The sequence below is a fragment of the Calliphora vicina genome, chromosome 5 (genome assembly GCF_958450345.1).
Source record: "Calliphora vicina chromosome 5, idCalVici1.1, whole genome shotgun sequence".
NCBI classification, from domain to species: Eukaryota; Metazoa; Arthropoda; class Insecta; order Diptera; family Calliphoridae; genus Calliphora; species Calliphora vicina.
Genome location: NC_088784.1, coordinates 83123184 through 83195272, shown reverse-complemented (window position 1 = coordinate 83195272; position 72089 = coordinate 83123184). Strand labels below are relative to the sequence as shown.

The 72089-nt window shown below is 31.1% G+C and overlaps 2 protein-coding genes across 2 annotated transcripts; both read left to right on the top strand.

The window, feature by feature from the left end:
- The first annotated feature begins 30956 nt into the window (after positions 1-30956).
- LOC135961575 (solute carrier organic anion transporter family member 74D-like) lies at positions 30957-46848 on the top strand. The gene is made up of 9 exons (XM_065513088.1): positions 30957-31397; positions 41010-41239; positions 41308-41640; positions 41877-42384; positions 42448-42654; positions 42725-42872; positions 45306-45464; positions 45957-46282; positions 46350-46848. The coding sequence occupies exons 1-9, from the start codon at positions 31099-31101 to the stop codon at positions 46513-46515; spliced, it is 2376 nt and encodes a 791-aa protein (XP_065369160.1). The 5' UTR covers positions 30957-31098; the 3' UTR covers positions 46516-46848.
- Positions 46849-54247: 7399 nt separating this feature from the next.
- LOC135962202 (solute carrier organic anion transporter family member 74D-like) lies at positions 54248-64066 on the top strand. The gene is made up of 9 exons (XM_065513984.1): positions 54248-54513; positions 54609-54838; positions 59638-59970; positions 60036-60498; positions 60619-60825; positions 60914-61061; positions 61116-61232; positions 63398-63723; positions 63783-64066. Exons 1-9 carry the CDS (start codon positions 54344-54346, stop codon positions 63952-63954), a joined length of 2166 nt encoding a protein of 721 aa, XP_065370056.1. The 5' UTR covers positions 54248-54343; the 3' UTR covers positions 63955-64066.
- The last annotated feature ends 8023 nt before the right edge of the window (positions 64067-72089 follow it).

Sequence of the window (72089 nt, the reverse complement as noted above, 5' to 3'; positions counted from 1 at the left end):
TTTTACTTGAAAAAAGATTTAATTAATTTTCATGATCATGATGATAAAAAAATCAAAAAATTAACTTATGAAGTAGACACAGCTTCAGAAGTTAATTTTTTAATTAGGGTGGGTCAATTTTGTAACGTAATCTACGAACAATTCTAAGAAAATTTCACCAAGAAACTATTTGTCTAAAATCAAATCCTAGCTCCCGCTGAGAGATTTCAAAATACACATTAAATGAATTTTTAAAAACAAATCTTTAATCTCGGCGGGAGCTAAGATATAATTTTAGACCCATAGTTTCTCTTGGTAATTTTCTTAGAATTTTATGTAGATTCCGATTGTGCTATACGCCTGTCACGTTTTTTCTCACCCGAATAAATTGATCCGCCCTAGTGTACATCCCTAAATTTTAATTATCTCGAGAATCCTATATGGCCCATTCTTAATTATATATATATTTGGTGGTCAGGCTGCACATACGATCTCTTACGCTTCGGTTTATCGTAATGGATCCATTTTTCATCGCAAGTAATTACACGGTGCTAAAATGATTTTCAAGCAGCATTTCGGAAATGCAAAATCATTTTTCTAGGTCTCTCGGATTCAATTCGTATGGCACCTAATCTATTTAGTTAATTTTTACTTACTTATTTTACCGCTATAAAAACCCAAAAATACAATATTGTTGAATGAAAACTACATTGCGGAAATTGTTTAAAATCTTTGGCTAAATTTAAATACATTCATTAAATAAGTAATTATTTTTACTAACTTTGAACTTTTTTGATTAATTTAATTGTTTTATTGTATTTGCAAAAAATGTATGAATTGCAAATATTGGTTAAAATCACAAATTAGCTTAGATACTATCGTTCTTAACAACTAACGATATTCTAATTTAAAATTAATTTTGTCATATACCCTACATACAGCATTTATTGAAAATGGTGGTTTTTTAAATTTAAATACAAGTTTTAAAATATGGTAGAAACTCTTCTATTTTGAAAAGTATGTCTGATATGTATTTAGAACAAATTATTTGCTAGCTTTTCCTATATGTTTAGCAGTCACAAGATTTTTGTGTATTACTTAAATTTTATTCGAAACCTGTTTGTCAATTAAATAATTTCCATATTTTACATATTTTTACTTGATTTACTAAGCAGAGTAATATCTGCCGACAATTCAGATCCCAATTTATCAGCCTACCTAACGAGGCACCTGGATTTCATTTAAAGATGTTTTCTATAACAACTCAATTGATAATTTTTGCCTTAAGTTTTAATTTATCCCACCCTTAAATAACTTATTTCTTGATTTAATCGGTTTAGTTTTGATTTAAGCAATAAACACACAAAAATATGTGATTAACCCTAATTTGTTTGTATAAAATAAATTAACTGTTTGGTATACAAATAAACAAATAAAAAAGGTTGAAGAAAATTGGGGAAAAAGGATTTATTTTAAGGGTTAAAAATATTTACTCAATCAAATCACAACGGGCTATAAAATAAATATCAAATATTTCCGCACAATCTCAAACAATAATATTTATTTACTACCCAGCGGAAAAAATATGCAGGAAAAAGGCCTTCCTAAAGGCCGTATTTTTGCAGACACAAGGACACCAAGCCGTGTCATTGATGAGATCGATCTTTTTTTGAGTCTACTCAGATCAGATGGTCTAATCTGATAAATTGCTCGATATCGAGGCTCACATGGACCGTTTCTGACCATCATAGGTCAATGTTCCTCACGGAGCTATCGCGGGCTAAACTACGAGCACTGATATCAGTGCCTACCGGGCACTACCTGAATGGTGCACATGATAGGTGCACCTAGCAGGTGCCCTGCTCTATCAGGGGCTCGGACTGCGACAATAGCTGATATATCTACTCTGGATGTCCGCAAGATGGATTCGTTCATTTGCGCGTCAGGTTGGTTCGACACTGAACCCATTTCTGACATATGAAGGACCTCTTGAGGACCTAAGCATGATCCTTAGGGTATCGCAAATGGACAAATTCATGGACCCAAGTAAGCTGGTTGGTACTAGCTGCCTTTATAACCTAACCTAACTTAATACGTGTCATTGGGAGCCAAGTCTTTGCATACTCCTTCTTTAAGAGTGCTGATAGAATGCCTACTTAAGAAGGTATAGTACAAGGAAGGTCTTTCGTTGAAGTATATCTAAATAGGAACTTCTGTTAAAAAACTTGAAATTAAAAGCCTTATTGATGGTCTGCTGAAGCCAGCCTTTAAAGGGGAAGATAACGAGATTGTGTTATAGGAATAATTGCAAAACCAATAATGTTTGAATTTAAAATACAGATTTGTTAGAACTTGTTTTGCAATGCAATTTCTTAGAAGGAGAAGCAAAGCCCTTCTAGAACATCCTCTGCGAGAAGGCAGAGTAGAATGACTATCGCATGTTTTGGAATGTGTAAACATATATTATAGAAGGCCTACAAAGTGAAGACCTAGCATGTTTCCCCGCTGATATATTTACAGCAATAAAATATATGAATTTCCTATACAAATGTACAATTATCATGCATATGTAAAATGCCATTACAAATCGAAGGGAGTAAGAAAGAGTTTTTGTTAGATAATAAAGATATTAGCAAAACATTTGTTAGACAACATCTTCATAATAGTAACCTAAACATAAAATTTGTAACGCTGATTTAACGCGTATTCGAATAGACACACACATGAATAAGTTTGAAATTGATATATGTATGGATGTGTTTATAGAAAGAAAACTAAAACCAAGTGTAACGGAAACGGAAATCACATACAAAGTGTTGACATGTTTGCGAATAACTGTAAAAACATTTTAATGTGTTTCAACGTATGTGTTTGAAGTGTGTAACAAGGAAGAGTTATCAACGGAAATGTGTGTGCAAACTTACTTACCAATAACGACGATATGGCTCGTATGTGAAAAATTCATTCATACGAGGGCTGTGTAAAAAATAGTGGATAGCATAAGTATGTTTGTTGAAATTAAATTTGCCAATGCCACAGCTTCCTAAAGAACCCAAGTATTTTATTAGTATGTATATCAGACATATATTAGAGAACAAAATTGTATTAAAAATCAGTAAAATCGGTGTAAAAAGCCATAAAAACCTTTATTTTTGGAAATATTTTTCAATATAATCTAAAATCCTAGAATTGTTTTAATATTTGGGGTATGAACAAGTTTTTGATTTTTTTCAATAGCACATCGATGTCCTTTCGTAGCCATAAAAATTTAACATTAACCATGTCAAAGCGGTTTAATTTAATTTTTTGTTTGGTTTCAGTATTCTCTACGAATGTAAATTCAACAAAGTGTTTATTTAATATCATCTTTATAACCTTTTGGCAAATTATTCGACAACGATTGATGCCAAATTATTTACAAAAATATTTCGGAATTATATGCATCACACTAAACATGAGACGATCTAGGTATGTCCGTGCGTCTGTCCTAGGGTTCCTAATTTCCCGGACTTTTTTCATTCCCGGTAGGAAATTAAAAAATCGTTTCATTCCCGGGAATTTTTTTAATACTAAATTAAACCAAAAACCAGAAAAATGTTTTCGTGAAGAAGTATAAAATAACGGTATTTGGTATTAGACCCTGGAACATGAATTGACTAGTCGATACGGTTACTAAACCAATACTATTTTATGGGGTCTCTGTCTGGTGGAAGGCAATGGATAAGGGCTCCAATCGCATACTCTTTGAAAGGGTATAGAGACGTATGGCAATCCTGATAACAGGGGCATTGTGAACTACCGCGACAAAATCGCTTTTTACTCTACTCAATTGGATTCCAGTAGATCTAATGGCGAGGCAACTGGCATTAAACACGGCCTTTAGGCTCAAGGTTTGCAACGCATGGAAATTCAGGTCCTGTGGACATGCTTGCATAATAGGAAACTTACAAAATCTTCCTGATCTTATTGATTACTGTACCCCCAAACCCTTCTTCCTGAGGAATTTCGGTTTCTCAATCCCATCCAGTATGGAGCTTGTTGATGGTCTCCCTGTCGATGAAATGAGGCTATCGATCTATACGGATGGGTCCAAAAAAGGGGATAGAGTGAGCGGGGGCATATACATTCCTGAATTCGGAATAAGAATATCCTTTAGGCTCCCAAATGGATGCAGCATCCTTCAGGCTGAAATATCGGCCATTAGAAGAGCGGCAAACTGGCTCAGATATTACAGTGTATCTGGTCGAGATATCCGTATATATGTATACTGACAGTAAATCCGCAATTAAACCCCTGGTATGTGTTTACACAACATCGAATATGGTCCAGGAATGCCGGACATCCTTAAATGAGATGGCGAGACATTCGACAGTTGTACTCACATGGGTACGTGGCCACAGGGACAATGAGGTCAATTGTATTGCCGATTACTTGGCGGAAAGAGGAGCCTTGATGTCAGACGACGAAATAGACTTCCTCTGTGGAATCCCGTTATCAACCTGCAAGGAATTAATACAAAACGCGTATTACGAACTTGCCCAAGCAAGGTGGGGTAATGAACCCACTTGTACCACTACGAGGATGATATGGCCTGCGTTGGACTGTAAACGCACGTCGTATCTACTTCGATTACAACGAATACGTCTGAGCAACTTGGTGGCGATGATCACCGGTCACTGCACTTTCGGGACTCATGCCGGAAGAGGAAGAAACCATCGTACACTTCTTTTGTAACTGCCCGGCACTGGGTGATATACGTGCTAGGCTCTTAGGTGAGAGATTCGTCAGTACCCTTTCCGGGTTATCAGGGAAAGCGGATGGTTGATAAGACCGGTCACGCAAACTTTACCTCCTAGGGATCCAGCAAGCATCCCATGATGGTCTGCGTTTTTCGAATTCTTTGAATTCTTAACTCCTCTCCTCCTCCTCTTTTTCTTTACACTCTACTCTTGTTAACTTCACTATGTCTCAAACTATAGATTTCCCTTTTCTTTAACTTCTATTTTCTTTTTTCTTCCTTTCTGTTTTTACTCTCCTTTCAGGTATCACAAAGGGAACGTTTATTGGACCCAAGTGAGCTGAACAATACCTAAGGTTTTGGACGGCTGCCTGAATACCATACCATATAAACGGTATTTGGTTGTTGGTCCATCCTTTATAATGGTCTCTGATTTAATAGTGTCATTTGATGAAATCAGTATGAAATCAACAAATTCATTATTTAATTATCAAAATTGTGCGTAGTTAGAGACATTTTTTAAATCTGATTGTAGATAAACAAATTTGAACCACTATTATTGTTATTATTTTCTCTAAATATGAATAATGATCATTGAATATCCCTAAAAGATGTAATGTTAGGCATCTTAATAATTCGTTTAAGAGCATAAACTTTAAATTTGATTCATTCTTAATAACCAAATTTTTCTGCTGTGACTTGAGTTGAGTGAAAAAAATTCGGTTTGTTCAATAGTAATACTTCTTTGCCAACTGATTATCTGTTGTTAGAACCGAAAAATCTATGGATATAATAGAATAATTCAATTAGCAACAAATTTGGCTATCGAAACGTATCTGAATATAGTAACTTTTAGAAGAAAACTTATAATGAAATTCCCGAAAATTCCAGACAAACATTTCCCGAAAATTAACAAAAAAAATTTCCCGGGACATTTTTCCTGCGTAGCAACCCTAGTCTGTCCGTACTCGACAGCCTCGACGGAAGGATTTAGGGAGATGATATTTTTTCAAAATATTCTTTGTTGCTCAGGAATGTTTGATATTGAAAATGGTCAAAATCGGTAGAGTACAAACAGAGTTAAGGAAAAATTGAGACAGCCTTCAAAAATATTTTTATACCCAACACAAAAAATGGGGGGTATATTGAGTATATCATTCTGCTTGTAACGTATAGAAATACTGGTCATAGAACCAAAACTATATAGAATTCTAAGGCGATCTAGCTATGTCCATTCGTCTATTATTGACACAATAGGGCCTCGAGAAAAGTACGTTCTTTCCTGAGATGAAAATATCGGCAAATATTCTTCGTTAATCATAAATCTCCTACTGCTAAGCAGAGTCTGTCCACTGCAAGTACGAAAAAACGCTCTTCATTCGGAAGAGGATTGCAGAAATCGAAACTATGTATATTGAAAGTGTATCAAGCATTCAAACTACTCCCTTTAGAAGTCCGCTAAAAACATTAAGCCACCGGTAGAGGTCCAAAGTAAGATACGAAAATCTGATGGTAACCGAGCACTTTTAGTTTTCGCAGAACATTTAAGTAATCTGTTCCAACCAAACCAAATAAATAATTTTTGTATTAGGGGGGACACCTGTTCGCATAGAAACAGACTCTGAACTAATTAATGTTAGTCTAGAAGATGTTTCGAAAATCATAAAAGATAATGTTAAACTAAATAAAAATCTCCAGGCTTTTATTTAATTACACCTTCCATGATTGGAAACCTACCAGATGTGGGAATTGTCGTGCTCACAGTATTATTCAATGAGGACTTTTTCCGAATGATTGGAAAATCTTCCAAATTATTATGATACCTAAGCCTGTAAAGGATTTGTCATTGGCATCATCTTACAGACCGATTGTCTAAACTATATGAGAAAATAACCCAGGGAAACATTTTTAGCATTATTAAGTAGTCAAAACATTATCCCAAATCATCAATTTGGATTCCCTGATCATCACGAAACAATTGGGCACGTGAACCGCGTTACTGGAGAGATACGGAAATCTTTCGAACTAAAAAAGTACTGTTTGGCAAATCTCTTCTTTAAGATAAAGTGCGGCGATTATGTTACAAGCGAATATGCGATTCATGCTGGTGTACGTCAGGTTTGTCCGAGTCCGAAGAATTAAACATTTCCACCTATACCGATGTTACTCCAATCTTTAGTTCTCATATGGACTTAAATGTACCATCTAGAAACCTAAATAATTATCTCTGTCGCATGGAGGCGTGGTTAAAAAAATGGAGAACACAAGTAAATGAAATCAAAAATAAACACATAACATTTTCACTTAGGAGAGGAAGTTGTCCACCAAAGACACTAACCATAGTGAACATCCCACAGGCTGATCACGTTACATAACTTGGTATTCATTTAGATAGGCATCACCACAAAGAAGCCAAGCGGCTCCACATAAAACTAAAAGCTACTTATTTACACTGGCTAATCCAACATCAATCGAAATTAAGCTTTAACTGCAAAGTCATCCTGTATAAGACGGTATTGAAGCCAATTTGGACATACGAAATCCAATTATGGAAAACAGTAAGCAATACCAGTATAGATCTCATACAGAGGGCACAATCCAAAATTTTCAGAACGATGACGGGAGCTCCATGATACATAGGAAATGAAAACATCCATATTGACTTAGATGTGCCTTTGGTCAAGGATAAATTTAGAAAAACTCATGAAGCTAATTTGTAAGAATTACAACATCATCCGAACCCGCTCTCAAGGCTACATGCAGTAACTTAAAACAGATCAAAGCTATGTAGAGCTGATTTACCACTAATCTAATTTGAGACTAATTTGGTAAATATGATTCTCAACTGAGAGAACAATTGAAAATGGGCATAGATGTTCTATTTTTTTCTATTAATGTTATGAAATTTTGCATACATTTTTCTTTTTATAAATAGACAAGCTCTTTTGAAAATGATAAGATTACCATCGGCTAGCATTAAAATTTCTTCCGGGAATATGGAGGTGTTTTTATCTTAATTTTTTTTTGAAACGGTATAAATTTATTCAAAATATTGACCATTGTTAGCTATGACCTTTTCCCGTTTTTCTGGAAACAAATGGATTCCGGGCCAAAAGAAATTCTGCTCTATTGAGGCCAAGAACAGATCCAGCCAATATCGGATACTCTGTTCCAGAGTGAAGCGTATCGCAGAGACAGCGTTCTGCATCGATCGAATCAAATAGTAGTCGGAATATAAAGCGGGTGAGGCAATACTTTTCAACCTTCATTCTAGATTTTTTTTAACATAAAACGCTGGTTTATTTCCTTTAAATAAACCGGATACTTTTGATTGCAAATAAAAGCCGTTTAGTAGTTTGAAAATGGTAACAACTCATTATTTATTCAAATGTACAACAACAACAGAATTAAATAGTCACTCAATGTTTTTTTATACACGTTTGTAAATTCGCAGAAATACAGACACAATTTATAATGTACACGAATTTACTTGAAAAACACAACACACTTTAAGGCACTCAGTTGATGTTTATTCGAAAAGCGTCTCTGATAAACTGACTTACTACTGCAACCTCTGCCACTATTTATAATACTGCCATCTGCACTCTAGACCTTTCTAATACATACGCCATCTGTGGTGTACTTTCTACAATGTTCTTTAACAGAATATTCCAATTCGAATACAGCGTTGCCAACTTACGATCAAATCAACTGAAAGCTTTTATTTAATAATGCCCACAGACATGTTACAGTTTGCTATTACAGCACTGTTATTTGAAAGCATTATGCTACTTTTAAATCAGCCCTTAAAATCGTTATATTTGAATTCAAGTACAATTTCGTAACAATATATTGCAACATGTGGCCGAGAGTTATCATGATGTTATCACATGTGTTCGGTACAGGTACCCTGTAATGATCTGATCAGATTTTAGCAGCTTATAATAGATATGACCCTTTTGAATTACGATCTCTTACACTTCGGTGCACAAATTATCTTCTTTTAGCGTTCAAGGATAATTTCGGACATGCAAAATCGTATTTCAAGGTCTATCGGCTTCAATTCGTATGGTACCCAATTTCCTGCTTTTGGATGAATCCTGCTGCTCGCAAACGTTTTGAAATTGCTGCTTGCTTTACAACAATCTGCCTCCAATTCTTGGTCTTCAAATTTTTTTTCTGGCCTTTCTTTGTCTTCTGTGTCAAAATCACCATTCCTCTCACACGTTGAAATGGATTTAGCACATTCACCAAAAGCTTTGGTTAACAGTCGGTGTGCTCCAGCGGCACATTTTATACCCTTCACCTTCGTGATAAGGGTATATATAAGTTTGTTATTCCATTTGTAATTTCCACAATAGAATTTTCCGACCCTATAAAGTATATATATTCTGGAACCTTATAGATAGCGGAGTCGATTAAGCCATGTCCGTCTGTCTGTCCGTGTGTCTGTTGAAATCAAATTTCCGAAGCCCCAATATCTCCGAAATTCTTCCGGCTCGGTTGCTATTCAAAATCGAGAAAATCGGTACACAAATGGCTGAGATATAAGGAAAAAACCAGGCCAACCAACGATTTTTTACCTATTTTTGAAATATATCTGGATTACTAAATATATCTGGATAATTAATATAGACAATATGGATATCTAATGATAAATATTACGAAGACCTTTACGTATATAAGACCATAGTAAGTTGGACCTACAATGGGTCAAAATCGGAAAAAGTACTTTTTAATCAGAATTTTTTCATAAATTTTTTTTTCGCTAATAATTAAAAAAAAAATGTTGAAAAATCAAAAAAAAAAATTTAAATTTAAAAAAAAAAAAAAATTTTAAAAAAAAATTAAAAAAACAATTCGAACAAAAAATTAAAAAATATACAAATATAATGTTTTTAATGAATGTTGTTTTAATTTAATGAAATCATACATCGTACATCACTAAATCAATGCAATTTCTTTATAATTTGTATGTACCATGATGTAGCGCCTAAAATAGTTTGTTTTTTGTTTACCTAAAAATGTTTTAAATTTGTATTTTGAAGTATAATTGGATGAAGGGTATATAAGATTCGGCACAGCCAAATATAGCTCTTTTACTTGTTTTAAATTAAAGAAGTAAAGCAAAACTTCCCGAATATGCCGATTCGTTTGTACAAAATTCGACATTTCCGAAGAAAAAAAATGTTGTTTACACTATAACGTTTAATAACTAAGTGAGAATAAATGAGAATAGTGAGAATAAAATCAAAACCTCGTACAAAAGATACGCCATCAATTGTAAATCCTGTTTAAGTCATACCCCCAATAAAAACAAATTTTTGTATACAATTCCTCCGACCCTCGCGAGGCCTCGTAACACTGGCTACCACATATGACGTTGGCATGATGTGAGAATTTAACAAATTTTCCGCAAATGAATTTCCTTTAAATGTTTATTCTTTTTTATTTTATTTTCTCGCTTTGTTTGATGGTTTTTTCCTACGGCAAAAAGCAACAATTTTATTGTTGTTAAAGTAGCTTAAAATACTCAGACTCATTCACAAATTCTCTCATGGATGGGTAGTGTATGTGTGTTATACCGGAAAGGGAAAGGAAGGGTTTGGAAAATCATTGTAAATGTAATGGGAGGAAATTTGTATTATATTTATAATCAAAAAGGGTTACATCCGTTTGAAGAGTTTAACAGTGATATAGAGCACAATGATGATGATGATGATGATGTCGACAATGATGTTTTGCATATATGTATGGAATTGTTCATGTGTGTACGTGTTTGTTGGCGGAAAAGTGTGAATATGGTGTCAATAAGCTGTTTGTGGCATTAAACATAAAATGTACTTAAGATTTATATGAATAAAGTAAACGAAAAACCGCAGGTGATGTATGTATAAATATTTTAAGATTTCACAAAAGTAAGGAACAAAAAATTAAGTCTAATACAAATGTTTTATAAGGTCTTGCGGAAAAGAGTTCAAGTGTTAAAGAAGATTTTCTTATAAAAGAAGGAAATGTAATCCTGTTTTGTGTTAGACAACAAGTGCGTTTGGTTACATTTTTCAAATCCTAACCTTTTTGCTTAGAAGAAACGTGAACAATGTATTTTTAAATAATTTCTTATTTGTGATCTAAGATCTGTGATATGTAAAGGGTCTTTCATCGAGCGCTTTCTGTCTTTAAATTTAAATAAAACAAAGAGTTGGGGAGATTATTTTTTATTCGTTCCGAGGCCAGTTCACATCATCCTGTCCTGTCCTGTTGAAACCACATGTCGTTGGTGTCCATCACTGCATTTACGAACGTACCCACTGTTAAATATCCGAATAGTATATTTTATAAACCTTAGCCTACTTTAAGGAGTTCCCCAAAAAATTGCTATATTTTTCTTTTATCATTTTAAAAAAATTTTGTATTAAAAGCTCTCTCTCTCTTACTCTCTAAAATCATTTAAAGAAAAAAAACAATTTTCTTATACGTATTAAGTTGTTTTCATTAATATATTTTTTTTTATCAATAAAGATAAAAAATACCCATCAAAAACAGTAGAAAATAAAATGTAACTTAATATGCCTATAAAAGATAATGCTAAACCAAAAAACCACTGTTAAATGCTTATGTGGAGGGTTGATTAAATTAAATGAATCAAATGTCTACAAATTGATAGTAGAGCAGTTTGTGTGCTTAGTGCTGCTGTTGGTTTTTTCTATTTATATTTTTCTATGAGGGGGTTTTCAGTACTATTTGTTTTTGGAAGCATGGATACTTATGTATGAATGTATTAAGAACATAATGCTAAACGTCACCAAAGCTCAAACTAATTTAAAGGTATTAAGTCATAGAAAATATCAAGACATCATAAATAAACCTACGTATATGCATCAAAGTAGCTGTAAAGAGATTAAGTTTTATTATGAAAATTCTGTTATTTTTTATTCATCATTATTATGTTCATTAAAAAGTTTATTCTAAAAAATTTATGGAGGATTATATTCCATATACATATAATGCAATATTTCAAATTGTAACGAAAACTTAACATTCACTTCGTTTTAAATTTGGAATAAACCCGAGGTAGCATACATAGAGGCCGCCTTTGGCCTATGATGTCGAAATTTAAAAATTTAACTCAACTATACAACTATAGCCTGTTATTAATTAAATGAAATTAAATTTCAATTTAAAAATCACAAATTTTTGAACTAGTACAAAATATTGATTTGAAATTTGTTCATTTTAGGAATATTCGACGAAAAATTGTCTTCGATATTTTAAAAATACTGCATCACCGTATATCACATAATAACATTATCAGGTTAAAATTCGATATTTCATGTCAAGTGAAAAAAAGTTTTTGGTTTTGAAAAAAAAATTTCAAAAATTTTTTACTTTTTTAAAAATTTATTTTTAGAAAGATTAAAGAAATACCTAACTAAACTATTTGGGACACATTTTGCTAAGAACAATATATAATAAGTTAAATGGATAAGAAAAAATCACTTGTTTGGAGAGAGTTCTTGACCGATCTTGTTGAGAAATTGTGTCTGAATTACTATCCTATAGGACTAACATTGGTGCAAATTTCATATTTGACCATAGTTCCCATAGAAGGACCACATTCGTATAATTGGTGTAAGTCAGTATTGGTGCAAAATATTTCAGAAGTTCTGCTGGTACATCGTCTGGGTCTCTATATTTCTCGTTGCATAGGGTTTCAAGTTCAGATTTAATTTCATCACATGTTGGGGGATCAGTGGATATACCACGTCTTTGATTGCGTCTTAAGGTTTTGGTGTAATATAGGTGATGCGCGCGAACTGAAAACTAAATGATTTAGTTGCAAAAATTAGCTAGTTACTGCTAAAAATTTGCCACCTAGTTTTTTGTTTCCAAGATTTGATACATACTCAGCTTCTTCTACGATCTGGTTATAGTACATTTCTCTGTCTAAAAGTGCAAAGTTACTGTCACTTATCCATGGTTTCCTGTGCTTTTATTATATTATATTTGCGTGGTTGGCCTCCTTTCTCATTGGGCCGGACGAAGACGGAAAATTCCAAATAAGGGTTAGTGGTCGCTGTCTATATGTTCACCACGATGGGCCTTACCATCCATTAGTGTCAAAAAGGGGTCCTTTCGACACTACTTATCTGTTCGCGCGCAGTGGACTACCACGTAACATCCATTAAAGAGCATACGAACAGTTTGATTACTGCAATGTAGTCAATTTGGATTCTTGTCCTTCCGCCTAGGGATTGCCATATGTATTTGTGTATGTCCTTGTGTATGAATCAGGTGCCACCGATATACAAACAGTATGGTGCACAGAAATCTACGAGTCTATCTCAGTTATTGTTTCGTATTCTACAAAAGCCATTTGGTCCCATTACCGTCTCTAGGTCAATATTATCTCTTCAAACTTTTAATGTCCCCGCCTGGAAGGGAGTAGAATTCACCTTTCACGGAATCGACGTCCAGTTCTGTAGCAGCATAATATTGTACTATCGACATCTTGAGGAAAAGGGAGTTAAATCTTGCTACGATGATACGATCCGAGATTGGTTTAAATTGGAAAAAAACATTTACTGGTTTGCACGGTGGTAAGTTCCGGCCAAATTTTTTTTTTTTTTTTTAATTTTTATAAAATTTTGATGGTAAATTTCACTTCACTTCGTCTAACACTTCAGAATATACAGTATAATTATTATTTTGGCTATAAAGTAACTATATCGTTATTTTTTTTGTCATTTTAATATTTTAAACGTTTCTTGTCATTTTAATATTAGAAAAATGTGATTTTTTTACTTTTGAATCGAAGTAGCCTATGCTTTTTTCTTTAAATTTTTTTTTGCAAACTAGCACATGTTTTTATAAAACAGTTAGCAGTTAACTTATTAAGGAGTTTTTCTTATATAAAAGTGAAGTAATTAGGAACTAATTTTAAATCTATAGAAACTAAATTTAAAAAAAAGTTGAAAGGCCAGAACAAATTAAAAGGGGCTATTAAAAGGTTAAATGTAAATTACATCTAATACTGTACAGTATCTAGAGTAAGTACTATAAATTCCAGTTGCAATTATCTGCCACTCTAATAACCAGTACGATTTCAGTGCCTTCATATTTTACACATTTTTTTTTGTATTTTTTTGTCCAATTTCAAAAAGTATGTAAGTTTCAGAGTTATTTACGTCTATGCTGAATTGGCCAAACCATGTATTTGTATGTCGAAATTTTTTCAATGAATCATTTATGTTATTTTTAATTATAAATGTAATTGAAGCCATTTACAAAAATTACATAAATTGTTCGATACTTTTATAAAGTCAATGTTGATTGAACAAGTGTGTTTTTCTTAAATGTACACCAAATTTCAAATTTTACATGAATAACTTAACTGTTCCGATAATTTCAAAATGTCCATGATTGTTTGGCCAAACCCTGTATATGTATTCCGAAATTTGTACGACCATTTTTCAATAACTTATGCTATTCTTCATTTTTAGACTAAATTTCAGGCATTTACTTGAAAAACATAATTTTTTCGATGCTTTTAAAATATCCGCGATTGTTTGGCCAAACCCTGTATATGTAATCCGAAATTTGAATGACCAATTTTTTTTCGACCACACATTTTATTCTTTATTTTTGTACTAAATTTCAGCCATTTACATGCAATTTTTTTTTTTTTGATACTTTTAGAACGTCCATGTTTTTTTGGCCTGTATTTGAACATCAATAATACAAATACCAAATTTCAAACATTTTTATGAAGAAATAAAGAAGTTATGGATTTTTGTCCGGAATTGTGGTGTTAGAGGAAGACCTACTCAACGAACTCGCCTATCTTCGTTACGAATAAAGGAATTTGTGGCCAGCCGGCATGCCATCTTAAAGAATTGTTCTAATCTGGACATTTCCGACATTTCTTACAGCCAAAGGTCGACAAAGGTTTTGATTGAATTTGTAATCATTTCTGTAATATGTTATTATACCCTTCACCATGAGTGCCAAGGGTATATATAAATTTGTCTTTCCGTTTGTAATTTCTACATTTTTCATTTGTATCGTTATAGATAGCGAAGCCGATATGTGGAAATCAACATTCCATATCGGGAATTATTCCGGCTCGGTTGTTCATTGCAACGATATAATTAAAAAAAAAATAATTAAAATTTTTTTTATTTTGGACTCAATGTTTCAGAGAAAATTCTATTCTCTGAAGGGGAAAAAATTGTAAAATGGATATTTTTGCTATTTTTAAGACACTGTATGCAATTTTTTCGCGTACGTATGTTCCGCTTATTTTTCTCCTATTCAATATCTACAACTCTGCTTCAGACACAAAAGAAATATTCCGTAAGGTTACCGAGATATAACCGTGTTAAAATATAGAAAAAGTGATAAAAATCCACCTTGAGCAAACAAAATTCGTATGGCCATTAAATTATTAACACAGCCAACTTGACAAAACTAATGATACAGAAGTTCTTATTTTTGGGGCTACTTTCACGTGCAATTGTCAGAATTTAGTCCCAAATCAATGAGCTGAAAAATGTTGTACTGTGTAAGGGGGTAAAGCTGGGTTTCCGCATACACCGTAATCGGCGCCGATAACGAAAACTGAAAGTTGTTGCTGTTGTTGCTTAAGCAGCCTTAAGGACCGTCACAGGCTGCCTTCAAATAACCTCCGAACACCACCTTCACGAGGAAACCAAGGTTCTACCGGTCAAGGAACACAACGTCATGTTGACGCAACAGTTCCTTCTGGGATGTCATCGGAGGAGTCATTCAAACTTCAACATCACACAGTTGGAATCTCCCCCGAGGCATGTCAGACAGGACCTTCGGAAATACGAGGAGAACATACAGAGGTATGTGCAGGATCCATTTGATCGCCGCTCGTATATGACAGCTTTGAACGACATTCACAGAGACGCCATCAATTCCGCGGTAGCAGGATACCGTATGAATGTCGTACTTGGAGGTCGCCCACCACCGATAGCAGACGCCGAGAAGGTTCTGCCGCGTGGAACAAGAGTCGTTCTGGCACAACTTAGATCAGGATGGAGCAACAGGCTTAATGCCTTTTGGTCTCGCATAGACCGTGCCGTCCTTAACTTATGCCCAGCATGTGGTCAGGGTCCTCATGACACCCTCCACATATTTAACTGTTCAGCCAACCCTACTTCACTCAGTCCAATGGATTTATGGACTCATCCTGTTGAAGTAGCTCAATTTCTTGGACTTGAACAACATGCAGAACCACCAGAACATCCAGATTGATTATTGTAAATTGTTCATGCTGCTACAACAACAACAACAACAACGAAAACTGAAACTGAAAAACGTGGGTGTTCATCACCGTCTCGTTTCTGAATTGTTTTCGTTTCAGTTGGGTGCGTTGCGGCATAAAACAGAAACGAAATAATTTTTTAATTTTGGATGTCGCCCATTAAATAGAATTTCATAATTTTTGACAAAATCTATTATTTTTTCCTCTTCCAATAAAGAGAATTTATTTTTATACCCTACACCACCATGTGCGCAGAGTACTGGTCGCAATTTTGAAGATATTTCGATTAAATTTGGTACATATAATTTTTTCGGCTCACGGACGAAACTGGACGAAATCGGTCCATTATTTCACCTAGCCCCCATACAAATGTCCTCTCGAAATTGGACTTTATCGGTCATAAATATTTAATTTGTATATGTATCTACATAAATTTCGCTCCAAATAAGTTACATATATACAAAATTCATGTCACCAAATTTTGTTACGATCGGTCCATAATTAGTTGTAGGTCCCATATAACCCGCTTCCGAAAATCACTTAAACGTGCATAAATCTCCTAAAAATGTTGGTATATACACAAAATTCAACATAAATAACTTTCATTAAGACATAAAACACACGACTCAAAAATATAAATTATTGAAATTTTAAAAGAAAAATGATTTTGCTTTTTACTTAGTGTAGGGTATTATATGGTCGGGATTGACCGACCATACTTTCTTACTTGTTTTTTATTCATTTTGATTTTCTTTAAATTTGAAATAAAAAAATAATTAAAATAATTTCGTTCCTACAGCACCGGAAACAACCTACTTGAAGTTGTTTTCGTTCCGGCCCCAAATGACAGGTATTTTGTTACTGATCGGTGCCGCACAGTGGTTTAGAAATAGAAATAATTCGGTATCTCGGGAACTATTGGAGATATTATTACAAAATTTCACATGGTTAGAGCTGAGGTGTTGTAATTCAACTCAAAAACACCTCTAACCATGTAAATTTTGTAATAATATCTCCAATAGTTCCCGAGATACCGAATTATTTCCAAAAAAAAAAGTTTCTAAGCTACTGTGTGCCGTTTCGTTCCCAATTTTCGTTGAAGATTTCTGAAACGAATTTTTTTTCGGTGCAAATGTATTGAATTTCGTTTTCGGTGCCGATTAATGTGTATGAAGGAAGGAAGCGTAGCTTAAGTATTTATCTGACAAGTAGGAATCCAAGATGAGTATGCTAACTACAAACAGGTTTAACCAATATCGTTGCTAGAAATGAATCGTTTTATGTAGAACTATCGTACTCAATTAACAGTTAGTTGAATATTTCACTGCTACCTAACTAGCAGCTGACGGAGGGATTTCATTGAAAATGGTTTTAATACAACAATTTGTGAGAGCTGTTCAAAGTGCAAATTGTGAACTAGTTAATTTTTTTAGAATATCGTTGAATTGTCGAATTTAATAGAATTTTAAACAAATGTTACTTTTATCCAGGTTATTTCACAAATCTTAGTCAGTACACTAAATTCATAATCAGTTGTTAGTTTGAAAACACACACAAAAAAAATTTACGTTGAAGGCTCATCTTACGAATAACAATTGAAATATAAAGAAAAATGTGAAATAAAGTTGCCTATGATAATGATAAATACACAATAATGATGATCATTATCATTACGAGCAGCATCATCACTTAAGAGAAAGAGAGAATGTGTAAAGTATGAATGACAAAAGTAAAATAAATAAATACAAATTCGTATGAGCGATATTCTAAATTTTCGAAGAAAATATCACATTTCACTGGATTATTTATTTATTATTATTTATTTTTTTCTCATTCTTCATACTTACTTACTTTTGTGCGCTTAATTTGTAGGTAAAATAAGCCAAACGTAGAATGTGGATTTAGTTTAACTTAGTCAAGCGGTGAACGCGATTTAAATAAGTAACGATTTGTAAGATCATTGAGAGAAAAAAAATAAAATTCCAAAGATGGAAAAAAATGCAACAATAACTAATAAATCATTTAATGAATAATACAATTATTATAATAAAAATAATAATCAAATTAAATACAACATACCAACAAAATTATAATGAAAATCATCAAGTTATAAAAAGTGGAAATAATTTAAATGAAATATTTAAAAATACATATTAAAAAAAATATAAATTTTGAAAGTATTATATAATATTTTTACCATCGAAACCCAGCTAATGTCTACAATTAATTTCAAGTTGAATTTTAAATAATTTGTATAAAAGTTGATACATTTGTGTGTAATATGTAGAGCCGTAGTATTGTAGTTATTAAAATAAACGGAAATTTTTAATTATCAATTTTGCTAAATTGTGAAAAAATCATCATCTATCAAGATCGTTTGCTGTATTCTTTATATTTTGCACTTGACAAAGAAATTACTATTTGTAACTTGAGACTAAAAAATAGTTACAGTAGTAGCTACATATAAAAAGAAAAATAAATAACAATATTTTCAAAATAAAAGAATTCCACGCCATTCTTCAATATAAACTACATATGTACATATGTATAATTGTACATTTCCATAACTAAATGATGGGCGTGTATCTGACATAATAAATACAAAGTACAAGTATGTAGCAATTGATGTGAAGACAGAAGTAGCGACAAACAAAATTCTTTTAAAATAACTCTTATTTAAGAAAAACAAAAATTAACTACCGACTAAATACTTAAAACAGCAATAAATAAATAAATATGTATAAATATTTAGTACTTAATACGCACATATAGATAGATAGATACATAACCACAAGTCTGTTTGTAGAGGAAAATTAAACTGAAGTTCAAGTGATAATAAAGCTTAAATTAAAAGCTCACATCATTGTAATGTTATACTGTGATTAAATATAATAAATTTATAACAAAAAAAAAAAAAAAAACAATTTCTGGGCATTTTTTCTTCTTTACTATGTTTAAGCATGAGCGTATAAGTGATGAATTATTGTGAAGGGGCATATCGATCATACGTTTAGAAGTTGTGAAAATAGTTTTATATGTGTAATTATATCTGAACAATTATCATAATTTAGGTATGATACAAATGAAAAAATTGAATTCGACGACGCACATTGGATTCAAATGTATCGAAAGTGGCGATTAATTCTGGGAAACCGTAATTATACCCTACACCACCATAGTGGGAAGAGTATATTGGGTTAGTGCTGATGTTTGTAACTTGTAAAAATAATATTGTCCCAACACCCACATTAAAGTATGCCAATCAGCTCAGGATCACTGTCTGCGTCGATTAAGCGGTGACCGTATGAACCTTGTAATCAAATTACTGATCGCAATTTCAAAGCTAATTCTACCCTTTCTAAAAATAATTAAGTTCTCATAAATACCTTAATTATCTAGATATACAAACCAACTTCAGGACAAATATGTTTTATATAAGTTGAACTTGCACTAGCAAATTTAGTATCGATCGATCCATAATTTTCAAAAGATCCGATATAATGCCCAATATCGAAAATTTCATTAAAAATTCAACATTCATATATTCGGGAAAAAAAATTTTGTAATTCTCTCTTTAAAAAGTCCCACTTCCGAAAATTACTTAAATGAGCATATAGCTCTTAAAAATAATGATATACACATAAAATTCTACACAACATTTTATAACGATCGGTCCATAATTAGTCATAGTTCCCATATAAATTTTAAAATAAAACTATTTGTATTGAAATACTCGGTGTAGGTTATTATATCGAGCCTTTAGCGCCAAATTATCGTAAGCGACATATTCTAAATTTTTTTTTTATTGCAAAAATTAAAATTTTATGGACCGACTGATGTTTTAGCGTTCTCAGAATATCAAAATTGGTAGTAACTTCAAAATTATAGGGGGTAAGATTTTATCGTAAGTCAATGTTTACATTTTACCGTAAACGAATTTTATCGTAAGCGACACACAGTGGTATAGAACAAAAGAGGGAAATAAATCTGTAACTTCTAAATGGTTAGATTGTTTTGAATGAAATTTCACACGCGCAAGGTAGAAGTGTTGTCGAGTTTAAGCTTTGAACATGGAACTCATGGTCCTACCAGAGGCGCGACCAAAGGTCCTCAAAGTAGGATACCTCGGGTATGTTACATTTTAAAAACGATCCTATTTACTCCTCTCATCGAGTACTACAAAAAATCGCATTTGAAATCAAAATTTTTACACACCCAACTCTAGTTTTTTGATAACAGCATATCCAAATATTTCCCGATTTTCTCCAGTTCTCCTTTATTGGACTAACAACATATGTATGTGTCAAATAGAAAAATAATTGTTTAAAAATAATGAAAAATAATGAAAGTTATATGCATTTGAATTTAAACAATTTAAAAAGGCGATTTTTCGCTAATTTTTTGGAAAAAATAACTTTTTTTCTTTTTAAGTTATCGCAAAAAATTTCTAAGAGAATGTATAAGGAATTTATACTTTCTGAAATTTAAGTTTTCACAAAATATTTTAAATAAAAAACAATTTAAAAAGTGTTATTATCGAGGGAACCAGGTCAATTCAAAAAACCCCTATTTTTTATATAAAATTAAACTTTAGGGCAAAAATTCTCAAATCGCATATTCGATATCAAAATATAGTAACCGATTTTAGGTGGCCCAATATGTTCTTAATTATTTTGTAAAGGGTTCCAATAACCTCGACCCTGGTATGGATATTATAGCCAAAAAACTAAAAATTCCCATTTTTGGAATTTTTCAAAACTTTTTTGGGAATACGGGATTGCTGATAATAAATTTCAAAATTCGTTTTTATTTTTCCATTTTAAATAGAAAAACCTACATAACTGTGAAATTTCATTAAAAACTATTCATAAATAAAAATTTTATTTCAATTCGAAAAATTTGTATCTATGCAAAAATTCAATAAAAAATATTTTTTGTCATAGTTTTCAATAAAGTATTCCATGAATATTTAATTGTCAAAAGTTATAAATATTTTTGAAAAATAGACAAATAGCTTGCACGAAATCATATTATAGCATCACAATATTTTTAATTCTATGTATAAATTTCAAAATAATCAAAAAAAACCTTCTCCTGTAAAATTTGTGTTTTGGCGCTTACGATAATTTGGCGCTAAGGGCTCGATATGGTCTGGCTTGGCCGACTATACTTCTTTACTTTGTTTCAATATATTTTTAGTTTTCATTGACAAATAAACAAAAATAACAATATTTATCAAACATTTTAAAAATATTTTGTTTTGCCTTTTAGTGAATTTTTAACGAAACTTTAAAACGAAAAAAAGAACAAATTAATAAAGTTTTTTATTTAATAAATTAAAATATAAATACATATGTATGTTTTCTCTATTACTAATAATATAAATTTAATATAATAAAGTCCGCTTTTTGCTTTTGTGCAAATTCAATAATTACACAAATTTATGTATCTAAAAAAAGTCACGGATGAAATAAAATATTTGTTTATTGATAAATAATTATAATACCCTACACTGAGTATGACTAATCATTAATCGATTAAAATTTAAATATTTTTTTCCGTGAGAGATTTTCGGATGTGGGCCTTATATGGGACCTATGACTAATTATGGACTGATCACCATGAAATTTGGTGGCATGATTTCTTTCTATATTAAACATATTTGAGTTGAATGTTTTCTGGATTTATGCGTGTTAAATTAGCTTTCGGAATTGGACCTTACATGCTGCTATGGTCAATTATGAATTGATTCATCAACATTTTTAGGTGTTTTTTATTAAAATAAAAGAAGTAAGAAAGTATGGTCGGTCAAGCCCTACCATATAATACCCTACACTAAGTAAAAGAGCAAAAACATATTTCTTTTAAAATTTCAATAATTTATACTTTTGAGTGATTTTCGGAAGTGGGCCTTATATGGGGGCTATGACCAATTATGGACCGATCACCATGAAATTTGGTGACATGAATTTTATATATATAAAACTTATTTGGAGCGGAATTTGTGGATATGCATTTATAAATTAAAGATTTATGACCGATAAAGTCCAATTTCGGAAGGACATTTGTATGGGGGCTAGGTGAAGTAATGGACCGATTTCAGCCAGTTTCAATAGGCTTGGTCCATGGGCCGAAGAAATATCTTCGGATATCTTCAAAATTATCAAAATATCTTCAAAATTGCGACCTGTACTCTGCGCACAATGTTTATATGGACAGCCAGCCAGCCGACAAGCCACCCAGACGGACGGACATCGTTTAATAGACTCAGAAAGTGATTCTAAGTCGATGGGTATACTTTAAGGTGGGTGTTACACTAATATTTTTGGGCGTTACAAACATCAGCACAAACGCATAATACTCTTCCCACTATGGTGTTTTTTCTGGATTGCAATATTTTTAAGAGTTTTATGTTCGTTAAAGTAATTTTCGAATGTGGGCTCTATATGGGGACTATGACCAATAATAGATCGATCAGCTCAAAATATGTAGGTGCGCTTTGTTTATATATAGATCTTATTTACGGAAAATTTTTTGTAGATATCTATATAATTTCGGAAGGACATTTGTACTGGGGATAGGTGAAATAATGGACCGATTTTTAATATTTTGAATAAGTTGTGTGACGAAAATTATACAAGAGCCAATTTTTATTTTTGCGAACAGATTTATGACTCAGCATGTTACTCTGAGTCGATCGGTATTCTTTAAGGTGTGTGTTAGACTAATATTTTTGTGCGTTACAAACATCAGCACAAACGCATAATACACTCCCCACTATGGTGATGTAGGGTATAATAAAATATGAAAAATCATATTTTTATTTCGACCAAATTTTACAAATGGTAAAATTATCATCCTTATACATAAAAGTATTAACATCTAAAATACAGTGATACAAATGTGATCGAACAAAATATGCCGGGGTTCGCATGTAGCTAATATGGATATTAGCAGAACTTATGCTTAGCACTATGCTTTTTCTTAAAAATAAGAAAAAAATATTTTACTGTATATCGTGAAGAAAATTAAAAATTTGTTGAAAAAAAATGTTTATTTTTTTTTATAAATACGAAATAATTTGTATATATCTAAAAGTTGGAGGTTACATACTTAAAATTAAACTTTGTACATTATTCTACAATCAAGCCAGAAGTTTAGAAGATACAGATGTAGTAACACTTTTTTGACCGGAAACTGATTATTTTACCTAAAATAGTGTTCTTGTATCTTCTAAAATAATCCGAGTTTATTTGTTTACTGTTTTTGTTTAATTTAAAAAATAATATTCCAGGTCCTTATAAAACTCTATGGTGATCTGGCTATGTCCGTCCGTCTGTCTATTGTTGGTACGATAGAGCCTCTAGATAGGGAACATAGAGGGATTAAATTTCCCCCATATATACTTCATTGATCAGAAATGGCCAAATTGGTAGAGTACAACAAGAGTTATAGACATAGATGACAACTAGATAGGTAACCAGTGTTGTCAACAACCTAAGTCCTAATAGGGCTTCTTGAACACCTTCTAAGAGCAGGCAGAGTGGAATGAGTATTGGATCTTTTAGAATGTGTAAGTATGCCTTTCAGAAGGCCAACATTTTTTTCCTCGGGGGCTATTTTTACAAGTACATTTTGAGTGTCTGCAATTCTCATTCGCTTTATAGTTTTATTGGTAAATTTCAGTGAATTTATCAATAATATTTTCATTGATAAAAAAACATAAACAACAATTTGCTTCATTGTTAGCTGACAGCTGACTAAAGCAAAACAAAACAAGTAGTAATAATAAAGAATACAACTCTGAAAAAGCTCGTAAACTTCGTCTAACTCAATCAAAGTAGAAACAGAAATAAGATTAAAAGAAAGCTTTGATATAAGTCCTTTATTCTATTTCTGTAAAACTGGTGAGTTAAATATGATGATGATGTTTACAAGCGACACTTACATCGACATGCGAAATTAACCCTAAGCTCTTTTTTGTTGTGTCTTATTTCTGACTTTCTGGTTGAATTTTCCGTTTTGGTGTATTTAGGGACTTTAGTAAATTTTACGGACAATATTTTTGCGGAACATTTTAACCCCTTAAATCCCTGTTGTAATGGTGTTTTTTGCTCATTTTTTAAAAGAAGGACAAAAACGACCCATGCCTTGAGGATTTGGAGGGTTAACATATTCTACAAAAATAGTCTCCGTAACATTTTGCATAAATTTGCTAAATACATTTTATACCTAAAATGTTCTTTAAAATTAAATTCTTAATAAATGCGATGTTAACCCTCGGCTCTCTTTTGTTATGTCTTATTTCTGACTTTCTGGTTGAATTTTTCGTTTTGGTGTATTTAGGGACTTATAGTAAATTTTACGGATAATATTTTTGCGGAACATTTTAACCCCATAAATCCCTGTTGTAATGGTGTTTTTTGCTCATTTTTTAAAAGAAGGACAAAAACGACCCATGCCTTGAGGAGTTAGAGGGTTAACATATTCTACAAAAATATTCTCCGTAACATTTTACATAACATTTCTGAACACATTTTATACCTAATATGTAAGGATCACATGGTTTCTAATGACGATTAACAATAAGAATGTGCCAGAGTTGGGAAAATTTAACCCCTACTCAAATGAAATTCAGATGTAAATTTTCAAAACGCCGATACACGTGTCTTTTTTTTTGTCTCCTCTATCAAAATTTATTGGTCGGACCTTGTAATTTTTGTTGGTGTTGTATAGTGTAATTAATAATATTAATCAGGAATAAACGTTCAACACAATAACCATTAATAATGATAAATTTTAATAATAATATGATTACTTTGGTTCATAATATGATTTAATTGGGTCAAAAATATGATTATTAAAATAATATGATTATTTCAGAACATATTATAATATTTTATGATACTAATAATTATCATAATATGTTTGAACTACAGTCATAAATCGTATCATAATATGAGGAGCCGCAGAACAAAAGGTACTTTTTCGCATCTTTTAAAAAATTGTTTTTTTTTGTATTTTTATATTTGGGTTGAAATCTTCTAGAAACAATCAAGTCAGTGAAATCTTTTTACTAAGAAAATGGGTTCTTAAACAATGTGTGCTTAACAAAACATACAGCACTAGTATAAAACGAAAAAAAAAATATTTAATTTCAATTAAAATATTATCGTTAATAAAAATCGCATAAATAGTATAGACATTAGGATGGACCTTCTTTTGCACTTTTTCGATTGTCGTTGCTTCCAAAGTCCAACATTTTTCTACGTCATATTAAATATATAGAGTTTGCATATTTTATTTGAAGTTTCAAGTTTTTGGTCAACGTAGCATGATTTTCAAAAAAAATTATTTTGAGAAAAAAAAACTATCTATGGATATAATAGAATCATTCCATTGGCAGCAAGTAAATATTCCCGGGAATTCTCTATAAATTTGTTCCGGATAGGAACCCTAGTTTAGTCCCATATGCATTGTGTAATGCATGAGTTGTTAACCTCCAAAAGGTATAATTGATATTTTAGATGAGCTTTGTAGAAAATTGAAAAACAGTTAAAAATATTCCTATAGAATAACTTATGTTATTTTTTGCTGGGATATTTTGTATATTAAAACTTTGTAGTACGTTAGCGAACATCTAATTTATATATACGACGCGTCGTTTAACAAGTAATCAGTTGTGTAGCTAAATTTTATCTAGATTTTAAACTCATTCTCTTTGTGATCTTAATTTTTGTGTGAACTTTAAATAATCCTTTTGTTTGATATTAACACTATCTTATCTGGCCTTTTGTTGTTTTAGCAATTACTACTTTAAATTAAATTCTAAACAACAAAAAAAAAACGAGTTGATATAAATCAAAAAAGGTGTCATCAATTAACAGAAGTCTTGAGTTAATTGCCTATCTAGAACGTGTAATAAAAAAATACATTTCTATTGCATTTATTTTGATGAAATTCTTAGAACTTATAAAATTTTAAAATTGCATTTACGTATGAATTAAAAAAAAATGTAATTGCTTAAGAATAAATCTATAAATGAGCTTAACAAAAGCAGCTAGTGGCCAGCTATTAAATCAGATATTAAATTTTTAATTTAATATCATAAGAAGTGTGTTCAAATGGTCAAATTTCAGCACTATTGATTAGGAAGTTATAATTTTTTTTAATAATTTTTATTAAAAAAAACTTAATTTTTACATTTCAATTAAGCTCTACTTTGAACACATTTGAGCTGAATGTGCATGGTTATGGCGTCTTTGCTTAAAACTTATAGCTTCCAATACAATATTGTAAAAAGCCAACCTGTTGACGCTCCATGGTATCGAATATATTAATTAACAGATCATTTTATTCGGAAAACCGATTATTACACAAGGCAACAATATTAAAAAGATTTTAAATTCTTTTTAAACCACTACATAATTTTGATGTATATTGGTTGCAGTGGTACAAATATGGTTTTTAATTAAATTAAATTAAATTAAAAGATTTTTTTTTAAAAAAATTTAAGTAAAATTATAATTTTTTTTAGACGTTTCTCCACATAATTAATGATAACTCAAAAGCGGTTAGTCTGGTGTTTGTATTTACCATGGGGAAAATGTATTCAAAACTCAATCATTCAAACGATTAACATTAACTACTCAATTTTATGTATATCAAACAAAAAAACTAAAAATTTGTGAAAATGAGCAAATTCACTTAATTGTGCATTAATTCGAAAATAATCCATACATTTTTATAATCAATAACTCATTTTGTTCCAATTACATGTGGCTTTACGATAAAGCAATAAACCTGAACAATTACAGCCATTTTCGATTTTTCATGATTTTTTTAACAAAAACATTTGCTATTTTCATATAAAAAATATATTTTTTGCTTCATTTTTTTATTATAACTATGAAACTACTGAGAAAATTGAAACGCAAGATATAAATAAAAAAATTTACATAGAATGGGCAAAATTATTTCAAAACTCAATTATTCAAAAGATTAAAATTAACTACTCAATTTAATGTATATCAAACAAAAAACTAAAATTTTATGAAAATGAGCGAATTCACTTAATTGTGAATAAATTCGAAACGAATCCATAGATTATTATGACCGATATCTCATTTTGTTCCTACTACATGTGGCTTTGCGATAAAGCAATAATTCTGAACAACTTCTGATTTCGATTTCTCATGATTTTTTTAAAAGAAAAAAATTAGCTATTTTCACTTAAAAAATATTTTTTTATATCCTACACCACCATAGTCGGGAGGGTATAATGCGTTTGTGCAGATGTGTGTAACGCCCAAAAATATTAGTCTAACACCCAACTTAAAGTATAGCGATCGATTTAGAATCACTTCCTGAATCGATTAAACGCTGTCCGTCCGTCTGTCTGGCTGGTCGGCTGGCAGTCCAAGTAAACCTTGTGCGCAGAGTACAGAACGCAATTTTGAAAATATTTCGATCAAATTTGGTACATATTATTTTTTCGGACCAAGGACCAAGCCTATTGAAACTGGCTGAAATCGGTCTATTATTTCACCTAGCCCTCATGCAAATGTCCTTTCGAAATTGGACTTTATCGGTCATAAATGTTTAATTTATATATGTCTCTCCAAAAATTCCGCTCCAAATAAGTTTTATATATACAAAATTCATGTCACCAAATTTTGTTACGATCGGTACATAATTAATCAAGCTCCCATATAGACCCGCTTCCGAAAATCACTTTAACGTGCATTAATTGCTTAAATTTGTTGGTATACATACAAAATTCAACACAGTTAACTTTAATATAGACATAAATTACACGACCTAATTTCATGGTGATCGGTCCATTTATGTTCGAGTGTATACTTCTCTATTGTGCTGGAATAACGAAGAATGGGCAAATCATTATCGGTATGATCCGGGCGCGTCACTTTATCCAATCTTGATCACGCAAGACCGGCTTGATGCAAGATATGAAAAAAACATTAAAATTTTTGAAAGTGGGCATGATATGTGAAGCTTCTGAAGAGCAAATATAAGCTTTTTATATAAGTTTTTGATATCGGTGGAATCCTTATGACTTGTAGATTGACATTTTAGTGAAATGAATTAATTTTGTGTTTTTTCGGACGTATTTTACCTTAAAAACTAACAATATTATAAAATGGTGATTTTCCATCAAGAAAAATAAAAACTTTGAATTAATGTAAAATTTGAACAGTTACAGACATCACAATAAAATTTGGAAATAATATAGATCTAAATGCTCTTAAGTCAATGGCATCACTAATGTTGCCATTCTTTGTTCTCAAACATCGAAATTCCTAAAACGGGGAAAATGTGTCCCAAAAACTGAGTTTTTTTTAGAAAATAGCCCACTTTAACGTTATTTACAGTATGATAGTAAAAACGTTTTGTATGTGTATAAAAAATACATAGGGCTATACAAATATGACGAGCTTTTGCGGATCGGTGCTTTGCGTTTTTAGAATTTTTTACTCAAACCTAAAATTTTGTTTCAAAATTGGCCAAGTTTAGATAGGGCTGGGGGCTACAATGTCTGCTTAAGTTAGTCAAATTTTACTTTATATGTTTTTGCATTAAGTTCTCTTTCCAGATCATAGAAAAGTGTATATAGCCACGAAGAAAATTAGTTTTTTATAAAAGAAAAAATATGGGGATTTTTTGGGAAAAAACTTAAAAAACACACGCATACAAATTCGAAATATATAAAAAGATGCTTCAACTTTGGATGCGTGTAACTTTTTATAGGAACGAAATAATTGTTTTCAGGTTTGTTTTATTTTCTTTAGAATTTTATCGCAATTATACGTCATATATAAAAAACAAATTTCGACCTTTCGTAGGCCCATCATATATAAAATACAAAAAAAAGATCGAGCAAAATTTAAAAAAATTTAAACCTAAATATCTCTTGGATTAAAAGAGATAACCTACAGATAAAAGCACAGTTTTTTAGACCTTCTCAAGGACTATCTACATTTTTAATTTCAGCTCATTCGGATCACAAATGGCTTTTTGGCGATTTTTTTTTAAATGTGTGACATTGAGGGTCCACTCACTGATCCCCATTCCGAACACCTCAGCCGAGTAAATAATACAGCACAACATAGAAGTGTGGACTTGATCATACTATTTTAACAAAAAATCTTTGTTTTAGAGTCAAAAAATAGTAAAAACGAAAATTGTTAATGTACAAAGTGCTATTTAGAGTGACTAGACACGTTCAGAATGCATAGATATGTTCTCAAGAGTTGTTTAGCTTTACCGTAGCTACAACTTTGCTAAATATTGTTAGTGAAAAATTAGGAGACCCTGGAAGTTATTCTAAAAAAAGTAAAAAAAAAATTTTCTTCCTAAATTTTTTCAACATAAGTGCACGAAAAAGCAATTTTTTGGAGAAAAAAATGTAACAAAATTTATTTGGCGGACTCTTAGCTATATTATTGCCATATAAGTTAAACCGTATCACAAAGTCTGAATTAGCTGTTAACCGAAAACTGATGACACATTTTTTAGAGGCCCCACTGATTTTCAGAAATTTTGGGGGCCCATAAAAAAAAAATCGGTCACCAAAATGGACAAGCTAAGTACAGGGTTTTACTACACTTTGGTAGTAGAGTCGAACCTATATAGTCATGATCTTGTGTTTTTTTCACTGTTGCACTGTGTAATTGGTCATAGCCCCCATATAAGGCCCACTTCCGAAAATCACTCAAAAATATAAATTATTAAAATTTTAAAAGAAAAATGTTTTTGTTCTTTTACTTAGTGTAGGGTATTATATGATCGGGCTTGACCGATACATACTTTCTTATTTGTTTTTGCTTCAATTTGTTATTATAGCTCCTAAATCTAAAATTTTCTAAGTTTATTTTAATAACAACGGACTAACGCTTTTTTAGTTGTCATTAATTATGTGGAGAATCGTCTAACAAAATTTATAATTTTACTTCAAAATTTAAAAAAAATCTCTCTAGAATTTAAAAATTTTACCCTTTTTTGTATTTAGGTAGCCCTGATATATCAAATCTATATAGTGGTTATTCCATTTTTTTTTTGCTGCTGACCTGTGTTGTCTACAATTGAAAAATAAATATCGCTTCCAATACTTGAACACTATTCACAGTAGAAAACGCAAAACTGAAGAACATTAAGTTTGAGTTTGTTCTGTTTAATGTCAATCACGTTTAAAATTTCTTTAAACAAAGAAATTGTAAATATTTATACTTATTTGAGAACAGAATTAACAAACAAAATCCCATGATAAACATAGAGTATGTACATTCAACAAACAAAATATAAAACATTTTTTTTCTTATTCTGACAAGTGGGTGAAGATATCGTGTGGCGTTTTGACTCCCTCTCAATAAAATAACAGAATTGGATTATATTATAAAATAAAATGAAAAAAATACACAAACATAATTTGTAGATAGTGTATGTGTGTGTAGGATGACAATTCTAAATTGAATTCAGTGTGAGATAGACAAATGACAGTTCTAAAATAGAAAACTCAGATAAATAGATACAGATACTGATACATGTATGTAGATAATCGTAGACAAAGCATTGTTTATACTGATGCTGATACGAAGTCATACGTCGCCTCTTTAGCTCCTTCCCTCTTTGCTTTTCCATATATATTGAAAAGACAACAACTAGACTGACAATCATAATGATAATATTGCAATGTTGATAATAATCATCAGAGAAATTATGGGCAAAAAACCAAGATTATTTTGAGAACTAAAATGACAAGTGCAAAAAAATAACAGAAACACACCATCTAACACAGAGATATTCAACTGAAACTGTAATAAAATTAATACAGATACGTGAAAACCATAAAGTACCAACAAAATCTTAAACACTTACCAAGTTTTTATTATTAATGAAGTTAATATTTGGAAAAAAATAACATTTTTCTGGTGACTGTCCTCCCGAACAGTTCATCATTAAAATAATACAAAAAAACAAAGTGCAGTGTAGTAAAACGAATATAAAATTCTCACAACAAATGTCCTTAAAATATTATTAATTATAATAAAAAATATACGCATAAATAGAGATGGTTGAAATCATAGAACAAACATCCAATACAATGGATGCCAGTGATAAACAAACAACACAAACTGTCACCAGCGATCGCAGTGATAATAATCCTGATGACATTAATGCCGAATCAAAATTGCTAAATAGTAGTAGTAATGGTAGTGCTCCCAAAAATGGTTTGAAAAAACAAAAGAGTGTTAAATCCGAACAGGATCGTAAAACGACCGAAGATATAAATAAATTATTACGTGATATGCCACTGACAGATGATATGACATGTGGTTTTTGGATATTTAAAGGATCTTTTTTTCAAAGGTAAGTTATTGATTTCTAAGGATTAAAATTGAGTTTGAAAAACATTTAAGGCTAAAATTTTTGCGAATATTTTAGTTGAAGCAACAAGGTAGTAAGTAGAACTATAGTTTCTGAGTTTTGTTATTAAAATTTATTTAAAATAATAAAACGGTCCGTACCGTAATATCTAACAAATGGTTAAAAGTTTACACATAAATCTGTTTGAAGTTCAATGCATTAAATTTTTATTAAATAAACTATTGTTTATAAATTTGAATAAAATCTTACAAATTATTTCTATTTTTTATTTTTTGTTTTAACAAATACCATAGTTACATTTGATAAAAACGTGGTTAGATGGGCTTCCCAAAATCGAATTGGTAGTACTGAAATTCATGGCTTTTTACTTAATGCAAAATACCGAATATTCAAAAATATTTAAGTAAAAACTGGTACAAAACATTTGTTTAAGAAACTCGTCGCACAATTTTCTAAAAAAAACTTTTCAGTAAAAAAATGTTTATCAATTTCTTTGTAAATGAAAATTTACTGCCGAAGATTTACTTAGATTTTTAAAGTTAAAAAGACAAAAAATTTAAAAAGTGATTAAAGGCAAAAAAATGGAAATGTTGACTTTTAAAAAAAGTCCTAATCTACATTTAATCAAATGGTACAAGCCAAAATCTCGAAGTTATATTAGTCCTACTAGCTACCATGACATAATTTTGGTTATAACCTTATGGACCATAAGGGGTGGGATTCTACCCGGTATTTACCCGATGTGCGGGTAAATACTGGGTAAATACCAGGTATATTTCTTTTTTTTAATCTTTTTTTGGGTATTTATAAAATGATTTTAATATCAAAATATTTTCAAAAACTGAATGTCAATGAAACCTAAAAATATTTTTATTCATATTAGAAACTAAAAAACATTCAAAAAGTCGAATAAAATTTGTAAAATTTCCTAGTATGGCCAAAAGGGAAATTGGTAAAACAACCGAAACAGTTTTAACTTCGAATTCATTTGAGTGCAGTGATAGTGTAATTTCTTCAAATTCTTCAAATTCTCCAAATTCACTCTCACCCTCATGCCCAAAAATTACTGAAAGCCTAAATGAGAAACTAGCAAAGGCCATTATTGTTTCCGGAACACCCTTTTCAATTGTGAGTCACCCACTCTGGATACAATTTTCCAGGACTTGCAATCCTTATACAAATTACCGAGTAGAAAAGTAATTTCGAATAAATACTTGAATAAACTTTACATGGAAATGCAAACTGACATTAATACACAATTGAAGTCATCGAGGTATTTGCATTTGCAGTGAAATGGCTGTAGCAATACACACAATGAAGGTGTTATTATTTTTTTAATTTCTAAGCCCATGATTGTTTTTGTTCGGAGGTTATCAACAGAAAGCAACAGCCACAAGTCTTCAGGCCTTTTTTTTACATCTACTATGTACAATTTTTTATTTTTCTTTATAAAATTAAATTAAAAAAAAATCATTCTCTTGAACCATCCAATGTTTTTCTGCTCCACATAATCTTCAAGATAGTTTTTACCCACATTTTTAGTAAACACCTGGGTATTTAAACGTTTATACCCAATTTACCCATTTTACCGGGTATTTACCAATTGGGTTTTTACCCATTTTCCATCTATACTTAGGTACATCAAATTCGTAAAATAATTCGAAATTTTCTCTTCTTTGCTCCAATATTGTCTTCTTTGAACCGCTGCACAGTGGTATAGAAAAACAATAAGAGAGCTATATTCGGCTGTGCCGAATCATATATATCCTTCACCAAATTAAACTTTAAAATACAATTTTTATATATTTATAGGTAAACAAAATTTAAAATTGTTTTTTAATTTATTTTAAAAAAGGTTTTTTCAATTTTTTTTTTTTAAATTTATTTAATTTTTTTTTATTTTTGAAATTTTTTTTCAATTTATTTTAAAAAAGTTTTAACCAAATTTTTTAAATTTTTTATTTTCGAAATTATAATTTTTTTTAAACATTTTAAAATTAATTTTTGTTAAAATCGACTTTATTTTAAAATATAACTTTTGTTTTTGTTTGAAAAAAGCTTCAAAACTTTTTCCAACATATACATTCAAATAATTGAAAATATTTTTCAATGAATGTAGATAAAAAGAAGAAATTTCAAAAAATTAAAAAAAAACAAGTAAGAGTGCTATATTCGGCTATGCCGAATCTTATATACCCTTCACCTTTGTTGTGGATGCATTATTATTTTTTATAATTAGTATATGGGGGATTTCATGTCAAGTGAACCAACTTTTGAAATCGATGTCTTCCGATCGGGATGAAATTTGCACCAAGGTTAGCTCTATTGGATAGTAACTCAGACACAATTTTTCAACAACATCGGTCGAGAACTCTCTGAGTTATAGGGGGTAAAATTTTGACAATTTGGTCAAACAGGGGTTTTTTCTTATCCATGTAACTTATTACCTATTGTTCTTAGCAAAATGTGTTCCAAATAGTATAGATAGCTATTTCTTCGATCTTTCGAAAAAAAATATTTAAAAAAAAAAATAAAAAATTTTTAATATTTTTTTTCCGAAATCAAAAACTTTTTTGACTTTTTTTTAAAATACGCTTTTTTTTTTTATTTTTTTTTTTTTCTTAAAATAAAGTTTAGATATTTTCCTTGAACACCTACTTGGTCGCTTAGTGGGATGCGAGTGGGATATCTATCAAAATAAATATTTTGTAACTCAAAACATAAAATTTTTGACTTTTTTTGCAAAATCAAAAACTTTGTTGACTTTTTTTTTCAAAATGGACCCTTTTTTAATCTTTTTTTTAGGTCAAACAAAAGCTTAGATATTATCCTTGAAGACCCTTTTGGTCGCTTAGTGGGATGCGAGTGGGATATCTATCAAAATAAATATTTTTTAACTCAAGACTTACAATTTTTGACTTTTTTTTTTGCAAATACGATTTTTTTTCCAAATGGGCCCTTTTTTTAAAATTTTTTTTGTAGTCAAAAGAAAGCTTAGGTCCATTCCTTTAAGATATTTTTAGTCCCTTAGTGGGATGCGAGTAGGATATCTATCAAAATAAATATTTTGTAACGCAAGACATACAATTTTTTAATTTTTTTTTGCAAAATCAAAATTTTTTTCCAATATGGGCCCTTTTTTAATTTTTTTTTTTTGCTCAAAAGAAAGCCTAGGTCCATTCCTTTAAGATATTTTTAGTCCCTTAGTGGGATGCGAGTGGGATATCTATCAAAATAAATATTTTGTAACGCAAGACATACAATTTTTTAATTTTTTTTTGCAAAATCGAAATTTTTTTCCAATATGGGACTTTTTTTTAAAAATTTTTTTTGCTCAAAAGAAAGCTTAGGTCTTTTCCTTTAAGACCTATTTTGTCACTTAGGAAGATGTGAGTAGGATATCTATTAAAATAAAAATGTTGTAACTCAAGACATTCAATTATTGACTTTTTTTTTGCAAATTCGAATTTTTTTTCAAAATGGGCCCTTTTTTAAAAATTTTTTTTTAGTCAAAAGAAAGCTTAGGTCCATTCCTTTAAGATATTTTAGGTCCCTTAGTGGGATACGAGTGGGATATCTATCAAAATAAATATTTTGTAACTCAAGATATACAATTTTTGATTTTTTGGCAAAATCAAAAACTTTTTTGACTTTTTTTTAAAATGGGCCCTTTTTGTAATTTTTTTTTTTGCTATAAAGAAAGCTTAGGCCTATTCCTTTAAGATGGTTTTGATCGCTTAGTGGGATGCGAGTGGGATATATATCAAAATAAATGTTTTGTAACTCAAGACATACAATTTTTGTGTTAAAACATTTATTTTGATAGATATCCCACTCGCATCCCACTAAGGGACTAAAAATATCTTAAAGGAATGGACCTAGGCTTTCTTTTGAGCAAAAAAAAAAATTAAAAAAGGGCCCATATTGGAAAAAAATTTTGATTTTGCAAAAAAAAATTAAAAAATTGTATGTCTTGCGTTACAAAATATTTATTTTGATAGATATCCTACTCGCATCCCACTAAGGGACTAAAAATATCTTAAAGGAATGGACCTAAGCTTTCTTTTGACTACAAAAAAAATTTTAAAAAAAGGGCCCATTTGGAAAAAAAATCGTATTTGCAAAAAAAAAAGTCAAAAATTGTAAGTCTTGAGTTAAAAAATATTTATTTTGATAGATATCCCACTCGCATCCCACTAAGCGACCAAAAGGGTCTTCAAGGATAATATCTAAGCTTTTGTTTGACCTAAAAAAAAAGATTAAAAAAGGGTCCATTTTGAAAAAAAAAAGTCAACAAAGTTTTTGATTTTGCAAAAAAAGTCAAAAATTTTATGTTTTGAGTTACAAAATATTTATTTTGATAGATATCCCACTCGCATCCCACTAAGCGACCAAGTAGGTGTTCAAGGAAAATATCTAAACTTTATTTTAAGAAAAAAAAAAAAATAAAAAAAAATAGCGTATTTTAAAAAAAAGTCAAAAAAGTTTTTGATTTCGGAAAAAAAATATTAAAAATTTTTTATTTTTTTTTTTAAATATTTTTTTTCGAAAGATCGAAGAAATAGCTATCTATACTATTTGGGACAGACATGCTAAGAACAATAGGTAATAAGTTACATGGATAAGAAAAAACCCCTGTTTGACCAAATTGTCAAAATTTTACCCCCTATAACTCAGAGAGTTCTCGACCGATGTTGTTGAAAAATTGTGTCTGAGTTACTATCCAATAGAGCTAACCTTGGTGCAAATTTCATCCCGATCGGAAGACATCGATTTCAAAAGTTGGTTCACTTGACATGAAATCCCCCATATATGTATGTACATTGCCCACTTTCAGCGTACAGCATCCTAAATTTATCAAGAACACAAAAAACAACAACAACGCCAAACGAAACAGAACACCAAAAGAAAAAACAAAAACAAAATACGCAAGGCAATGAAACCAACACACATCCAAACATACGTTTAATTGTATAAAAAACAACAACAACGCCAAAAGAAACAAAACACAAAAGAAAAACAAAATACGCAAAGCATGCACATTCAAACATACGATTTGTTGATTTTTTGTCAAAAAATCCAACACACAACCAAACATACGTTTAATTGTATAAAAAGAACAACAACGCCAAAAGAAACAAAACACAAAAAAAAACAAAATACGCAAAGCTTGCACATCCACACAACCAAACAAACGGTTAGTTGTATAAAAAACAACAACAACGCCAAAAGAAACAAAACACAAAAAAAAACAAAATACGCATAGCTTGCACATCCAACCATACGTTTTGTTGTTTTTTTGTCAAAGCATGCAATACATTGTGTTTTTTGATGAAATTTTCAGAGGTTGTCTCGGATTTTTGCTCATATCTCCGTTATTTATGGACGGATTTTGCTGATTTTAAATAGCAAAATTCTCGAAAGTATGTCTGACAGAATTGTTGAAGATTTGGATCCCGGAGATATCTGGGGCCTTCAGAAAATTGATTTCAACAGACAGACAGACAGACGGACAGACAGACAGACAGACAGACAGACAGACAGACAGACAGACAGACAGACAGACAGACAGACAGACAGACAGACAGTCAGACAGACAGACAGACAGACAGACAGACAGACAGACAGACAGACAGACAGACAGACAGACAGACAGACAGACAGACAGACAGACAGACAGACAGACAGACAGACAGACAGACAGACAGACAGACAGACAGACAGACAGACAGACAGACAGACAGACAGACAGACAGACAGACAGACAGACAGACAGACAGACAGACAGACAGACAGACAGACAGACAGACAGACAGACAGACAGACAGACAGACAGACAGACAGACAGACAGACAGACAGACAGACAGACAGACAGACAGACAGACAGACAGACAGACAGACAGACAGACAGACAGACAGACAGACAGACAGACAGACAGACAGACAGACAGACAGACAGACAGACAGACAGACAGACAGACAGACAGACAGACAGACAGACAGACAGACAGACGGACATGGCTTAATCGACTCCGCTATCTATAAGGATCCAGAATATATATACTTTATAGGGTCGGAAATGAAAAATGTAGAAATTACAAACGGAATGACAAACTTATATATACCCTTCTCACGAAGCTGAAGGGTATAAAAACAAAATGTACATAAGATTTCAAAACAAAAAGCTTTTTTTTGAAATAATAAAACTACATTTTAAATAATATTTGAAAGTTGTTTTATGGTACGAAATTTAAAATAATAGTCACTTTATGGACTTAAAATCTTGAAGTCGATTTAAAAAAAAATTAATGACAAAAAAATTTTTTTGATATTGACCCATTACTTGACCCAACTTACTATAGCCTTATATACATCGTTGCAATGGACTTTGAAATATCTATCATTGGATATCCATATTAGTAATCCAGATATAGATCAAAAATAGGCCAAAAAATCAAAGTTATCCCTTTTTTCCTTATATTTCAGCCTTTTATGGACCGATATTGTCGATTTTAAATAGCAACCGAGCCGGAAGAATTCCTGATATATTGATATATGAATCATGTATGTAAGCTATTTGGGGGCTACGGAAATACATACAGACGGGCAGACGGACATGGACATCACTTGTGGAGGTGATATAAACTGGCACCGATCGTGCGACTTTTTCTTGTGGGTTTTTCTTAAGTTTCTTTATTTTTGCTGCTTGCACCTTCAGACCATTTCAAAAACACTATTTCATTGTTTAAAAAAAATAGACTACCTCATAAAAGTACTGTTGAAAATTCGGGTTAACAAATATTTCTGATTTTGACCCATTGTAGTTCCAACTTACTATAGCCTTATATACATCGTTGTAATGGACTATCTATCATTAGATATCCATATTGTTTATATTAATGACTTATTAATCCAGATATAGATCAAAAATAGGCTAAAAATTTAGGTTGTCCCGGTTTTTTCCTTATATCTCAGGTATTTGTGGGCCGATTTGGTCGATTTTAAATAGCAACCGAGCCGGAAGACTTCCCTATGTATGTAAGTTATTTGGAAAGTTGACTTCAACATACAGACGGCCATGGCTATATCGACTTCGCTATCTATAACGATCCAGAATATATATACTTTGTGGTATAAAAAAAAATATTTTTTTAGTGAAACAAATTTTAAGCAAACATTTTTTATTTTCAAAATTTCAGTTTTAATTATTTTTTTTAAATCATTTAGTGAAAAAATCTTATGATAAAAAAATTTGTGAAAAAAAATATTGGTTAAAAAATATTTTTACCGATTTTTGCTCATTATACTTACTATTGATATATCTATCATTAGATATCCATATTGTCTATATTAATGTCATGGCTATATCGACTCCGCTATCTATAACGATCCTGAATATACTTTGCGGGGTCGCAAATGAAAAATTTAGAAACGGTGAAGACTATAAAACGTTTTAGACGAATTGATCGAGAAAAATTTCAGAGCTCTATGGACTCAAGTAAAACAAAATTCCTATATGTGAACCACTCCATTTTTTTGGTGTAGCATAGTGTTACTACGTGAAGTTATATTTAGTGTATTCACACTAATGCCCGTAATTTCAACAAGTAGATATTTACGGTGTAAAATACCAAACATATAAAGTTACCTAAAAGGTAACTTCACATTAATTTCAAATCAATATCTACGGGTAAAAATTACCAAATATTTTTACTCCATAAGTAACTAAGCACTGATAGATATCTATTTGTTGAAATTACTGGCATAAATATAACTTCTCTTCATATTGCCATAATGTTCTAATATTTTACCATTCGGCGGCTCGGCTTATCCTGCTCTTGGGCGTTCGGCGCACATAGAACAAGAGAGGTTGCAAAAAACAGAAATGCATGTGCCCTATTGAATAAACCTTTTTACAGTAAATTGTCCAACGATTTTAAATATGCTACTCTTATTACAATTAGAATTTTGGTTCAGAAAATATAGCCCGTCAAAGTTGACTGATTTTCAGTTTTCAAAAAAACAGACCATTTTTAGGTAATTTGTTAATAGATATATTTATATATATTAAAATTGTACTGTTGGCTTTGTATTTGTCCAGGTAAATCGATATTTACCAACTATCCATTTTTTCAATATTTCTCAACTTTGAAGTAAAATAAAAAAGAACTATTAATTTCTATATTTGCCATATCTTCAAAATAAGTTCTTTGATTATTCCTTTACCTAATTTGGGGGTTACACGATTAAGATTTGCCTTTAAAGTTTTAATACACTCACAGTTTTTATACCCTACACCACCATAGTGGGGGGTGTAACGCCCAATATTGGTATAACACCCACCTTAAAGTATACCGATCGACTTAGAATCACTTTCTGAGTCGATTAAACGATGTCCGTCCGCCTGGCTGGTTGGCTGGCTGTCCATGTAAACCTTGTGCGCAGAGTACAGGTCGTAATTTTGACGATATTTCTATAAAATTTGCTACAAATAATTTCTTCGGTCCAAGGACGAAGCTTATTGAAGCTGGCTGAAATCGGTCCATTATTTCACCTAGCCCCCATACAAATGTCCTCTCGAAATTGGACTTTATCGGTCATAAATGTTTAATTTATATATGTATCTACACAAATTTCGCTCCAATTTACGATCGGTCCATAATTAGTCATAGCTCCCATATAGACTCGCATCCGAAAATCACTTTAACGTGCATAAATCGCTTAAAAATGTTGGTATACTCACAAAATTCACATAGTAAACTTTCATATAGAGATAAAACACACGAGCTAATTTCATGGTGATCGGTCCATAATTGGTCATAGCCCCCATATAAGGCCCACTTCCGATAATCACTCAAAAATATAAAATATTGAAATTTTAAAAGAAAAATGTTTTTGCCCTTTTACTTAGTGTAGGGTATTATATGGTCGGGCTTGACCGACCATACTTTCTTAACTGTTTACTAATACACTCACACTTTTAAAAACTTGCATTCAATTTCTTATTCAAGCTGCCCGTTCTAGCCCCAGTTTTGCTATAGATAAAATTTTGAAAAAAGACATTCTTCCAAAAATGACCGTGAAAAAACCAACCAATAATATAATTTTAAATCATAAAAGACTTAAAAAGAAACATAAAAAATTAAAAAAATTTAAATATTTTATTTTACTTCCCATAAAATTGATTTCTCCACAAATTTCAACTTTGCTAACCCATAAGTAGGCACCTGAAAGGCATAGAATCATTTTCAAACACTCATTTAATAGGCTGATCAATTTTCTATCATATGCTTATTAATATGTTTGATTATCTCATTTGGTTCAAAAGTTATGATTTTTGCAACGAAAAAACTCAAACTGTGCGACTGCATAATAAACATAGCATACAGAGGATATTTGTTGTGAAATATTATGACATGATAGGATACCTTGTGAATCCCCTAATTATTTTTGCGCTTTTATTAAAGTTTTTTATGTAACAGAAGATCACTTCATTCAAATATACTTATTTATGTGATTAGCACTTGTGTGTTATAATTTTAATTCCTGAGAATAATAAAACAGTAATAAATTTTATAATTATTTCATTCTAGATTCGCAAATCAAACATCCTACGTTGTACTGTACGGCTTAGTGGGCTGTATATTCTCAATGACATATGCCTACTTCAATGGAACGATAACAACCATTGAGAAAAGATTTAAAATACCATCCAAGAATACAGGACTGATATCGGTGGGAAATGATATAAGTCAAATGATGGTATCGGCTGTGTTAAGTTATTATGCGGGTAGAGGACATCGGCCAAGATGGATAGGATTTGGTAAGTTACAAAATTTTTTACACAAACTTTGAATATAATTAAACTAATTGATTCATATACAATTTAAGGTCTCTTAACGATAGTGGCGTTTTGTATGCTAACAGCTGCTCCTCACTTCCTGTATGGACCAGGAGAGGATGCTTTGGCTCTGACAGCAGAATTTGGTGCTTTGCCAGATGAAAATGCCACCATGGAGGTCTTAGAGGAACAACGTTCAAAGACTTTGTGTCGTCTTAGGGGAGACAGTATAGCATGTGAGGAGGGTGAGGGTAATTTTGCCCCCCAGGTGGTATTATTCTTAGCGCAATTTATCTCAGGCATTGGTGGTTCTTTGTACTACACTTTGGGTGTCTCTTATATGGATGATAATATTAAAAAATCTAAGACTCCCGTCTTACTAAGTAAGTTTGCCCTTAGATATTTCATTTGATTTTATTTTATTGTCTTTTTTTGTTTAGCAATGTCAGGTAGTAGTTTAGAATTAAGTATATAATCTTTACAATCTTAGAACTTTATTGGGGCGCAATAAAGACAGATTACAGATAAAATGTTTTAATTACTTGTACATATGATAAATTCTATTTATTAATATCATGTCTGAAGGTTAAAAGATTAAATAAAATCATGCATTTTACAGGTCTCTCATATTTCTTGCGTATGCTCGGTCCAGCCATAGGTTATGCTTTGGCCTCCCTGTGCCTAAGGGTCTACATAGCGCCCCAGTTACATCCGGTCATTAAAATGAAAGATCCCCGTTGGTTGGGTGCCTGGTGGATGGGTTGGTTAATTATTGGTACCATGATTATGATAACCGGCACTTGTTTGAGCATGTTCCCGCGTGAATTGCCGAGAGCAGCTGCCCGACGTATGGTGGAAGACGAAAGAAAAAAGCAACGTGCTTCTGTTAAGGATAAGGAGAAAACGGAAAAGGAATTACTTAATGAACAGCTAGAAGAGAAACCAGTTGTAGAACATAAGGCCTCATTTAAGGATATGATGATCACTTTTAAGCGTTTGACCACCAATAAGACTTTAATGTATAATAATTTCTCATCAGTATTCTATTTCTTTGGTTATACGCCTTATTGGATTTTCACACCGAAATATATTGAAATTCAATATCGCCAGTCGGCCTCAACATCAAGGTAAGCTAACTGTTTCTGCCACTAATTTTTATTGTACTAAACATTTGTGTCATTTAAATTTAGCATGGTTACTGGTACTGTGGCCTTAGCTTTCTCAGCTGTTGGTGTCTTACTTTCTGGATTTGTTATATCCAAATACAAGCCACGTGCCCGCTATATGGCGGCTTGGAATGTTGTGGTGGGCTTTCTTACTGTAGCTGGTATTATGACTTATGCTTTTATTGGCTGTCCTGGCAATGAACAATCGGTTGTGGTGAATATTCATGATAAGTAAGAGCTTTTATTTTGTTTAATAGAAATTTTGGTTTATTTTAATATTTTGATTTATTTTTTTTTCTAGAGCTTTAGATAGTACTCCTACTTGTAATTCAGACTGTGGTTGCGATTATGTTCGTTATTCTCCTGTATGTGGTGAAAATAATATGACTTATATTTCTCCCTGTCATGCAGGATGTAGGAAACAGCATATTACTAGCACCGGAGCAAAGGTAAGTTGAACATGGCAACATTTTAAGTAATTTTATTGTCATAGAGTCTTAGATACTACAGTTTACTATATACAGGGGTTTACTTAGCTTGGATCTTATGAAGTTACGGCAAAGTTTCCGTAAAGCTAACGTAACCAAAATAGCTGTAATTTACCGCTAAAATCCCGATATAATCGTAAATGCCGCCATTCTATAAATAATTTTAAATAAAGTTTGAAGAATTTCACAATTATAGTTCTCCAGATATTCAAAAATAACTATTTAATTTGTATGGGAGGTTCCACGCCCACTAATTCAATCCCACCCATTTCCTGCCAAACTCCTTACAGTGCTAAAAAATTGATTTATCCAAAGTTTAGATACTTTTACAATTCTCGTTTTCAGATATTCGAAAATAAATATTAACTTGGTATGGGAGATGACACACCCCTGTTTCGATCCGTCCCATTTTCAGTTAGACGTCATACACTGATAAGAAATTTGTTCGTATAAACACTGTCTCAATTATAGGTCTGCGGATATTCGAAAATTTGCTATTGACTTTGCATGAATGGTGCCAATTCCACCCATTGTCAGTCAAGATGTGCACAATGAAAGCGATGTAAATTCTGCGAAGTTTTGCTGCTTTCACGGTTATTGTTCACCATTCTAGATAGTCTATAAAAACTATTTACTTTTAATGGGAAGTGTCACGCCCACTTGAAATTTCAAAATAAAAAGTAGCCTATTGTTCCTTCAAGCTATGGAGAAACATACAGTAAATAATTCCAGAGGATCGGTCCTGCAGTTTAGGCTCCTATAAGTCACAAATTAGCAAAAAAATAAATAAATTGACATACATTAATTTTTATATATGGGCTATGTGAACGAATTTTTGAAGTCGACAAGATCGGTAAAGAACTCTCTAAGTTGGAGGGTGTCAAGCAGGTGTTTTTTCTCATCCATGTAAGATATAACCTATTGTTCTTAGCAAAATGTGTCCCAAATAATATAGATAGCTATTTCTTCAATCTTTCGAAAAAAATGTTGTTTCACTTTTTTTTCCAAAATCATAAACTTTTTTGACTTTTTTTCAAAATGCAAACTTTTTTTTCAAAAGCAAGCCTAGGTCTTATTCTTGAAGAGGTATTTGATAACTTAGTGGAATGCGTATTGGATATCTATCAAAACAAATGTTTAGCAATCCAAAACATATGATTTGGCATAAATGTCAAATTTTTACCCCCTCTAACTCAGGGGAGTTCTTGACCAATTGTGTTGAATTACATCGCTATCGGAAGACATAAATTTCAAAAGTTGGTTCACTTGACATGAAATGCTCATACATATATATGTATGTATATCGCACTGGTTCCTCTAAAGAGCGTCAACTCAAAATTTTTCAAATTTCTCTTTTTGCAAGAAATCGATGGTCATATCTAGCCACTGTAAAAATCTGCTATCATTTTTTCTACTCTTTCGGCAAAAAATACAGTTGTTTCATTGTAATGTATTGAAAAAAAAATAGTTATTTGCTTCTACTGAACATTTTAAAATTTTGAGTTGACGCTCTTTAGAGGAACCAGTGCGATAAATATGTGGACGGTTTTCCCAATAGTCCCCCATTTCTGTAATTCAAATGCATATAGATAGCTCATATAGCTTGCCTTATATATAATTTGTTACATTTATGTGATAGTCCGCCCATTTTTGTCCTAAGTATTAATGTTGATGGTAAAATTACCCGTAAAAAAATTGATGGTGGTGCCACGCCCATTATCAATACTCCGCCAATTTTTTCCTCAAATATTTATAAAAGCGGCAGAGATGCTTTTGAAAATATTTGAATACTCTAGCTAGTTTCGTAGATATTGTATATATTTTAATTTACATCATATGGGAGGTGGCACTTTTGCTTTATGGGAGGTACCACGCCCACTTGAAATTTCAAAACAAAAAGTAACCCATAGTTTAAAGGTTTAATGAGTACTTCACCATTTCCAATTGTATTTCAGAGACTTCCTTTTTAATTTCAAATTATATTTCAGAAGTTTATAATTGAATTTCATAAATTTCCAATTATATTTCAGAATTTTCTAATTTAATTTTAGAATATTCTAATTCAATTTCAAAATTTTCCATTTATTTCATTTGTATTTCAGAAAGTTCTAATAGCAATACCAATGGAAATTTCTGAAAAACAATTGAAAAATTCTGAAATACAATAGGAAATTTCGGAAATATAATTAGAAATTTCTGAAATCCAATTGGAAATGGTGTATAAATAGCAAATTATGCACCAAAAACTTAAAACCGACAAGAATCGAATACTCCTTCGAAAAACTGAAGAAGTATCAAGGGATCTAAGATAATTCTCGAAATTGTTTTAAATTTCTCATATCTTTTCTAGGTTTTATTATTATTCTACTAATATTAAATTTTTCCGCATTTCAGTATTTCTATGATTGCTCATGTATCCCCAGCGTAAATGCCAGCTTAAGTGGTAATCCCGCCTTCGAGCGTTTAACATCTATGGATTTGATAGAAAATGATTTTACTACAACCGATGCGACGACACAACCAATGATTACGTCCCTATCCAATTATCCAGATGTAAGTATAAACAATAAATTTAAAGAGATATTTAAGCAAATCGATAAATTCCCAGCAAAAATTATAATCACTAAAGAAATCTAATTCAAAATTCCGACACTTCCTATACTTACACAATAGCATTTGAACTCATTATTTTAGCATGGTGATGTCGTTGTAGGCAAGTGCTTACCACAACCGCTTACTTCACTTTAATATAACTAAAATTAGTTACAAATAATGACTTAAATAACTCATTGATAGTTAGGTCTCACAGAAGCTTTTATCAGTAAAATCAGAATATTATCATGCAAGTTACTAGAACAAATAATAAATAAGTCATTATTCGACTACTTGTAATTCAGACGGTATAAGTAGTCAAAACTATATACCGTCAACAGTCAAAACTTGTCCAACATTATCCACATAAACTTTAATCATATTTAATTTGAAACTGTTGTCCTATAAAATTTAACACAAAGAATATTATATATGTATCGATCCTAATTTCAGCTAGAATTTGGTAGTGGTGGTCAAGCGATGTATGGTGCCTGTTCCGTTAATTGCTTCACACAATTCGTTACATTCCTGGCGGTAATGTGTTTGTTGAAATTCATTGGTGCTACAGGCAGAGCTTCCAACTTCCTGGTATCGGTGCGTTGTGTACCAGAGAAGGACAAAACAGCAGCCATGGGTTTTGGTATGATGATGATGTCTATGATGGCCTTCATACCCAGTCCTATATTCTTTGGTTGGGTATTGGATAGACTGTGTTTGGTGTGGGGCAAAACATGTTCCAACAAAGGCAACTGTTGGTTATACGATCCAGAATCATTAAGGTACTAAATTTGTTTAAACTTATTAAACAATTTTCCATATATAAATATGATATTTTTTAAATTATAGATACACCCTGAATATGACTGCCGCTGTTTTTGTCACCATTGGTGCCATTTTCGATTGTGGTGTTTGGTATTACGTTAAGGATTTGAAAATCTTCGATGAAGAAGTTCAAGATGTGGAAATGGAAATCGTTAAACATGAGGAAGAAGAAATGAAAACTGAAATTTAATTAAATGAAATCTGAAATATCTCTGTTTTTAGTTGAATTTTAATCCTTTAATTTGATTTGTATTCCTATTTCAATCATCTCTATAGTTGTGTGAGTGCGTATGTTTATTTGTATAGAGAGAGTGGTGTATCTGTGTGACTGAGTGTATGTTGTTTTAGTTAACAAATATAATTTTCTTATCATTTTGTATAATAAGCGAGAAGTAATAAATCCAATAACTATTGTTGTTTATTAAATAATTTTGATATATTTGTAAGTGTTAAAATATGAACATTTGTAAAGTGGCCATAATAAAATAAAGATAAATAAAGGTTTAATAAAAATTCAAAAAAACATCATTTATTTCATGTTATTTTTGTGAAACTGATACTTTGTTTAGTACCAATTGTACTTTGTTTAGTACCAATGGTACTTTGTTTAGTACCGATGGTACATTTGGTACATTTGTTTAGTATGGTACTTTGTTTAGTACAAATGGTAATTTGTTAACATCCAATGGTTCCTTGTTTAGTACCAATGGTTCTTTGTTTAGTACCAATGTACCATTACTTTGTTTAGTACCAATGGTACTTTGTTCAGAACGCATTGTTTAGTACACATGATACTTTGTTTAGTACCACTGGTACCATTGGTACTTTGTTTAGTACCATTGGTACTTTGTATAGTACCATTGGTACTTTGTTTAGTACCATTGGTACTTTGTTTAGTACCATTGGTACTTTGTTTAGTACCATTGGTACTTTGTTTAGTACCATTGGTACTTTGTTTAGTACCATTGGTACTTTGTTTAGTACCAATGGTACTTTGTTTAGTACCAATGGTACTTTGTTTAGTACCAATGGTACTTTGTTTAGTACCAATGGTACTTTGTTTAGTACCAATGGTACTTTGTTTAGTACCAATGGTACTTTGTTTAGTACCAATGGTACTTTGTTTAGTACCAATGGTACTTTGTTTAGTACCAATGGTTCTTTGTTTAGTATCAATGGTACTTTATTTAGTACCAATCATACTTTGTTTAGTACCAATGGTACTTTGTTTAGTACCAATGGTACTTTGCTTAGTAGGTGTACATATCATCCAATTTAGGGCAAAATAAGTTGGTAATCATCGACCTATAGCGTTTGCCGTTGACAGTGATGGCCAAGCCAACGAGGTTCTAAAATAAATATGGACCGATGACGCCGACAGCCTAAAATCCATTGGATGTATTTGACGCTCTTGGATCTCAAGTGGATTGATATCGTTCAATATTCGTCAATTTTGTTTATTGAATAACCTATTCATACAGAAATAGGTCTCACCATTAAATGGGCGAAGCTCGTTGCACGAATATAACATCCATTTTCATAAAACAATTGTATAATTTGCACAGGTTGGCGAACACCATGATTTGGAAAAACAAACTAAATAAATAGCAGCTATTTCGACAGATGTAGCTTTTATAATATGGCCGCTATCAACTGCTAAAGTTCGGAAGCCCCTATTGGAAGACTCTTTATATGCCAGAATTGTACCCTATGGTTATGGTAGCTTATTTTTGCTTTGGCTTTGTAAAATTTATTATAATATTTTAACATTTGAATCAACAGATATTTACTACTTTATAGATCCAAAAGTACTCTTTTCAACAATTTAAAATCTAAAATTTTCACCTGGCAGCAATAGTTAAAATCTCTTTTTTTGTTAAATTAGGTCTCACACGTTTTAAAGCAAAATACTCTCTACTCTCAATGTTATTTCAAATTATTACGACTATTTGGTGTAATAAATCGTTATCAAATATTACGATTTCTAATTTATAACTGTTTATCTACTCTAGTTTCCGAGAGAGATGCATATTCTCTCTCTCTCTTTTTAAATCAAAAACATTTTATATCTATCCAAGATAACAACTCTGCTTACTAAAATTTACTAAAAAACATAAGATTATATTATTTTTTAGAGAGTCATTTTTAATTTGATTAAACTTCTTGGAGAATCCAAGGCAATAATGAGATATTGATAACAAATTATGCTGATCAATAGCCTTAGCCATAAAATAAGTTATCACAATTTAGTGCAAGTAGTTAAGATAGTCAAATTATTTTTGTTTAATAATTTGGTAATTATTCATATTAAACGACTTAAACTTGTGCTACGATTTAAAAATAATTTAAGTGAAATTTTAAAAAAATTACGAAATTGTTTTCTATTCTAATGTGAAGATGAAAAATATAATTTTAAACAGCAGCACTTATTAGGGATTAGAATAGATTTATAATTGGTATACTTGGAGGAAATTTAGTTTTTGGTCTAATTTATTAAAAATACATATCGTAGCATATTGTCTAGTAATTAATTTGAGATAATTTCTTTGGGTCGCTAATTTACTTGGTCGTAATTTTAAATATCTAGGACATTGTTATAGGAAATTAACACTTCTCGTTCACTTTCAAAAAAAAAAAAATATATATATATATGGGGGATTTCACGTCAAGTGAACCAACTTTTAAAATCGATGTCTTCCGATCGATGAAATTTACACAAAGGTTGGACCTATTGGATATCAACAAGATCGGTCCAGAACTCTCTGAGCTAGAGGGGGCCAAAATTTGACATTTTGGCCAAACATGCGATTTTTCTATCCATGTAACTTATTACATATTGTTCTTAGTAAAATGTGTTCCAAATAGTTTAGATAGCTATTTCTTCAATCTTTCGAAAAAAAAATATTTAAAAAAAAAATAAAAAAAATTTAATATTTTTTTCCGAAAACAAAAACTTTTTTAACTTTTTTTTTCAAAATGGGCGCTTTTTTTTCTTAAAATAAAGCTTAGATATTTTCCTTGATGACCTATTTGGTCGCTTAGTGGGATGCGAGTGGGATATCTTTCAAAATAAATGTTTTGTAACTCAAAACATGGAATTTTTGACTTTTTTTGGAAAATCAAAAATTTTGTTGACTTTTTTTTTCAAAATGGACCCTTTTTAATTTTTTTTTTTGCTCAAAAGAAAGCTTGGATATTTTCCTTTCAGAACTATTAGGTGGCATAGAGGGATGCGAGTGGGATATCTTTCAAAATAAATGTTTTGTAACTCAAAACATGCAATTTTTCACTTTCTTTTTCAAAATCGAACTTTTTTTCCAAAATGGGCCCTATTTTAAAATTTTTTTTGCTCAAAAGAAAGCTTGGGTCTAGTCCTTTAAGATCTAGTGGGATATATAGCAAAATAAATGTTTTGTAACTCAATATATACAATTTTTGATTTTTTTTTGTGGCAAAATTGAACTTTTTTTCAAAAGGGGCCCTTTTTTTAAAATTTTTTTTTTGCTCAAAAGAAAGCTTAGGTCTATTCCTTTAAGAGCTTTTTGGTCTCGTAGTGGGATGGTGTAAATTTCGTCCCGATCGGAAGACATCGATTTTAAAAGTTGGTTCACTTGACGTGAAATCCCCCATATGTAAATGAAATACGAATTTTGAAATTCAATTTTTGTAAACGAATTAAAAAAGTTATGTCACATGTTTAAAAACCAAATTTATAACAAAAATATTAGTCAATATAAACCGATCTTTAGTGAATTACTTAGGAGTGATAATTAGTTTGATGATACTTCACTGTACTGAATTGTATCTGGATACCAATATTTATTTGTGAGTTTGGAGCGTTAAAGTGATTTCCGAGACTAATTCTAGTCCTAGTTTTAGAGTTAGAGTTAGGCTGGTTCACTCACATCAAGTTTACTTGATCAAGTCTTGAGTTTATGGAAAAGAAGGAGATTGAGAGGATATTTCCCTCTTTTTATTCCTGTCTCTTCTATAAACTCAAGACTTGCTCAAGTAAACTTGATATTCCTTGATATTCCGGGCAAATTTTTAAAAACTCGGATTTTAAAAGTAAATATCGTATCACGAATTGCAACAAGAACATACTAAATTGGATAATATGGCTATAAAAAGAGATAAAGGTTTTACCTTATGAAATCAAAAATATTTTTTGTTTTAATATTGATTAAAAAATTTTTGGAAAATATAAAATTTTAGATATGCTTGAAATTTTATGATTTTTACATCAATATTTCATTTGAAATATTTATAAACCTCTTGTTAAACACAGGAAGAGTAAGAGTAGATAATTTAATAAGTCTCCTGGACCAGATGGCACAACAGAGCTGGTATTCAAGCAGTGATCTTCCATTAGCTAACTTTTTCAGCACTTCATACCGTGCTGTCGTATTTCCTCTATGTTGGAAGGTTGCTAATGTCACTTCAATTCCTAAAAAGGGAGCCGCAAATAACCCTTAAAATTATCGTCTAATAGCTATTTGTTCTGCATTTTCCAAAGTTATGGCGATTATGTTAAATATATGGAGTCCAACAATAGCCTTCCTGTCAGAAAAATTTGTCGTTTCATTCATTGTTTTTGCGAAAGTAATATTGTTACAGCAGCACTTTTATCAAAACTTATTGCTTTTGTTGTAAATTCAGGGGTACCGCAAGGCTCCGTTCTTTCTCCTACTATATTCGTTATTTTTCTAAACGATTTTCTAGTTCATGCTTCCAATCCTATCTATGCTTTTGCAGATGACAGCAACATTTACCATTCATATTCATTCAGTTATAGACCAAGCCTCTCGGAGATTGTGACAATGAGACAAAACATGAATGATTCCTTTAATCAGGACCTTGTGAAAATCTCTGAATGGGGTCTTGCAAGTCTCAGTGTTAAATGTTGACGCTTCATCTGTATTAATGGGTGGAGTAAATATTGTGAAATCAGATTTAATTGCAATTTGAAACATTCTGAGAAGTCATAAATTTTGTTTATATTTATTTTTTTTTATAATGGACACTTTTGTGTCTCGACTTGGGAGGGAGTAGTAAATCATTTTATATTTTACACCCGCAACAAGGTGACAGGGTGCAGGGGTACGCCGCTCACAAAACAATTCTGAGTAATCTTTCTACTTGCTGGATTTATTTCAGTACTGTGTATATAAATAGGAATCCTCACGTCTATTGAAAACATTAGGCTTAACTAAAAGCATAAAGAATAGATATAGAGCGGAAACTTTCCTGTCGAAGACCTAACTCAGTTGTCAAAAACCTAAGTCGTGAGAATGTATTGAGATTGAATGTATGAGTAGAAAAAACTATGTGAAAACAAAAACAATTATTTTGAGTAATTTTATTGTTCGAGTTTTTTTTCTAGTTTCCGCTCTATGTTTCTCTATGACTAAAACACTTTTCTTGAGTTTCATAATATTCGTATTGTGCAATAATATCAAACTTACCTTAATATAGGAAGGCCCTCACTCGTGTTTCTTTTTGTAAGCCTAGATTTTCGTTTATTTCGATAAATGGTCCGCTCATATATCATGTTTATGTTATATATCAATGGATAGGAGATTTTGTCTATTTTTCAAAAATATATATAACTTTTGACAATTAAAAAATTCATGGAATACTTTTATGAAAAGTATGACAAAAGTAACATTTTATTGAGTTTTTGCAAAGATAAAAATTTTTCAAATTGAAATTAAATTTTCATTTATGAATATTTTTTAAATATTTTACAGTTATATAGATTTTTCTATTATAAATTGAAAACTAAAAACTAATTTTTAAGGGCCTCATTTTGTAAAACGAAGCGTTCAGAAACGTAAGCAATTTGTATGAAGAATACTGGGGAAAGGGTTTGAAACTTGAATATTTTCCATACAAAATTTATTTAACGTTTGTCGTTTCGTTTTATAAAATGAGGGCCTAAAATTTGTAAAAAGTGTCGAAAAATCCTAAAAATTGAATTTTTTAGATTTTTGGCTATAATATCCGTACCAGGGGCGGGGTTATAGGAACCGTTTACAAAATAATTAAGAATATATTTGGCCATCTTAAATGGGTTATTATCTTTTGATAACTACTATGCAATTTAAGAATTTTTGCCCTAAATTTGAATTTTGCATAAAAAATATCCGTTTTTTGGATGAACCTGGTCTCCTCAGTATTACAAATTTTTTCATGTGGACTATTTGAGGTGAAGTTAGCTTTCCAAAGAGTATAAATTCCTTATACATCTTCTTAGAAATTTTTAACATAACTTAAAAAGAAAACAAGTACTTATTCCCCCAAAAACTAGCGAAAAATTACATTTTTTAATTTTTTTTAAATTCAAACTTTGTACTCAGTCATGATTTTTAAACAATTATTTTATTTGTTGTTAAGCTAATAAAAGAAATGTGGAGAAAATCGAGAATCAAATCAAATGCGAATATCTCCTAATCATAGAGAACATAGAGCGGAAACTCGAAAAAAACTCAAACAAAAAAATTACTCAAAAAAGTTACACATACGAGTGTTGTTTTTGTTTTCACATAGTTTTTTCTACTAATGAACGGCATTCACGGAGACGCCATCAATTCCGCGGTAGCAGGATACCTTATGAATGTCGTACTTGGAGGTCGCCCACCACCAATAGCAGACGCCGAGAGGATTCTGCCGCGTGGAACAAGAGTCGTTCTGGCACAACTTAGATCAGGATGGAGCAACATACTTAACGCCTTTTGGTCCCGCATAGACCGTGCCGTCCTTAACTTATGCCCAGCATGTGTTCAGGGTCCTCATGACACCCTCCACATATTTAACTGTTCAGCCAACCCTACTTAACTCAGTCCTATGAATTTATGGACTCATCCTGATGAAGTCGCACAATTTCTTGGACTTGAACAATATGTAGAACCCCCAGAACATCCAGATTGATTATTGTAAAATTGTTCATGCTACTACAATAACATCAACATAGGATCATTTTAAATATGAAACATACCTGATGTGTCCTACTTTAGGGACCCCTGGCCGTGCCCTTGTTAGGTCCATGAGGTATAAATTCAACAATTAAATTCGATAGCACTTCCTCTTTCCACATGTCAAATTTCATCCAAATCGGACTAAGCATTTAGAAGTTACAGATTTATTTCCCTCTATTTTTTTTTACACCACTGTGCGGTGTAGGAATTCCTTCTCTCTATCTGATCTCCACACTATTTACATCATCTATATCCGAAAATAGAATACAACGCCCACTTATGGTCAGTTTCTTCGAAGTATATTTTTAATTTCAGCATTATTCGAGTATTTGAACCTGAACAATTTTTTTGTTTTAATCTATTTTTTGGCATCGTAGTTTCAGCATTATCGGTCTGTACAAATCGATCAAATATAATAAACCATTGGTTCAAACATTATTCGTACTCGATTCGACATTTCGATCACCACTTTTGAAATCGATCGATTTTCATCAGATACCTGAATAATGTTTGTTTGATTAAGTATGTGGGTACTACATTTCAGTACTAGTATGATTGATATCTTAAACAGCTTTACTTCATTATCAGATCCCATCACTTCCGCAAGTTAAGTATATAACCCAAGCTATTTTTATACAAAAAAAATTGCAATATGACAATGAAGTAAGTAAATATTTTCATAAAATTAATATTTATAAAATACTGTAACTGATGGATGTCATTTAACGCATGTTATCTTATTTATGTATATGACCAACAGTCTATCAGTAGCGTACACACAACAATAAGAAATGAAAACAGAAATAAAAATTGACTGATAAGAATGAGTATAAAAAAATATATATACTACAATACAATACTAGCCAGGTCTAAATTAATTCCAAGTAAATAAATATTATTTATAACTATTTTTTAGAAACGATTATATTTCATTGTTAACAAAAGCGTTGAGATTAAAACAACTTGCACCGACAAATATTTGCTTAAATGTAACGGTTTTCTAAGTGTTAAGACGTAAAAAAAGAAACTAAAAAAATAAAAATGTCTAAAATTGAAAAAGATCCTCAAAATGATCCGGAAACAAGAAAAAAATTACTGGCAACACAAAAATCCAACGATAATGAAGAATTGCGTAGAATTTATAATGAAATGCCTTTGACCAAAGACACCACATGCGGTTTTGGTTGTTTCAAAGGTTCATTTTTGCAAAAGTAATTAAGCAATTCATTTATTTATTTATTTATGTTTTGAAAAACAAAAGTGCTTTAATAATAATGTGTTATAATATTTATTATTGTTTAAATAGATTTGCTAATCAAACGGCATATGTGGTTGTTTACGGTTTGGTTGGCTGTGTTTATGCCATGACAAATTCGTATTTCCATGCCACAATTACCACATTGGAGAAACGTTTTAAAATCCCTACACGCAACACTGGCATAATAATGGTGGGCAATGACATAAGTCAGATGTTGTGCTCAGCGTTTTTGGGTTATTATGCTGGCAAAAAGCATAGGCCGAGATGGATGGGTTTTGGTAAGTGTTGTCATTAATTAGCTTAAGTAAAAGAGATTTTTACTTGAAATAAAAAATTGAGTTTGGAGTATTTCATATAATCTACTCTCCTGTGACAAATACATATATCTAAATATATTTATTTATAGTAATGCTTAACAAGTTTGGAAAAAATCGTCATGATTTTTTTTTGGACTCATACAATTTTCGATAAATGCTAAACGTGGGGTATATATCTCAATCGATTTAAGAATTCAATATTAATAATTCTCAAAGCCTTTTCTCTAAAAATATAAAACAAATACTTTTTTAATATCAAAACTTTGAGACAAATAAAAACTCGAGCTCGTTTTCTATTAATAAATAATAAATTTGATACTGTTTATTAAATTTTTTTTGCGATCGGATCCATCATGCGATAACTGTAAAATTTAATAAAAATTATTCATAAATAAAAATTTAATTTCAATTTGAAAAATTTGTATCTTTGCAAAAACTCAATAAAAAGCATTTATTGTCATATTTTTCAAACTTAATATCACGCAGAGAATTTACCTAACACTGATATTTTCATTCATAAAAATGTTTTTAGCTAACATGCAACATTATATTTTATACCCTTCACCGTGAATGGCAAGGGTATATATAAGTTTGCCATTGCGTTTGCAATTTCTACATTTTAGTTCTACATTTGTAAGTTCTACAAATAACTTACAAAGATGATTGATACATCAATATATATTATATTTGGAAAAAAGTTAAAAAAAACAATTTTGAAAAAAAATGAAAAAATTAAAAAAAATTAATTTTATAATTTGGTGAAGGGTATATAAGATTCGGCACAGCTGAATTACTTGTTTTTTAATTTATATGTTAGGTAAATTCTGTGCGAAAAGTTAAGTTTACACTAATTAATTTGCCATGTAAAATTATAAGGTAGACATGTTATATATCAATGGATAGGAGATTTTGTCTGCTTTGAAAAAATATGACAATAAATGTTTTGTATTGAGTTTTGGAAAGATACAAATTTTTCAAATTGAAATTAAATTTTTATTTATGAATAATTTTTATTAAATTTTACAGTTATATACATTAAAAAGGAAAAATAAAAAAATTTTCCAAAAAATAATGCTCATTTGTACATGATGTTCAACTCACATATCTTTTTTAAGAGATTTTTGGTCTCGTAGTGGGATGCAAGTGGAATATCTATCAAAATAAATATTTTGTAAGTCAAGACATAAAATTTTTGTGTTAGAACATTTATTTTGATGCTATCCCACTCGCATCCCACTACGAGACCAAAAATCTTTCTTTTGAGCAAAAAAAAAGAATTAAAAAAAGGGTCCCTTTTGAAAAAAAGTTCGATTTTGCCAAAAAAAAATCAAAAATTGTATATCTTGAGTTAGAAAACATTTATTTTGCTATATATCCCACTCGCATCCCACTAAGCGACCAAATAGATCTTAAAGGACTAGACCCAAGCTTTCTTTTGAGCAAAAAAAAATTAATAAAAGGGCCCATTTTGGAAAAAAAGTTCGATTTTGAAAAAAAAAAAAAAAAAAAAAAAAAAGTGAAAAATTGCATTTTTTTTAGTTACAAAACATTTATTTTGAAAGATATCCCACTCGCATCCCACTAAGCCACCAAATAGGTCTGAAAGGAAAATATCCAAGCTTTCTTTTGAGCAAAAAAAAATTAAAAAAAGAGTCTATTTTGAAAAAAAAAACGTCAACAAAGTTTTTGATTTTGCAAAAAAAGTCAAAAATTGCATGTTTTGAGTTAAAAAACATTTTTTTTGATAGATATCAAACTCGTATCCCACTAAGCGACCAAATAGGTTTTCAAGGAAAATATCTAAGCTTTCTAAGAAGAAAAAAAGTGCCAATTTTGAAAAAAAAAAGTTTAAACATTTTTGATTTCGGAAAAAAATATTAAAATTTTTTTTTTTTAAATATTTTTTTTCGAAAGATTGAAAAAATAGCTATCTAAACTATTTGGAAAACATTTTGCTACGAACAATAGGTAATAACTTACATGGATGAGAAAAATCATATGTTTGGCCTCTAACTCAGAGAGTTCTGGACCGATCTTGCTAAAAATATCTATCTAAAAATTACTATCCAATAGGTCTAACCTTGATGTAAATTTCATCGCGTTCGGAAGACACCGAAATCCTCTATATTGATATCTACTATGCGATTTGAGAATTATTGCCCTAAAGTGGAATTGTATACAAAAAATAGGCATTTATTGGATGGACCTGGTCCCCACAGTATCATTTAAAATACTTGACGTAATGTTAGCTTTTCAAAAAGTATAAATTCCATATACATCTGCTTAGAAATTTTTAGGAAAACATAAAAAGAAAAACGTAATTTTTTCCAAAAAAAAAAATAGCGAAAAATCGCCTTAAACATTTAATTTTTTCTATGAAAGCCATAGATATGTTCACATAATCGTTTGTAATAACTTCGGAATCGATGGAGATTATTGAAAATATTTTGAATATGACTCTCATATAGTCTAGAAAAATAGGTTCTATGTCGTCGCAGGCAAGAAGACAACATGGCATTTTAGTTAGTCAGTGTTGCAAATAATAAACAAATTCCGACAAAAATCTAAAGATATAATTTGAGAACTGGAGCAAATGTAAAGGGTATATGGAAAGTACCAACTATTTGTATGTGTTTGAATCCATTGTTGAACTATTTTGTAAATTTTCAATACCAAACATTTTCGACTGATAGATTAAATAACACCGTGTTAGTTGAAAAATCTGTCGCACAGTGTTGCTAATTTGGAAATAGCGGCCAAAAGTCTTTTTTTTGCCGCCAATTTAATTTTAAAGTTAACACCTGAGAACCTCGGAAGCCAAAGAATGTAAACATTTTCCCAATAAACAGGGTGATTCAATATGCACCTTTTTATTATCTGACTGAAAAGTAGGATTTTGTAATAAATTTTTAAATTTCAATCGCTTATAACTTTCTATTTTCAAAAGGGATTTTTATAAGATAAACGGTTTTTGTTAAAATGGTTTCATAGCTTTAATTTGAATGTAGATATACCTTTCCACCAGATTTGAAATTGCATTCTTGTAAACCAAATACAAGTCGCAATTTTGCAGATATACCGATCGACTTACAATCACTTTCTGAGTCGATTAAACGATGTCCGTCCGTCTGTCTGGTCGGCTGGTTGGCTGTCCATGTAAACCTTGTGCGCAGAGTACAGGTCGCAATTTTAAAGATATTTCGATCAAGTTTGGTACATATTATTTTTTGGCCCAAGGACCAAGCCTATTGAAACTGGCTGAAATCGGTCCATTATTTCACCTAGCCCCCATACAAATGCCCTTCCGAAATTGGACTTTATCGGTCATAAATGTCTAATTTATATATGTATCTCCACAAATTCCGCTCCAAATAAGTTTTATATACACAAAATTCATGTCACCAAATTTTGTTACGATCGGTCCATAATTAGTCATAGCACCCATATAGACCCGCTTTCGAAAATCACTTTAACGTGCATAAATCGCTTAAAAATGTTAAATTCTACATAGTTAACTTTCATATAGACATAAATCACACGACCTTATTTCATGGTGATCGGTCCATAATTGGTCATAGCTCCCATATAAGGCCCACTTCCGAAAATCACTCAAAAATATAAATTATTGAAATTTTAAAAGAAAAATGTTTTTATGGCCTCATTTTATAAAACGATGCGTTCACAAACGTAAGCAATTAGTATGAAGAATACTGGGAAAAAGGTTTGAAACTTGAATTAGGCCCTTAATCTTTTACTTATGGCCTCATTTTGTATCTTCAAACGAATTTTCGTTTGCGTTTCCGTTTGGAACGAAAAAATAAAAAATTGGTATTTTATAAAACGAAACGATATTTGCGTTTCAAGTCAATTTTTTGATGTGGTACCAAGTTTGAAAATATCGTTTTTATGTCAACTTTCTGCCAAATAAATTAAATTATTTTTATTCATTTTTCAACAAATAAAATTTATTGAAAAAATTTTGAAATTTTTGATTGTTTTTTACATTTATTGGGAAAACAAATTTTTGTTGTTGTAGTTTTTATGTATAAAAAGAAAAAACACATTCTCAAAAAATTTTTTTTCTTTGAAAATTTAAAAATCTATGAAAAATGTATTGAAACGAAAAGAAATTCTCAACGTTTGATTTTGATGTTTCATGCGCTTGTGAATGTTTTGTTCTGTTTTATAAAATTCAATTTTATATACAGAAACAAAAAATACGTTTAGAAAAATATGAAAATTCAAAAATGACAAATTTATTCGAAAAAAACGTTTCGTTACGTATTACAAAATTAGGGCATTAGTTTAGGGTATTATATGGTCTTACTTGTTTTAGGTTAACTCTTGTTTTCGAGTTATACCGTTATTTCGTAACTCAAAAATGGTTTATTGAATAAACTCAAAAAACCGAAATTCCGCAATAAAATTTCGTTTAAGTAAGACTGAAACTTTTTTTATTTTCAAAAATATACAAAATCTTTAACAATTAAAAAAAATTATATAAGCTGATTATTTTGGAAAATTTTAATTTTTAAAATGCAACAACGGTTTTGTTTATTAATCGTTTTTAATGATTAATTTTTTTTCAGTTCCCCCACTGCGTGACAGTTTACATACAAACATTATTTTAACTGACATTATAATCATAAGTTAACATATAACCAGACTTCGTGTTAATAATAACCGGACTAATTTATTTTTTAATGTTAAGAAAATTAACATGTTAAAGGAAAAATATTTCTAATTAAATTTATTTTTAGGCTTATTGACCCTTATTTGTTTTTGCATGCTAACGGTAACGCCACACTTCATTTATGGACCCGGCGAAGATGCCTTAAGTTTGACCAAAGAATACGGGGCCATATCGGACATTAATATTTCCTGGAAGGATTTGCAAGAACAACAACAAAAGAGATTGTGTAGAAATGATGGAACAGGTGTTGAATGTGATGTACATGATGGTATTCTATTGCCACAGATACTATTGTTTCTGGCACAATTTGTGGCAGGCGTAGGAGGTTCATTATATCACACTTTGGGTATTTCATATATGGATGATAATACGGAAAAATCTAAAGCACCGGCTATGTTAAGTAAGTAAATAATCCTTAAATTGTAAAAAGGAAAGCATTATGAATTTATATTTTGTAATTTATAGGTTTATCTTACTTCTTTGGCTTGTTGGGTCCCTCCTTGGGCTACACTTTGGCTTCAATATGTTTGCGTATGTATATTACGCCCCATTTAACGCCCATTATTACACAGGCGGATTCAAGATGGTTGGGAGCCTGGTGGTTGGGTTGGTTAATTATAGCTGGCCTTATATTCCTGTGTGGTATATTCTTGTTTATGTTCCCCAAGGAATTGCCCATGACTTCGGCAAGACGTAAACAGCAGGATATTCGAGATAAAGAAGAAAATATGGGCAAATCGGTGGAGCATATTGAAACGAAAACTTCTCTAAAGGATATGGTGAAAACGTTTAGAAATTTTCTCAACAATAAGATTATTGCCTTTAATCTCTCAGCCAATATTTTATACTTTTTCGGTTATCTGCCCTATTGGATTTTTACAGCCAAATACATTGAAATACAATATCGCCAGTCAGCAGCTACTTCAAGGTAATATTCATATAATGACTATTTATTTTCCTTAAAAAGCGATAATGAATTTAGTATAATCACTTTTGTGTTTGTTTATTTATTTCTTTATTTATGTATTTCTATTATTTTTACCTTCAGCATGGTGACTGGTACGGTGGCATTAGTATTTTCAGCTATTGGTGTCTTGCTATCGGGCATTATCATATCAAAATTCAAACCAAGTGCACGATATTTGGCCGGCTGGAATGTTTTGGTCGATGTTGTGACGGTATGCGGTATGTTTGCCTATGCTTTTATTGGCTGTCCCGCCAATGACAATTCACTGATAAATAATTCGTACGATAGGTAACGGCTGTGACATTTTTTTTAATCTGTAACACGTTCGAGTGCTTACCATCAAAATTATCATTATTATTGTTTCTATTTTTGGCAGTTCTTTGAGTTCATCCTTAAGTTGCAATAGTGTTTGCCACTGTGATTATGTCCGCTATATGCCGGTGTGTGGCGAAGATCAAATGACTTATATATCTCCCTGTCATGCGGGCTGTAAGAAGGAGCATATGGATGCCAGTGGCCATAAAGTAAAATTAGTATTTAGTGGTTGTAAAACTTTACTAATTTCATATTTATTTCAGTCCTATTATGATTGCTCCTGTATACCTAACTCCAATTCCACCTCAAATGATAATCCTCTTTTTACTCATTTAACATTGGGAGATATTAGTAATTCCACTTTGAATGCAGCGACTGGTGTAAGTATAGAAATTTAGGAAGAGATAAAAAGACCTCGTTTTCGGTTAAAAATTTAAAAATTCTATTTATCATGGTGTATAAATGTGGGGTCGATCATGACCACAGATTTAATTTTTTGAAAGTCTATGTCCTCCTCTACGATTTTCTAATACATTATTTTGCAATCGGACCAGTAGTTTAGAAGATTTAAAGATTTATTTCCACTAGCTTTATGCGACATGTACCTTAACCCTTTGACGAGTACGGGGACGCCGGTGTCACAACACAAACATGTTGAATAACTAAATAACGAAAAAAGGAATGAGTTCCATTTTAATTTTAATTAGTTCGTAAGCGTGTCACTTATTAATGTGTTTAGATTAAAACAAGATACGGTTAACGACAAACGTTAAAATAAGGGCCTCATTTTGTAAAACGAAGCGTTCCGAAACGTAAGCAATTTGTATGAAGAATACTGGGAAAAAGGGTTTGAAACTTGAATATTTTCCATACAAAATTTGTTTAAGGGTCTCATTTTGTAAAACGAAACGTTTGGAAGCGTAAGCAATTTATAATATTTTCCATACAAAATTTTGTTAACGTTTGTCGTTTCGTTTTATAAAATTTATTCATAACTTTTGTCGTTTCGTTTATAAAATGAGGCCATAAAATTCTATAGAAAATATTCAAATTTCAAACCAATTTCTCTGTATTCTTCATACAAATTGCTTACGTTACTGAACGCTTCGTTTTGCAAAATGAGGCCCTTTGTATGGAATATATTCAAGTTTCAAACCCTTTTCTCAGTATTCTTCATACAAATTGCTTACGCTTCCAAACGTTTCGTTTTATAAAATGAGACCCTAAGTTTGTCATTCCGTTTGTAATTTCCACAATATAATTTTCCGACCCTATAAAGTATATATATTCTGGATCCTTATAGATAGCGGAGTCGATTAAGCCATGTCCGTCTGTCTGTATGTCTGTTGAAATCAATTTTCTGAAGACCCAGATATCTTCGAGATCCAAATCGTCAATAATCCTGACAAACGTGCTTTCGAGAAGTTTCCTATTTAAAATCAGCAAACTCGGTCCACAAATGGCTGAGATATGAGGAAAAAACCAGGACAACCTCGATATTTCAAAGACCTTTGCAACGACGTAAGGTGGACCTACAATTGGTCAAAATCGAAAAAAAATTGTGCCACATTTTTTTTCCCAAAAATTTTTGTTTCACCAAAAAAAAACAAAAAAAAAATTTTTTAAATTTAAAACAAAAATAAATTTTTTTTAAAATTTGAACAAAAAAAAAATTTTAAATTTAAAAAAATTAAAATAACAACTCGAAAAAAATTTTTTTCTCAAAAATTAAAACCATAACTTTGGATAAAAAAAATTATTTTATTTACCTAACAAGTAAGAGAGCTATATTCGGCTGTGCCGAATCTTATATACGCTTCACCAAATTATACTTTAAAATAAATTTGTTTAAATATTTTTAGGAAAACAAAATTTTATTTTTTTTTCCAAATTTTTTTAAAATTTTTTTTGAATTCTTTTAAAATTTTTTTTAGAATTTTTTTTTTTTAAAAAAATTTATGACATAAAAATTTTTTGATAAAAAAAAAATTCGGGTTAAAAAATATTTTTCCCGATTTTGACCCATTGTAGGTTCAACTTACTATAGCCTTATCTACATCGTTGCAATGGACTTTGAAATATCTATCATTAGATATCCATATTGTCTATATTAATGACTTAGTAATCCAGATATACATAGATCAAAAATAGGTCAAAAATCGAGGTTGTCCCGGTTTTTTGCTCATATCTCCGTTATTTATGAACCGATTTTGCTGATTTTAAATAGCAAACTTCTCGAAAGCATGTCTGATAGAATTATTGAAGATTTGCATCCCGATGATATCTGGGGTCTTCGGAAATTTGGAAAAAAAAATTTTTGAAAACAATTAAAAAAAAAAATATTTAAAAAAATTATTTTAAAGTATAATTTGGTGAAGGGTACATAAGATTCGGCACAGCTCTCTTACTTGTCTTTTATTGTCTTTGAAAATTGACAGTTTTATTGGTACTGTGTTCTAGAATGGTTCATAAATTAGTCTTATGGTCGTGAAAGGGTTAACTGTTAAAATTATAATTTTATAATTTAAGTATTTTTACCCTTCAGCTCTCACTAGGTACCGGCGGTCAAGCAGTTGATGGTGCCTGCCCCGTAAATTGTACCCAACAATTTTACACTTTCTTAGCGGTAATGTGTGTAATAAAATTCTTTGCAGCAACAGGAAGAGCCTCTAATCTGCTAATAACAATGCGTTCGGTAGCACCAGAAGATAAGTCAGCTATAATGGGCTTTGGCATGATGTTAATCTCCTTACTATGTTTTGTCCCAGCACCCATATTTTTTGGCTGGATATTCGATAAAAATTGTTTGGTATGGGGCAAAACCTGTTCTAACAAGGGTAACTGTTGGTCATATGATTCCATGAATTTAAGGTATATCTTGTGAATATGATGTGAAAAGAAACTATTTAAAATTTTAAAACAAATTTCAGATTAATACTCAATACTGCGGCCGCTTCATTTGTTGGCCTTAGTATTTTCTGCAACATGGGCGTTTGGTATCATGTTAAAGATCTTAAGGTATTCGATGAAGATGATGAGAAATTAAAAAAATTGCAGATTTCTTACTTAAAGGAGGAGCAATATATAGAAGCCAAGGAATAGAGAAAACGAATTTAGTACGATGTTACAAATCATATATGTATTGTTATTAAGATAATTTATTATAGAAGCGAACAAACCGATGGATAAGTATAATAAAGAAACCTCTACAGGGAAATAAAGAAATTAAAAGTGTATTGGTGGTATTAAGGGTTAAAAATTTTAAATATAGTAAAGCCAAAAACCTTTATACATATTACAGCAGTTGGAAATTTTACCTTTGTTGTAATAAAGTGCACAATATTACATTAAATAAAAATGACAGCACCCCAAGTGTGCAGTAGTGTAAGTACTTATAAGGTGTGATATTAAAGACACAAACCTTTACCTTTTTACATTTATCGACACTAGAGGGCCCATTCAAACATAAGATTATGGATTAATTTTATAGAACGAAACGTTTGGAAGCGCAAGCAATTTGTATAAAGAATACTGGGAAAAGGGTTTAGAACTTGAAGATTGTCCATATAATTTTATTTTAATGTTTGTCGTTTCGTTTAATGAAATGAGGCCTTAAAAAATACTCAAAGTTAATTTTTAGACCGCGAGAGGTCACCAATATCATCATGAAGTATTTACAGAAAAAGTTACTTTCAGGAAAAAATCCTGAATTCAAGTGTTAGGGCATCATTTTATAAAACGAAACGACAAACGTTAAACAAATTTTATATGGAAAATATTCAAGTTTCAAACCCTTTTTCCAGTATTCTTCATACTAATTGCTTACGTTTCTAAACGCTTCGTTTTACAAAATGAGGCCATTAGTTTCAATGAAAACAGAAACAAACTGTCAAAATTTTATTTTTGTTTTCAATACATACAAATAAAAAATGAAATCAACGCCAAATTATGAATGAAAATTTTCATGGAAACAAAAATAAATTTTTGATGTAATCTAGCGTGGAGACAATTGTCATTTAAGTGTCTCTAAGTAATCTATAGTGAAGTCACTTTAAGCGTTTGTTTTTTGCTGCACTTTTTTGTGAGTAATTCGTACAAATTAGTCTTATACAAATTGTGTAGATATAATTCTCATACAGTTTATTTTCTTTTTGCTTATTTATACAGACATTCCATGTAACTCAGCGTGAAATCAATTGTCACTTTAGTGTCTCTAAGTAGCTTAATAAAAGTTTTAAGTATACACTTAAAACGTTTATTTTGTAATACATTTTAGAAAGTACAGTTCTAAAGTTTTACCCTCCAGAACAAATCTATTGGATAGTTGACGGAAGAAGGTTTTTTGCAATTGGTTATTGAACTGTCTTTTTAACTGACTATTTATTATACCCTTCGCCATGAGTGGCAAGGGTATATATAAGTTTGTCATTCCGTTTGTAATTTCTACATTTTTCATTTGCGACCCCACAAAGTATATATATTCTGGATTGTTATAGATAGCGAAGTCGATATAGCCATGTCTGTCTGTCCGTCTGTATTTGAAATCAACTTTCCGTAGCCCCTAAATATGTCGGGAATTCTTTAAAATCGGCCCACAAATGGCTGAGATATAAGGAAAAATCGGAAAAACGATTTTTGCCCTATTTTTGATCTATATCTGGATTACTAAGTCATTAATATCGACAATATGCATATCTTATGATAGAGGAGGATATACATCGTTGCAATGGACTTCAGCAACGATGTATATCCTCCTCAGTCCCAAGGAAAAACCAAGCGTCGGAAGTCTTCAACATTATTTTTTTTATATGTATATGTGGAAGAAACAGTAGAATACAAAATTTGTTCAAGGACATAAAGGACGAAAGGATTCTGAGATATTGTAGGTGCAGTCAGCTGCAAATAATGCTCAAATAAAGGTCCAGCTATTAATTTAATAAAAATTTATGTACCTTACCTGGATTATTCAATTGTTAACCCTCTAACCGGCAATGCTGCATTTAGGCGGGTATGTTAAATGTATGTAATGCTGCTTTATTTGATTATTTTTCCCGTTATAACGGTAAATATGTGTAAAGAGACAAACAATTTACTTATTGTGATAAACAAGAACGTGCACTTGTCTTTTGTTTGTTTTTATTCCAACGTATTTATTTTTTTTCAAACAATAACCTGGTATATTATTTTACCTCGAAATAAAATTGGCCAGTTAGAGGGTTAACAATAAAATTATATATTTCTTTTAGTTTTTATACTTCACAACTTTAAATTCTTTTAGTTTTTATACTTCACAACTTTAAATTGAAAAGGTTAAGTGCTTAAGGAAACGTTTTCTACGAACAACTGATTACAAAAATTAATAAAAAAAGTTTTAGCTAGCTGTATAAATGGTCGTAAAACGCTTAAAAAATGTCCAGTAAGCTGCACGCCAGGACCGAGGAGGATATAAAGCTATAGTAACTTGGACCTACAATGGGTCAAAATCGGGAAAAATATTTTTTAACCCGAATTTTTTTTCATCAAAAATTATTTTTTTAAAAAAATTAAAAAATTTAGAAAAACTTTTTTAAAAAAAAATAAATTATAAATCATAAATTGTTTTAAAAAAAAAATAAAAAACAATTTCGAAATGAAAAAATTTAAAAAAAACTTTTTTATAAAAAAATTTCGAAAAAAAAAATTTTAATTTTGTTTACCCAAAAATATTTAAATAAAAATATTTTTAAGTATAATTTGGTGAAGGGTATCTAAGATTCGGCACAGCCGAATATAGCTCTCTTACTTGTTTTTTTATTTATGTATTTAAATTGTAAGCTCTTAGGGTCTAATTAATCCAGCTTAATCATATGACAAATTCAAACCTTTCTTATATATGTAGATATAAAAATAGATATTGTTAAACAAACGTTAAACAAATTTTGTATGGAAAATATTCAAGTTTCAAACCCTTTTCCCAGTATTCTTCATACAAATTGCTTTCGTTTCTGAACGCTTCGTTTTACAAAATGGGGCCTTAAATTTTAAATTTTTATATTTGAGATCATTAGAACCAAAAATAAAATAACTAGTTATGTATGTAGCTGATCAAGTAACAAGTTAGGTAGCTAGTAATCCGTTAAAAATATAGGCTTCAAAGTGAAGGGACGGAAATTATGGATGTCTGAGGAAACATGGAAGCTGGTGGAAGGAAGGAAAGCTGCAAAAAGTGACAATAATGATTCCAAAACCCGCCTCGCTAGGATGACATGAAATGAGAAGCACTCTAATCTAGAACGAGCTGTCAAGAAAAGCGCAAGACGCGATAAAAGTCGATGGGCGGAAAATATAGCCAAAGATGCACAAAAGGCTGCGGAAAGAAATCAATGCAGAGATTTGTATGGAGCTATATGTAAAATAACAAAGACACCTTAAAAGCACTTAAAAGAAAATAATGTGGAGCTAACAACATCAAGGATAAACAAATGCAGCTTTGGACCGATTTTTACAGGAAAATGCTAGCGCAAATACCCAACACACGTGCTCAAGCAAGTCACATGAGGTCAACCAAAATATTACCACGGAATGTCCCTCTATTCCCGAAATATGTGAAGCTATACAACCATTGAAAAACAACCAATCTTCAGGCCTAGACAACATCCCTCCCGAATTGCTGGTGATCGATCCAATGACAAGTTCAAAACTTCTGCTACCGCTAATTGATTGATTTTGGTTTTCCATTTATTTACCAGATTCACTTTTGGATGGTGTAATCATAAAAATACAAAAAAAGGAGAATAAGCTGCTAAAAGTTATCAAGAAAAGGCTTTGTGATTCAATCTCTCCCGATATGTGGAGAGAACAAGCCGGCTTTCGCCGATTTGCACGTGTTGACAATGTCAACAGTTTCAGAATAATAGTCGTGCAGTCTGTTGAATTGAGATCGTCATTATATCTCCTTTTTATAGATTTTGAAAATCGTACAATAATTCACAAAGAACGAAGCTCAAAATCTTTAATTCTAATGTAAATTCAGTTCTACTCCATGGGTGTCGCCTGCTCTGATGTTCAATCTATGTAAGTTTTTACCAACAACTCTCATCGCAGACTTCTTAAAATATATTGGCCAAATACAATCTCCAACTCTCGTCTTTGGGACACAACTAAACATATTCCAATACAAACAGAAATATATAAACGCAAATGGAAATGGATAGGCCACACACTTCGTAAATATGATAATGATCTTGCCAAGCAGGCAATTGAATGGAATCCCCAGGGAAGCAGTCGTAGAGAACGTTTTGCTCATACATGGAAGCGGCAGATTGATGTTGAATTGACGAGAGTTCGTAAAAGCTGGAGGGAAACTGATAAAACAGATCCGAATGGAACGAATTAGTTACGTCCCTATTCTCCTTATAGGAACAACATGCATTAATATACATACATATATGGGGCATTTCATGTCAAGTGAACCAACTTTTGAAATCGATGTCTTCCTATCTTAAAGGAATGGACCCAGGCTTTCTTTTGAGGAAAAAAAAACTTAAAAAAGGGCATCCCACTAAGGGACTAAAAATATCTTAAAGTTTGACCAAAATGTCAAAATTTGACCCCCTATAACTCAGAGAGTTCTCGACCGATCTTGTTGAAAAATTGTGTCTGAGTTACTATCCATTAGAACTAACCTTGGTGCAAATTTCATCGGAAGACATCGATTTCAAAAGTCACTTGACATGAAATACCCCATATGTATATAAGTAACTAAGTAAGGAAGTTAAATAGAAGTTTTTCGAATTTTAAAATAATAAAAATGATAATGTCCAAACGTGTTACCAAATAAATAATACAAAATAAATAATCAGTTCGCAAAATTTACGATATCCTAATATTTCATAAACCAAAGCTTTGCATCAATGTATGAATATTTTGGTATTGCATGATAAAATATGATAAAATAATCAAGACCAACATTTATTCATTGATATTGGAAACAAAGTATTGGACGACATTAAATTGATTACAACTCTCATGTGTGGGCCGGTGCTTCGAAGTGTATTTTGGAGTTACTCGACCGCGTAAAGGAGAGGGCGAAGGTAGGGTATCCAGCTATATTGACTCACTGGAATATCGATACCGATACTACGATGGTATGTGCTCTGCTGAAATTAGGTAACTTGTTCGTTCTTCGGCAAGGGCACAACACATTATAGGCAAAATTCGTTCTTTAGACGTACTGTCCTATGTGGAATAAGATTCCTCCTGAACTCTTTCCTGTCACTTTCAGTATAGGAAAATTCAAATCAAATGTCCAGAAACACTACTCCCTCTATCCTCCCTCCAACAACTTATTTTCCTAGTACCAACACAATGCTTTGCATGAGTAGGGGTCATAACCTTAGTGCTGGTCTAAGAAAGAAAAAAAAATAAAATGTATTTAGTTATGTATTTATAACATTGGATGTTAGTACTTAGGATCTAATTTTATAAAACGAAACGACAAACGTTAACAAAATTTTGTATGGAAAATATTCAAGATCCAAACCCTTTTCCCAGTATTCTTCATACAAATTACTTACGCTTCCAAACGTTTCGTTTTACAAAATGAGACCCTTACTTATATAGCATTCACCAAAGGATTCCTTTAAAATAAAAATTTGTTTAAAAATTGAAAAAAGAAATGTTAAAATTTTTTATTTCTGAAAAAAATATTAGAGAATTGCTATGACGCACACTGTGGTAAATCACAAATCTAGCTGGACAAAATTCAAAAATAAATGTCTGGCAACATGCCTTTTGATCATTTAATGAGCTGCTCAATACAATAGGGAACTGTAATTCATATTTTGTTTTTTTGGTTTTTAGCTCCGATTAGGAAAATTTAAGCTCTATTTCAAGGAAATATGCAACAATTTTCATTTAATTATTTCCATTGTAACTATTAAAAAAAACTATTTTTTGTGAGAAGATCAGAAATTGGAAACAATAAAATATTTCCTTTTTTCAAGTAAAAATTTTTTTGAAGAATGGGTAAAAACTCCCAAAATACATTGCAAAAAAAAATTGGTTTTTTATAATCGTTTATATATTTGAACTCATTTTTTATATGATTCATAAGTGAACCCAACGTGATTTATTAATTTTGTCCAGTTAGATTTGAGTTCTACCACACTGTGTGACGGTTATATATGTTTTTGGAAAGGTATTTGAAATATCGAGGTAGACGTGTTTTTTTGCTTACATGTATCACAGCCATTCGTGGGCCTTTCTTCTCGATTTTAAATAGTAACCGAACCGGAACTATAGCGGATATATTGATGTATGAATCAGGTATGTAAGTTAATTTGGGACTACAGAAAGTTGATTTCCACATACAGACGGACTATGGCTGTATCGAATCTGCTATCTATAATGATTCAAAATATATACAAATGAAAAATGTAAAAATTGCCATCAATATGACAAACACTCCAGGTGAATGGTATAAAATAGTAGTAGTAATTGATAAACAAATGTAAATGAATATGAATATTTGGCTAACTAAATGATATATGATTGTAAGTTTTTACACAATATCTTTTTAAAATATGCCCACAACAAATTCTATTAGGATTTTAAACAAGTATATTTTGGTATACAAAAACTTGTCATCACCGCACCGATCAATCACTTTGGAAAAACATGTAAAATCTTTTTTGTCACACAAACTGACACCCGCTGTTGGTGTTTGGTTGGGATTTACACAAAAACTGTGTGAATAAGTATTTATGTAGCAGTGAAGTGGTGTACACTGTGCAAGAACGTCTAGCATTTATGTTACTTAAAGGGTTGTACATACCAAAAGTTGATGAGTAAGAAGGAATAATGGTATATGAAACAAGTAAAGAAAGCATAAGTGTAAGTCAACCTATAAACGCCCTATACTTGCAACGATGGTTGTGATTAGAAATATTATTATGGAAGTAGTATTTGAATGAAATCCTTTGAATTAAAAAGCAGAAACATTTCTTCAGAAACGCTTCTTCTCTAATCGAAATATCTATACAGACTTCTGTCATTTTCAGTTTTAATAATAATAATAATGCGACTTAGTATAGGGTAACTACTGTAAAATAAAGTAAAAACAAAACAATTCTGACACAATATGACAACAGGGAATAATCACAAAAAATAATAACAACAACAACTACGAAATCCTAACGAAGTAAAACCTAAAAATACATTTAAATGAAGTAAATGAATTAAGAATGACTGAATGAATGGATGGATGGATGGATGGCAGGCTGGTTGCTGAAAATGTCTGGGAAAGGGAAGCTTCGAAAAGACAAAAGATTTTCTAACTAGTTTAAAGACAAAGAAGATTTTCATAATTTGTTTTTTTTCATGATGATGATGATGAAGACGGAAAACACCATGATGATTAAGGGTGAGAAAGTTCAAGTGTGTCTGTATGAGAGGGCAACTGTAAAAGTTACAAGTGACAAATAAGCATAATGTTGGAGCAACACTTGCTCTTGCTCTTGGTAATGGTGATGAATAAGATTTTGTTGTAAACTAAAAACACAACAAAAACCACCACTACACTAATCCCAAACCGCTTCATCCTCCCCACAACTAACGATTTTTAAAGGGAACACAACACACAATGAACGAAACTAAGCAAATGCTTGTTGCTCTGTTTGTATGTAAGTGTGCGGGAGTAGCAACAAGCGTTATCACATCAACAAGGATTTGTCTAAATGACTCGTTTTGCTAAATACTCAAAATCATTTTGTACAACAAAATCATAGTAAATACAAGTCTTAACTGCAAGTTTCATGCAGACTCTGCTACATATTTCTTTTTGTACAAGTACGAAACTGTTTCTTAAGAGTTTCTATTGTAAATGAAACTGTATGAATAAGTGTGTGTTTTATCTAATTATATGGGTTAAAAGTTGGGCATAGTGGAAACAACATTAACTAGGAGTCTTTGAATATTTTTATTATTTATTGAAGTTGTGAAAAATTCAGCTTTTAGTGAAATGTTAGAGACAATCAATTTAAAATCAAGTGTGTCTATATTGATTATAAGGCGTAAACGAAATTTTTCTACAAGGCATCGGTCCTTAGCCGTTCTAAATTTGTTAAAACTTGGTACACAAATTCTTTATGGTAATACAACATTCAAAAATAGTATATTCGCTTTGGCTTTTCTTTTATGGAGGTTCAAAGTTAAAATTTTCCTGCTTATCCAATAGGAAAATATTTTAAATATTCCGA

Bases quoted from the DNA above. Each gene is read 5' to 3' on its own strand.
- LOC135961575 (XM_065513088.1), top strand. From the start codon at position 31,099: ATGGTTGAAATCATAGAACAAACATCCAATACAATGGATGCCAGTGAT. The intron at 42,873-45,305 runs GTAAGTTGAACA...TCCGCATTTCAG, and splicing joins TTACTAGCACCGGAGCAAAG to TATTTCTATGATTGCTCATG. The intron at 45,465-45,956 runs GTAAGTATAAAC...TCCTAATTTCAG, and splicing joins CCCTATCCAATTATCCAGAT to CTAGAATTTGGTAGTGGTGG.
- LOC135962202 (XM_065513984.1), top strand. From the start codon at position 54,344: ATGTCTAAAATTGAAAAAGATCCTCAAAATGATCCGGAAACAAGAAAA. The intron at 61,233-63,397 runs GTAAGTATAGAA...TTTACCCTTCAG, and splicing joins CTTTGAATGCAGCGACTGGT to CTCTCACTAGGTACCGGCGG. The intron at 63,724-63,782 runs GTATATCTTGTG...AACAAATTTCAG, and splicing joins TATGATTCCATGAATTTAAG to ATTAATACTCAATACTGCGG.